This window comes from Molothrus aeneus, chromosome 18, assembly GCF_037042795.1.
Source record: "Molothrus aeneus isolate 106 chromosome 18, BPBGC_Maene_1.0, whole genome shotgun sequence".
In the NCBI taxonomy this organism is placed as follows: domain Eukaryota; kingdom Metazoa; phylum Chordata; class Aves; order Passeriformes; family Icteridae; genus Molothrus; species Molothrus aeneus.
The window spans coordinates 6060033-6127519 of NC_089663.1; the positions used below are offsets into that span (position 1 = coordinate 6060033).

Here is a 67487-nt window from a genome sequence, read left to right on the forward strand (position 1 = left end):
GCTTGTTAGTGGTGATCTAATGCAACTCTACAGGCAGTTAATGAATTTTTAAGGTTTTCCTCCTTTTTGGGCAGCACCTGTGTCTTCTTGGGGTGCCAAGGCTGTGGGGCTTGCTTGTGTCTCAGGTACTGGAGCATCCAGGGGTGCTGAGTTCAGGCAGCCTCTGCTCTTTGGCAACTCCGGGGCTGTCTAGGGACATCTGGAGAGTGCTGGGGGCTGGTTAACCTGAGACTTGGCTGGGGCTAAGGCTGCCCTAAGTCTGTTTGTGCATCTTTGTTTTTATTCCAGAAGCAATTTGCATGTGTCTTAACTCCTGTATGTGCTTGTGAGTCCTGGTTGCATTTCTTGGTTGGAGGAAGAGGCAAATGTGTGGCCTCTGCTCCACCACCTTACTAATGGGGGAATGTCTTGTGGGATTTTGGACCCTGACTGCAGTCTATGTCCACAGGCCATTAAGCCCCTCCTAATAATTCCTACTTTGGTTTCTAATATAGTTAATCTCTTTGGCTTCCTCTGTCCTGAGAAGTCATAAATAGTAAAATCATGGGGATATGAAAGGAGTAGGAGACACTTTGCTGAAGTGTTGGTGGCAGTGTGTTTAACTTGTTCTACCTGGTTAAGTGGAAATATCACGTGTTCTTTTCCAGTGCTGGAGAAGAATTAGCAAAGAATCTGAAATGTATTTGCTCTTGGAGACTTTCCTGAAATTGGGAGTGTGGGGTTGGGGTTGGTTGTGCAGTGTGTGTGCTTTGTTACGCTTCCTGATACACAGTCATGGAAACATGGGGAAGCTGTTGGCTGCTGTGCCATACTGGAAAACTGGTTTTGTAATGTCACATATTACAGAATGTGTGATGTTCACCTCCCCAGCCTGCCCTCACATGCAAGGCAGGATATTTTCTGGTGACTACCCTGTCTGAGGGGATTGCTGCTGAAATTCTCTGTATCCATGCAATTTAAGGAATGCAGGTTGTGGCTTGCAAACCCCAAACCTAAGAACTGTAATGACAATCAGAGCATGAAACAAACTCCTTGATTGTTGTTTTTAATGTAGTGTCCTTACCAGAAAATGTCCTCTTAATGGGCTCAGCAAACAGACTCTAATGGGGGAATTGTCCAGAAAACAAGTTCCTTCCTTGCTGGTGGATGGTTGTAGTGTCTCCTACAGAGATAGATGTTGGTAGATAAAATATGCAGAAAAAAATTGCATAGTAGAGTTTAGCAGATGGACAGAATTCCATGGATACTGCCAGGATACTGTCAGGACAGAAGATAAGTTACTGAAGCCTGAGCATCAGACAGGGAAATAAGTAGCTGAGGAGGTCTGGAAAAAGGAACACTCATCTGTGTCCAGGGAGGATGTGATTTTCAAGTGTAAGAAGAAAGAGGTCCCCTTTTAGCTTGGCTGTAAGGAGGCCACTGCTACCTCTGATAGTGGTTGTGGAAAGGAGACATTTCAAGCCACATGGGAGGAATGGAAAAGCAATTCAATGTAGAAAAATAGCAAAGTTTAGAAAACAACAGGAAGGAAGAGGCAGAAGGCTGATTATTTCAAGAGAGCCTTTTCTGAGGTCCGTACATATAGGAGCAAACAAAGGAAACAGAAAATAATAGCAGAGATGAAATGAGAGAGAAGTACAGGGAGATCAAAAATGGGAATTAGAGGACTGGATGAGCAACTACATGAGCAAAGAGGGAGTGACACATCTGATGTGGGCTTTCTTAAGAGCAGAACAAGAAGAAAGTTTAAGAGGAAGAAAGGCTGTGCAGGGCCTGCTCTGAGAATGAACAGGGTCTGTGGCTAGAGATACTGGGATCAACAAAATTGAGGAGAGTTCTGATGGTTTTTGATAGGGAAAGGCTTTTCTTCATTTCTTGTCCAGTGTCTCAAATAATATTTCAGACCAGGGCAAAGAGCAGCAGAGACAGAGATGAATTGCTGCCTCCTGCAGCAGTGCTGAGCACCCTTCTATCAGGACTATGAGGAGCAGCAGGCACTCAGCACTACTGGGAAAGAAACCTCAGATCTTCTCTTCTCTTAATCTGTTGATCTCCTCAGGGCAAGACTGAGGAAATTGGTGAGATGAGGGACCATGGGCAGGTTATATAGGGAGCCAGCACTGCACATGACCTGTGCTGAAATGAAATGCCAGTCTGGTAGGTAAAAGCCCTTGTAAACTCCTTCCTCTGCAAAAATACCCTCCAAGTTAGCTTTAACACTTAAGTACCATGGTTCCTGAATGCTACCTTTAAAGGTTAAAGCATTTAAACTATAGGAACAGCCAGGGGCAAAAAGAGGCCGGTTTCAATTTGATATGTTGAGGTCCTGTGAAAAGCCAGACTGGGGGGTCTCTGAGCTCTTTGTCCTTCCCTTTCCTCCTGAACCTGAGATGGCCCCGAGGCCCAGGCTGGGCTGTGTATCACTATCCTTCTTCCTTTCTCTCCCTATGTTATAGTAAATTAGCCATTTCCAAAGGGCTCAAGCAGGGGAGGAAGTTCTCCATCCCTGACTTGCCTGCTGCAGAGGGCAACTTTGCAGGAAGGAACTGAAAGTAGATCAGGAAAGACTGGTGCAAGAAGAGAAGAGCTGCACTTCTCCCAAGGGTTCAAAGCTTGGTTGAGACAAAAAACACCCCTCTGCCACCATGAGCACTGCCAGGATGGGTGGAACTGGTCCCAGTGACCACCACTGCTCAGGGCGAGCTCATCTGCCCTTCGTGGTAGGTCACAGGACACCTGCCTTCCCTGGAGGGATCAGGGTGTGTCCCAGCATACTGTCATCAACTGACAGGGGTTTTTTCCCATTTCCTGACCTTTATCTTGTAGCTGTGTTTCGAGGCAGGCCCAGGCCTGGCTCTTGCTGTTTAGCACCCAGGGCAGGGCAGGCTGTCGGTGTCACTGCAGCAGCCACAGCAGGACGGTCCCGCTGCGCCGCGGCTGCTCGGCTTCAGAGAGAGGAGAACACCCTGCAGACTTTACCCCACCCTGTAATCCAGAGTACTCCTCAGTTTGCTCTAACCTAAGCCTTCCTGCAAGCTGCTGCCTTTTACAGCCTTATCTGCTGTGATAGCTGTGGTATTAATAGCAGGAACCTTCCTTGCAAGGAGCCGACTGCAGCCAGAGCCCAGCTCCCACTGTGCTCCTGCACTGCTATCTCTGTACAAGGAAACACTTTCAGCTCTCCTCCACTGCTTACAATTAACGGAGATCTCCATCCATTTATCCCCCCTCAGCATAAACAGTCCTATCTGGAGGTGGTGCTTGCTGTCAGCTCCCACCCTTTAAAACGGTGCTGGAACTTCCTTGTGCTCAGAGAGGTGAGCAAAGGTCTTGAGCACTTTCTAGGCAAGAGCAGGGCTGAAGGTGACTACTGGGGAATAGAAGTGTAAAATCTTCTTTCTGGGAGCCCTACCACAGAGAGATCTTCTACTGTTGTGTTTCCCTCTTTTAAAGACATCCCTTTAAAAACCTCAATGAAAATCGGGAGGGATTTGCAAACAATCATTTAATGGATCAGAAAAGCCCAACTATTTGATAAAGCTCTTTTACCTTTAGTAAAGCATGTTGGTACTGGAAGGCTGCCATGTGCTCTCCAGGGCTGTCCTTACAATGAGCTGTTTTAGAATAGCTGCTGTTCAGGAAAGAAGGATAGGTGTGTCTTACCAGGAAAGCTTTCTGAGGGTCTCTTCCAAGGCTTGCTTTTCTCATGGGAGCAGAGAAAGGTCCAAGAGTCACTTCTCTGTTACCCTGACACAGCTCACTCCTACTGTTGCAGCTCTGCTCAGCTGCACGGGCAGGCACCAGTCCTGGTGAGTTTCTCAGGTGGGGAGAACTCTGAATAGTGCTGACTATTGAGTGCTTAAAAACAGACATTCTGGAATACAGTTTTTTGGGAGAAATGTTATCTGCACCAAGAAAAGCCTGTAAATTGTGTGTATACTATAAGAAATTTAGTGCCCAAGTCCTTGACAGAGACCTTCTCTATCAGATATTTGTTTTCTCCATCCTGCCCTCAGTGCAGCCAGGGACTGTAGCTTTGCCAGGGAACTCTGAATTCCACAAGTTTCTGCTTCTGCTAATCTCCAGTATGACACTTCTTAATACCATAATTCAGAATAAGATTATACTGGGATACTCTAATTTCTTTGTCAATCTTCATTTGATTTAGAAAATAGTTCTAAATCATCACAAATTTGGATCTATAGCACTGAGCTATCTCTCCAAAAAGATCCCAAGAAAGTATATTATAGGCTTTTCATCAGATGTGTTAGAGCATAGAAGCAATGTGTGAAGATGATGGAAAACTTAAGCATGGAGACCATTTTTTCCAAATGATGGATGTGCAAAATCTTTTGTTATGGATCTTGAACCCCCAGAGGAAGGACTAGGTAGATGGCCAAAATGTCTTGCTAGCTGATGTTAAGAGAAAACTCTAAAAATTTGGTATGTGAAAGTTGGAGCAGGAGGAACCTGACTCAGTTAAGTTAGAGAAATATGTCAGATATCTAAATATAAATAAATCCCTCCTCCTTAAAAAAAAGTTAAAAAAGAGTAAGATCTGTTAATTTTTTAGAGAAGAAACCAAATTCTGCTTCCTTGCATTTTTATTTTAAAAACCCCAACAACCTACACACACAAAACCCCCCAAACAACAAAAAAAAACCCAAATCCCAAAACAAAACAAAAACCTACAACCTTTCTAAGCACATGAAAATAGAGTTGCACCTCTATATGAAGTGTGCAGTCTTATTCTGACCTCACTTTATGGCAGTGTGTGAATCTAAAGTTCAGCAGAAGTTGATGAATTTACACCCCTTAGTGTCCACTTGCAGAGTGTGCAAGTCTTGAACCAGAGCCCCAGCAGTGTGAGCTGTGCAGGCAGGAAGCTGCACCAAGCTGCTTTTGAGGAAATCACACTTTTTGGATAAATATCAGTCAGCTGCAAACATTTTTCTCTCCAGGATGTATGTGCTTTTCTAATGTTTAGAATAAAAATGTGGTGCTAGGAATTGGGAATATAGTTTTCACGTATTTGATTACTCCAGCATTAAAGCAGTATGATAATATTAGTGGTAGCCTTTAACATGAACTTTGTTCTGTAACTTCCAGGCTTCAAAAACTAATGAGGAGTAAAATTGGGGGAAAAAATGTCTTCCGACAGGCTGGTCTTCAGCACCTTTTTAATGGATAACAGATTTGCCATCATCACACATCACTTGGAATATATTATGACAAGACACACAGGCTAATATAATGCATTGTCTACACAAGGCTACTATGTATTAGTGAATTTCTCTTTAACTTGATACAGGATGGTTCACTTCCAGTTACAGAAGGTTTCAAATCGTTTTCCTGGAAATACCTAAACCCAGTGTAGATATTCAATGTAACCAAACAACATCAGATGCTTTGTACAGAAGTTGCAAAATGGTTTCTTTGCTTCAGTGAAATTAGGAAGGAAAAGCATGGCAAGAGTTTCTAACTGTCTGCACTTAGTAACAAGATTTCAGGGAAGCCCAGGGCACAGACAGGCAATCAGAAAGGTCAGATTTTCACTGTGCTGGGTTCTGTTCCAAGAGATACGGGGAGCTGACTGCACCCTGAGCCAGGCTTGTTTTCATTTCCAGTATTCAGATGTGAATCTGGATAGGTGTTTTCGAATCCTTCAGCCCTCTGAGTGCTGGGTGCTTGCTGTCACAGGTTTGGCTATGGGGTGGAGCATAGAAAGTGTAAAAGCATTGGAAGTTCCTTCACAGGAAAGGCAGGGTGGTAAAAGAGATGTAAACTTAAAAGCAAATATCTTCTCTTATTAAAAGACCAGTACATGCAAACCCTTTTTTATATATTAAAAAATTTTGATCAACAGAACAAGATTGGCAGATGTGTGGGCAAACCTAATGCAGCAGGCACAGCCATCTCCATCAGCTACAGTCAAGACTCCCTTTGTGTTTTCCCTGGCTGTAAATGGCAGATCTAGAAGTTTATCTCTTGTCCTGGTTTTGCCTTTTCAGTCAAGAAAGTATAGGGCAGACTTAAAATATTTTTTAAAAGTGTTCTTCAAACTTCCCCAGGTAGGTCAATGAATAGTTGGAACTGGAATGACTCAGGAGCATTGAATCATCTGCTGACATTTTCCCCCTCCTCTCCACTTCTACAAGCAATGATTTGTTTTCTTCCTTCCTCTTGATTAGCTCTATAATATACTCAGATTCTAAAGTGAACTCGATTTTGTGTCTCTTGTATTATCTGTAGTGTCTCATTAGCCTCAGTACCATCATAATCCTTCTCTGAATCATCATTTGTATATGGATGTTTGACATATCAGCTGATTGTCCCTTTTTCTCTTTCCTTCCCCATCTCTTCTGAAAGCCACTGAAGACATTTCTGTTGATAGTTAAATATCACAATTTCTCCCACTATCACTAATAGCATAATAGCATTATGAAGAACCTTTCTGCAGTGCATTTTTGTGTGACGTAATGCAAACAAGATTGAATTCAAGGAAAACATCATTAAATGTTACCCTCTTAAATTTAATTTAAGAATGAGCAGGAAGTTTGGACATAGCAAATGTTTTTCAGGGTCTAAGCATTGAGCAAAGTATTTTCAGGACAGTTTCAGTCAGGGCAGATTTAACATGGAGAAGGCACTGTAACGTTTATGTGCATATGACCATAGAAAAGGCTTGAGTACACAGAAAATAGGTGTCTACGTGCCACTGAAACCCTTGTGGCATAGAATTAGTCCTGGTTTTCCCCTTTTCATAGGGTGAGGTGAGAATAAATTCCCTAAGGCTTATAAACAATTCTCCAGATATAGGGTAAAAGGGGGTTCAGTGTCTCCTGCTTCTATACAATATAGAAGTCAAAGTAACACTCCCTGTGAGCATTCTACTCTGTGTGATGTTGTGTGAGATTCTTGCATGTATATTGCTTTTTAAATATTTTCTTGTCACCCATAGTCACAATCTGTTTTTCTCTTCTTCTGGAGACCTTTGTCCAGGGAGCTGCTACTTTTTAAAAATCAAATAATTAAAGCCATTGTTACCTTTTTTTTTTTTTAACTCAGGATAACAAATTCTGGCAGGTTTTTAGTACTTGGTATCCACAGGAACTAGCACTGCTTTGCAAACATCCTCAGATTTTCAAGATCTTGTTCCACCAAATACAACCTGCATTTTTCTAATATTTTCCTTTGTTCAGCTTCCCTGTTGTCTCATTCCATGTGGTCTCGCTTGAGTCTTGTTTTAACAATGATAAGTTCTTTCGTTTTCCTATTCTATCTTATCTTCACAGCCACATTTATTTTTCCTATGTAAAGTTAGGCAAAATGTCTTGGTGTTACAGTGCTGATGTAGGGGTGCCCAGAAAGCCAGAAAATGCTCCTCAAGAAACACAGCTTACAGACACCAGTCAGGCTGGGTGCACACACAGTGCTCTGCTGGCTCGGGGCTTTTCCTTGATGCAGTTTTGCAATGCATATGAGCAAATATTTTGCTGAAGCAATGGGACACTAAGTTGTCAGGCTTTGCTCATTCTGTGATCTCCTGAAAAGGCAGAGAATTAGGAGCCATCTTAGGAAATTATAGCTCTTTGCCCTACAGGATAGGGAACACTGAGCTCAATTGGTATCCTTGATGGATTTGACTTCAGAAGGACTTTGTTCTTGTGACCAAAAAAAAAAATTATCCCTAGTATTTCACATTAATTTAGGGGTTTAACTTGAGAGAAGTAGTGCTTGGTGATGTCACCCTGCTGGGGGCTATTGCAGAGAGAGCTGCTGCAGAGCTGCTGTGATTGCCCTGCCTGGGCTCTGCCCAGGGCTCCAGGCAGTGCTGAGGCAGGAGAGCACTGGCTGCAGTGTCAATGCTTGGGGAACCAATGGGCACTTCTGCAGAAAAGTTTATTGCCAGGAACCTGCCAGGCTCCATTGTCCTCTCTGTGTGTCCTGGGAAAAGGAAAAGCACTGGCAAGCAGGGCAGTGAAAGGTGGCAGTGACCTCTTCTTTCCTTGCAAGGCTGTGAAAGCAGGTGCAGCTTGAGGCTGTGCTTTTCCAAATGTAACAGGTTTGCCTGTGCATCCCCTGGCAAGTGCTCACTGGGGACACCCCTGCTCTTACTTTTTTAATTAACATTAACATGTGGGTGTTACCTTGCAAAGAAATTAGAAGTCTTCCTTTCCATCACTTTCTTTATTTTAGCTTTTGGAATGGGTGAAGATTTGTTTTCCTTTCTGGAGTAGCGATGCTGTTATGATGGAGAAGTTGAAGGGTCCAATTACCCTCCCCTTGATGTTGTTTGTAAAACAATTAGAACTGGCAGTGTGTGATTAAAACCAAGAAGTTATCACTCCTTTCTTGAGGCAGGAGGGGTGGCTGTTTCCAGATGAATATGCACCAAATCTGCAACAGGAGTAATTTCCTCCTCCAGTGTGTAACCCCCTCCCCTCTGTTACTGACTGCAGGTATGCAGTGTATGGGTTTTTGCACATGAATTAACACTTGTAGCTAATAGCAGTAAACTCACAAATGGACTATTACTTTTTATAGCCTTTTAGTAGAGGCAGCCTAGTGGAGCAAAACTGTAAACAAATTAAGATACGTTTGACAGGACTTCAAGTAGGAATCCTAACCCAGGAGTCACTCGTTGGGACATAAATGTGAAGCTGTCTGTAGATCAAAGCTGTATCTCATCTGTTGTGTGGTGGCAAGTGCTAAACCACAAAATAAGAATTAAGACCAAGAGTTAATCTTGGAGAGGTTTTCAGAGCAAGGAACTGACTTCCTGTAATGGTTGTAAAGAGCTTGTCATATCTGTAGTGCTACAGGATATAAAATAGCAACAGTCACAGTAAAAATAAGTTGTATTTCTCTACTTATGACACTGTACATATTTTAGCCATTGTATGATGATGAGGAAATCTTCTGAGGGGAGTGTCTTTAAACCACGGACAGTATATATTTGACAGCACAGATGCAGGGCTTTTGTGGGGTTTGTTACTTGAGCATAAACCAAACTGGAGTAAGAATGGCTGTAGGAACTATCAAATATGTTTAAAGCAATTCACCTTTTCCAGCAGACACCCTGCTACAGCCAAACAGGGTGTGGGATTTCTGATATGTGGCTTCAGCTCCATTGTTTTGTTTGTTCTTTTTTTTCAATTGAGGAGGTGGAGGTGGCTGCACAGAGGCTGTGTTTGCAGAACATCTGGATCAGCACTGGCTCCTCTGGTCTGTGGGAGTTAACAGAGAGTAGTTGCCCACCCTGGAGCTTTCTGCCTCTCCTCATCTGTGGCTTTCAACCCTGTCATTCTGCTTTTTATTTGAACTCTCATAGAGTATCTAATATCTTTTACCTCATCAAACCCCATCTCAAGGACAATCTTTTAGTCAGCTTCAACTTTTCCCTTATTTTGGAACTGGCTGATGGGGCTCTTGCATCTGGCATTGTTTCATTTTCCGCCTTACCTTTCCACTACCCAACACTGCATTTTATGAGGTAGAGATGCAACACATGTCTTGAAGCCCCGGCATAAGTTGTACTCTACAGGGGGTTTTTCTGAGTGTGTTTTTATTTTTGGGGCTTGTTGACTCTGTGCAGCATCACATCATGCACCTGTGTATGCTCCTGTTGAGGAGTTCAGGAGAGTTCAGTTTGTCACCAGCTCCCCAATGGCTCTGCTTATTAGTAACTTAAAGCACAAACTTAGAGACATTGAGGCTGATTCTACTCCTCTTCCTCTATCTTGAACCTTCACTCCCCACTAGGCTTTTTAAAACTTCATTCAACATAACTGAAGACTCATTCTTCTCTTAATTCCTTGTGATATTCTGCTAAGAACATCCAGTGTTACAGTTCCAGCATAATTATATTTTCCCATAGGTGTAAAACGTGTCTGCATCAATAGCTTATTAAAAGAGTGTAATAAAAATTATGACCCCACAATTCTGCTATTAATATAACAATTCTGAGCCAAGAAAGCTCCTTGATCCTTCTTATGTGTCTGCTGTAACATGGTACAAGAGCAGAACACTGTAAGCCAGTTTAATCCCTTCTTTTCACCCCCTAGCAATATACATTGGCCCAAGAGAGTAACAGGAATTGAAAGTTTAATTTATTAATATGCAATAGTGATAATGTCAAAAGAACAATATATAAAGCCCACACAGAACAGGATTACACGGTACATAGGGGAAAGCCTAGAGCTAATATTTAATATAGCAAAACACAGCCAAAAATAACTTCTCGTCCAAGGAGCAAAAGAGGGAGAGCTCTGCAGGTGCTGGAGCAGAGGAGCTGTGCAAGCAGCCTCTGCCTTCAAGTGCACAGCTGGACCCAGGCATCCATCCTCTGGCTGAGCTTCCTCTCTGCTGGGAGCCACAGAGATTGTGGTGCTTTCCACCAGTGCCAACTGTTGGGCAGTGACTGAAGTTCTCAGCTATCACTTTAAAGTCTCTCACTGCTTCAGTTTAACAGAGCAGCAGACACAGGCCACACAGGTGGGGAGCAAGCCACAGCAAAAGGGGAGCCTCAGAGCTCAGAGCACTTCTGCAAGTGAAGCATGAGACCAGCTGTTCACTTCAGCTAAATTGTTCGTTTAAGCTTAAGCAAAATTTCACCAGTAGGCAAAGTACCCTGCAGCCTTAGCAGAGGTACAGAGATAGCAGAGATGTCACTGGCTTTGTCAGAAATGAGAAATTTCCCCAAGAGTCTCAAATCAGTAAGTCATGTGAGTGGAAAGATATTCAGCCTCTTAGGGACTGGCAGCTTTCACACACTGCCTAGAGTTTACTTTCTTGTTCCTTCCCTAAAATAAACAAGGAAGGAAAGGACAAATGTGAAGGAATAAACCTCAGGACTTCTTCAGTATGACTGAGGGTTCAGCGTACAGCCCGGAGAGCAGAACTCACTCTTGGAGGACCAGTTGAGAGAGGAGTGAGATGGGGCACTCCCTGACTTCCCTGCAGGTTTCCCAGTCTGCCACACATTTCTTAAGTGATGGGATGAGGTCCAAGCTGGCCATCTATCCTGCCTGCTGCTTGGCACTGTCACCTCCCTGTACACACACACCAAAGAAACTGCAATAGCAAATAAGTACCTGATCAAAATATGGGACCTACTTGTCTCTGTTGATTGAAGAGTGTAGGTCTGGCAGCCAGGGCTCTCTGAGCTGTTGTGTCTGTAGATTCATCCCCTGTCTGATTCCTCTTCCAGCCTTCCCCAGCTCTAATCTGCTTGCTGTCCTTCCCTTTGCTGGAGTTGATTGCTCCCTTCATGGCGTAGTCTGATTTAGAAGAGCCAGGTCAGCTCAGCAAAGCTCTGCTGCTTGAAACTAACTCATCTCCTCTTGAATGCCACACAAGATGCTCAGCTCTTATACAGCAATAATCTCTAAAAGTCAGGAGGAGGCTATGGAGATGAGAAATGAGGGCAAACCAGGAAACCTAGCTCTCAGCTGCAACACCAGCAGCTGGGAAAGGCTGTGTGCCCACAGCCTGGCTCGGCTGCATGTTGCACATCAGAGTCCACAAGCACAGCAGGAGAAGAAAAGCCTTGGGGTCGCCCTGCCAGCCCCTTCCTGAGGAGGGACAGATAGAGGAGGATGTTTGTAGCAGCAGTTCTTGTATGAGTTTGTTGTCTCTAAAGTTTTCTCACTGGTGTTTTTCAAGTGCCAGAGCCTGGGCAGATTAACACAGGTCACAGCTGCTCTGTGTGGAGGTGTCACGTCATGCTGCCTGGTTTTTATACATGGGGCTTCTGTGATTTATTTGCTGCTTCTCTCAAAAGCTTTATTTCTCTCTAGCTGGCTAAATTAATGTATTTGTAGTAGTTCAAAACGGGTGACTAACAGCAGGCTGGGCCCCTGCTGAGTGGAGGAGGAGAGCTTTCCCCCTTCTGCCAGGAGAGAGGGGTCAGGAAGAGCCATGTGTCTGTCTGGCCTCTGCAGACTTTCAGGGCCTTTGTGATATTCTCCTGCTTTCCTCCTGTAGTTGCCATTGCTCTGCAATTTCCTGTACTGTCATAATTTTTTTTTTTAGCTTTATTTTGATACTCATTAAATCTGTGACTATATTTTACTTTGCTCAAAGCTTCATGTGGTGTGTGCCAGGGTTTTATCAGCAATAGTTAGTGCATTGGACTGACACTTACCCAAGAGAAAACCAAGGCTCCAAAGAGGATATTTGCCAAGGGTTTACACATAATATGTGGGGTAAGAGCCAGAGAAGCTGTGGGCAAGGACAAGACCAGGTCACTTGGAAGGGCAGCTGTGAATGCTGTGTTCACATAACCCAGTCCAGAGCAGGTTGAGGGGTCAGGCAGCAGAGTTATGCCCAACATCAGATTTCTGTACTGGGTGAAGCTGCTGCTGGACAGAAGTAGAGTGGTTGTACCTGCTCCACTGACCAGAGGGACATGAGACTGGAGACAGGTAAGTGAGTCTCACTGGCAAAGTGAGTTTTACAGTCCCCAGCTGGTTTCTTTCCTCCAGGAAAGAAAAAAAAATTGGTTTGCACAGTTTCTGTGGTTTTAAACATCTCATTGTGTTGCTTCAGTCAGATGTGGGGATATGATACATGGGGTGAAAAAGAAATGTGTGAGACAGAAAATGAGGAAAAGTGCCCTCCTGTTAGTACAAATGGTTCTGCCCTGGGCTGAAGAGGGCAGGAGAGTATGACAGACAAGGGCTCAACCAGAGTTGAAAGACAAATCTGAACTCGAGGAAAAAGGAGGGAGTGATTCTTCAGTAAAGGAAAAAAAGATTAAGATCTGACCTAGATACAAAGATCATTCCCATCCTGCCCCCCATTTGCTGGGTCAGGAGAGGTAATGAGAACAAGACTGCTACAAAATTCTTCCAAGGTTTTGAGCCCACGTAAGGAGGCTCACCAGGAAACACAAGGTAGCTGTGCTGAGCTGGAGTCTGCCTGGGTCCTGGGTCAGGTTCAGGGGATCTAAACCTGTTCACTGTGTGTCCCCATTCCTCAGCTCCTCACAACATCAGGTAAAGGCCAACAGGCAGAGGATGGTGCGTGTGGAACCACGGGTGACTGTTCTGGCAGCCTGCAAGTGAGAGGCTTTTACTCAATGCTGCCTTAACAGCAGCACCTCAGCTCCCACCGTGCTCAGGATCTGACCTCCTCAGCTCTTTTCATGTGCTCTTCCCCTGCCCTGGGAAGGGTCAGGCTCTTGCTGTTGCCCATTTCAAAATAAGGGTGTGTAGCTCAGCTGAACAATGTACCCTAATGACAAACTGCCAGTAGGTGATGAGTTTAAAAATATCAAGAGATATGATGAGAAACAGCAGAAGAATAGAACTAGGAGTAATAAAATGAGGTTGATAAAGGAAGAGTCATCTGAAAAGTCTCCTGGGAGGTCTGCTATGCTGAGGCATGGCCTCTTGGATAAATGTGAGTCTTCCTATGAAACCATTTATAAATTATGTGAACTGTTTGCTTTTAAAAGCCTCATAGCAGAGACTGCTATCCATATCAAGTCACCTGTTAACTCTTGATATTTCCAGCCTCTTTTCTTTGCCTGTTGCCAGCACCCTGATTACAAGGCTTTCTTACACTGATGAGTTATCTAGTCTTATCTGGCCCAGCAAGGCTTGCCCTGCATGGAGCTTATCCACAAGAAATTAAAATAATATTGCTCAAAATTCAAACCATTTTACTTGGCCTTTGCTATTATGTTTGAATCCTGGACTTGAGGAAAAATTTTAAATGTGTTCAAAGTGACAGCTAAATTCCAGCTTAATTTTTGAAAGTGACTTGGATATCTCATTCATGGTGAATTCAACCCATTTGGATTTGGGTCCATTAAAATTCTGGACAAGGTTTGGATCACATATACCTTCAGGCCTGGGTCTCTGGTTGTAACTGAATCCAGGCCTTTGTGCTTAAACTCTCTGGTGTGAACTGTGAAGGAAAAACATGCACATGGACACTGTTGATAAAACCTGTGGGTACTTGAGGGAGATCTGTTTCAATAATGTTAGGGTTTTTTCATGAAAAAACATTTTACATTTGTTTTTCACTGGTCTTTAGAGATTGACAGTGAACACAAACCTCCTCACATATAGCAGGAAAATAAACCTTTTATCTGCTGTTTTTTTAAAACATGACACACAACACTCTTTCCCATTCCGGAATTAGAGAAAGCATTAATTCGATCAATTTAAGTGATGAATGCCCACAAAATGAAACCTTTTTTTTTCTGGAATGATGACCTTGGGCAGATTAGAGCAGCTAGGTAAGAAATCCAGCAAGTATTTATCAAAGGCTTCTAAGACAGTGCAAACTCTAGTGAGTTCAAAAGCAAGAGACTTTCAGTCTTCATACAACTGACAGGGTCATAACGTTTCAAGAATGTCAGGAATCCATGTGGCTGTTCCATTAAACACCCCTGATTAGTGAATGTGCTGATAAACTTAGAGAGTCAGAGGTCAACATTTCGGAGCCCAAGGTACCCCAGGTATCTGAAAAAGTCTCCAGAATTCCCGTGCCTCTCGCCCAGTTAACCCCTTCCACCACGGCACCCATGGAGGCTTAAAAATGAGCGTCTCACACACAGCATTTTCCAGACAATTCTGCAAAGATGTTGAGTTACTCTGAAAACTATGGAAAAATTACCTCAGGCACCTCCCATGGATGTGTTCATGACAGCTGGCTGCTCTGTGATTTCAGCTGGAGCTCAGAGTCAGTAAATGTGTAAAACCCACGTTGCACTGGCTCGTCCTGCTCCCTGCCCAGGGCTCTGGGTGGTACCACGGTGGCAGCAGGCTGTGCATTGAAACACCTCCAGAGCTACCACACTGCAAACACGACAGTGGGTTCAAAATACTCAGGAGCAGTCACACCACCCTGCCACTGCACTGAGCTCTCTGCTCTGCTCAGGTTTTGTTGCAAGAGCTACAGCTCTTACTCCTGCCAAGTGCCTGTGGCAGGCAATTGGGAAATCTGTGAAAATATGGGCTGTGTGCCTGAGCGTTGCTTTTGCAGGGCATTGCTTTAACTGCAGCACAATCAGGAAAGTCCCAGGAAGGCTGAATTATCCCAGCAGTTCCCCTGGGTGTTAGCCCATTTTCCAGGCAATTGCCCTAACTGGCAAGGCCCCTCCATGGACGTTGTTTCTGCCTCAGTCTCCCAGGCAGGGATGCAGAGTTGAACTGGTCCTGCAATATATGGCTTTTCATTCCACGTGCTGATTATGAGCCGCTGGAGGCACTAAGCATTCGTGTCTGCTGAGGGCCACAGCGTGACCCCATCAGTTTCTTTGAAAATCAATAGGAAAAATGTTGGAGAATGCAAAGGAAGCAGGAACAGTCAAAGTAAAGACAAGTGATGTCCTGTAATGGCTGTAATGATTCTGAAACACGCAAGGTCACAGATAATCAGGAATCTAACTCTCCTTTGAAAGAATCTGTCAAGTTACTTCCCTACCTCAAAAACAACTGCTGATTGATGTTATTTATGGGCTAACAAACTCATTGAAGGCAGTCTGAATGGAGGTTGTACCGCCTTTAGTATCCAGGTGGAGTTAGGTAGCCTCAGCTGTAGAAAAAAAACAGGTAAAGAGATTTTCATTGTTGCAGTAAAACACATGGATAGGTTGTGTTTCGAAAAGTGCCAACACTGCTGCAAGCCAGAGCCACAATGCAGCAGTTCTGTTAATCAAACTCACAACAGTTTAGGCTTGAGAGATCTCTCCATTTAGCTGTTTCACTGTGCTGCAGTTCAGAATTGTTGTGAAGTGGGGAAAAAAGACCCAGGAAGGATGGAGGTGCCTTGGGACTGGGCAGAAGTGTGCAGGGAGGTCAGGGCTGGGCAGGCACTGGCATGAGGCTTCCAGAAGGAACCAATCTTTGGGGCTCTTTCTCAGTGTATATTGCTCAGTGTAGACTGCAGGTAACACCTCGGGAGGAGGGTGTTGAGCTCTGCAGGCTTTATCTGGGAGGATTTTGAAGCCAGTTTGTAGCAATATACACCCCAACGTGCTGGCTAGAGCTGCAAAGCAGGACAATCTGTATCTAACACTAAATGTCAAACTCCTTCTTCTCTACCAGTTCTACCCAGGTGCTTTTTGGTTTTACTTCAAATTGTACAGAGCAAGGGCAGAGCTGTTTCCTGTAGGAGTGAAGTAAAAGGTTTATCACAAGCAACTGGGTGGGTTGACAAGAGGGGCTCTTTTCCCTGGACTGTGTGTGTGTGCTTGGAGCTGGTGCTGAGGGAGCTGTGGCGTGGATCCAGATCCAAAGCAACCTCCAAACAGCACAGATGCAAGGCAAATTTGGACTTCAGCATGAGCGTGGATGTCAACTCAAAATGTATAATGCAAAATCAACTCACAGCTCAAGGGCCAGGGCCACAGGCAGGGAAGTAGCAACTCCACAACTCACAAATCTTGGGATTAGGCTGGATGGCAAAGTCAGCCAGCAGAAGGAAGAGGCCACATGAACCTCTCATGTAGATATAATTTAACTGTACATTGTAGTTGTGAACTGCATTCTGAGAGATTTCTTGTAATGAGACGTCTTAGAGTTTGTTGGGTTGGGTTTTTGTTTTTTTTTAAAGCTGGTCCTTAATTTTTTTCACAGCTACTTCAACCTCAGCAAGCTCCTAGACCTGAGGGGAGATGGGTGGTCCTTCCAAAGAAAGAGCAGTGCACTTGTTTCGATCATTTTAACTTCAAAGATGTGGGGTAGAGAAAGACCATAAGAAAATGTGGTTGCAACAAGGAGAGAGCATATGAAAATATGTGATGAGTGAGATGTGAAACTCAGGCAAAGATGAGATTTTGGCTGGCTCCAGCTGGGTTCAGCTGGCCCTTAGCATTGAGGATTCAATGCAATTCAAAGAAGAAATTCCAAATTCCAAACACAATAAAAACTGTTGTTCAAAATGAAGCTATTTCTGCAAAGTGACAGGCAAGAATTTACCTCAACTCTAATTCACACAACTTGGATGTTTAGAAAGCAGAGACATGAATAGTGAGATAGACAGTAAAGATTGTGATGTCTAAACCTCCCTGTATGGTTATGAATTACAAATTATGTATTTGCTCACATCTAGGTATTATTTTTTTGGCAGTGAGGTTGTTCATGGCATGTCTTTTTGTTATCTAGATTTTTCTATCACTTGAACAAGAACTTTGAAACTGCAAATATGGTCAATATCTAGTGCAGGCACAGCAGGGCCAGGGCACATGGGAGTCTGTTCTGCCAGAGCAGTGCAGGGGCTCTGACAGGACAACTGTCAACAGTCAAGATCCAATGATGTGCTGTGTGTCACGTGTGTGCCTGTCCCAGCAATATCCTGTTTCATCAGCATTCACCCTTTTCTGTCCCTCCTCCTATTATACAAAGGTGTTTTAAAGAAAAAAGTTCTTATAAGGGCACAAGCATAACTTTCACTCCAGCATGAAACACTTCACGTGCTGGTGTTGCTCTGTACATAGTAGACTTTGACTCCTACTTCCCAGCACTGAAGTATCTGGAGCCCAGATTTGTAGTCAAGATTTCAGGCACATTTTTGTGGCCTCATAGTTCTTATTTCGTTTTTTTAAAGAAAAAGAAAAAAGCTATTTTAATAATCTGACCTGCATTTTAATAATTTCTAATGTCTGTGGTATCCATCCAGATGTGGTTTTGCCTGTCTGACCCTCCTGTCAATACTTATTAATTTCATGACAATCTTTTCAAGTGTGTTTGGAAACAAACAGGGAAAAGTTACTCTAAGGTCAAGAATGAGCCCAGGGAGGTGAAACGGAATGATCATACTCCCTACAATAGAGAGTATGATATTTCTGCAGCTTTTTCTATCTTGCTCCTAAAGTGAGCTCTATGCACAGATCAGTAAAGCATCCCTGAAGAGGGAAGTTAGTACTTGAGTCCTGGAGGTGAGAGGAGGAACCAAGGCATGTTACTGAAGCAAATCAGTGAGTCAATGCAGAACAAGGAGGACCAGGGCTTTAATCCTTCAGGTCTTCCGTGGACAAGTGAAACATGAATGTCTGAGACAGGGTGAGGGCTTTGCTTAAATAACCGTGCACCAGTATAACCTGGGGGAAAATTGGTGTTGAAAAACTTGGGAGTCAAAAAGGCAGCAGGACTGGTGAGGCTGAAGTGCCCACAGTGTGCAAAGTGCTTAACCAGAATGGTGGTTTCTTGATTTGACAAACTTACCAAGTTGATGTAAACCAAAATGCTAATTATTTAAACCTAGAAACTTTCTTTGTTTTCTTTGAGAAAACCACAGCAGAGTCTGCTTATTTGGGGGTTTCATTGTTCTGCCCTGTTGGGTACAGCTGGAGAGACTTCAGATCTTCAAAGGAAAAGTGGAGGAACACCAGCCAGAGCTGGATGAAGTAAGGATGGGTTGTCAGTGGTCCTGGAGGAAGCCTGCCCCAGCTCTGTGAACAGCTGCAGTGTTGGCAAACACGGACTCTTCTCCCTGGAGTTTCTCATGTGGAAATGACGGTGCTCGCCATGGGGCTGGGGGGTCCTTTTGAAGCCTTTTCAGTATGGTACCTGTGCCTTCTGAGTACCGGGCGGTCAAGCCTGGGCTGGCAGTAGCACAGAGCCTCTGCGAGGAGTGAGCGAGGCTCCGCGGGGCTCCCCGGGCTGGCGCGGGGGGCGGGAGCCCATCCCCGGGGAAACGCTGCAGCTCGGAGCGCAGCGAGAGCGCCGGGGCTGAGCCGGGGCAGCGGCGTGAGGGGGGACAGCGGTGGGATGGGTGGCAGCGGTGGCAGCGGCAGGATGGGTGGCGGGGGTGGCAGCGGTGGCAGCGGCAGGATGGGTGGCGGGGGTGGCAGCGGTAGGATGGGTGACAGAGGTGGCAGCGGTAGGATGGGTGACAGAGGTGGCAGCGGTGGCAGCGGTAGGATGGGTGGCAGAGGTGACAGTGGTGGCAGCGGTGGCAGCGCGGGTCCCCGCCCGTCCCCGCCGAGCGCGGCCGCGCCCCGGGGCCCTTGGGCGGCTCCTGCGGCGGCAGCGCCCCCCAGCGGCCGGCCCGGCCCGCTCCCGGTGCGGTCCCGCTCTGTCCCGGTCCCTCCCGCGCTGCCGGGGCTGGCGCAGCTCCGTGTCGGAGGGCTCGGAATGGGGTGAGGCTTTCCGGACAATTTTCAAAGCGCTTCAAGCCACTGTGTGACCTGGTGGCCCCGCGGGGCTCGTGGGTGTCCGGCCGCGGGATCCCTTCAAGCCGGGGGAGCCTCTGTGCGGCCGCAGGGAGCAGCCACACGCGTCTGTGCCAGCCCAGGGGAACACGGGGACTCCGAGCGCCCGGAGTCCCTCGGCCACGTGGGGGAGAGTCCCGACCGTGCTTTACCGGGTGAACGCAAGTTGAAATTTCATGTTTCGTTGAGCATTCAAAGAAAAAAGGAAGGTTGGATTTTGTAGAGGGCTTTTTCCAGAGGAAATTAAAAAATATGTATCTGACATATCTGAAGACTTGGTTTTAACTTGCATCCTGATTGTTCCAGATGTTCCCCAGATGTCAAAGGGAACCAGGCATTGAAACAGCAAAACACATTTGTTTTAATACGCTCTAACTTTAGTATTGACAAAGAATTAAAAAGCCTGGGTTTGTTTTGATTTTTCCTTTCGCTAACAACTTCAATGTCTATTAATTGTCTACTAATCAAATGGAAGGTGAATTAGTTCCTTTTTATTTCAGACAGCATGAGGTTGATATACATCTTGATCCTGGCTGCTTCCCAATCTCTTCTCTTTGGGTTTGTATGGTACTGAGCAGCTCTGGGAAAAGTGCTCGGCAACGATCGATGCACAGCCACAGGGGTAAAAATAGAGAGCTGAGCTCTTCCACAAAGTGCGTAAAAAATCCATCAACTTGGGGCTTCCCTCTTTAGCTCTCCCCTTGACAGATTTCAGGATGTGTGGAAGAATTGAAAGCTACAGGAAAGGTTGGAAACATCTTCAGCCCACTGACCAAATCTCCTTAACAGGGCCCAGCATCCCCGGGAAGCAACAGACAGGGCAAAGAGTCCCTCTACGACTTGAGGAAAGGAGCTGCAGCTCCCAGGGGCAAAATCCCCTGGGGCAGCCCATGCCTCCTCTCTGGGCAAAGGTGGGATGAGGGAAGTGTGTGCTTCTGCCTGCCTGAACCTTCTCTTTCCACTGTCTTTTCTCTTCTTTGTATTTCTGCCTAAGTGAGACATCAAAATTTAACTAAAATTTAATGTGTAAAAAATGCACTTTTTCAAGAATCATTCAATATTGTTTCCATTATCTCATTGGGGTGCAAGGGAACCAGGTGCTCTTAAGACTCCTAAGGTGAATTTATTGCATTGAAGGAGATGCTGTCGGTGTCCAACACTCTTTGTAGCGTGTCAGGTCTACAGAAACTGGAACCTGAGTGACAGACTGGGCACGGGCACAGCGGTCCGTGTCACTGGAACAGAGCAGATACAATTTGTGTGCGTGTTCTCTTAGAGAGGTTTGGGGATTCATGTTCTGTGCACGTGTGTGGCTGAAGGAGGGGGGCATCTGTGCACCGTACGGCACTGTACCAGCGCTTCCCGCGGCACAGCTTTGCACACGGGCTTCCGAAGGAAGGGGTGGCCGTGCGTTGTGCCCATGTCCTTGTGCCGGGCACCGCGAGTGACCCGAGCTGCGGCCGTGCCCAGCCCCGGGCCCAGCCCGACCCCGTCGCCGGGAACACGGGGGGTCGCGCCGCCCTGCGCCGCCAGGGGGCGCTGGAGCGCGCGGGCGCCAGCCCCGGGAAGGGTCTGAGTGTGAGTGCCTCTGTGTGTGTGTATATATATATATATATACATAAATATATATATACATAAATATAAATAAATACACATATATATAAATATGTGTGTGTGTCCGTGTATACGTGTACCTGTATGAGTGTGTATATATATGTGTGTGTGGGTATATGTGTGCAAATGTGTGTGTCCATGTGTGTGTGTACATATATGTCTCTGTGTGTGTCCGTGTGTCCGCACATGTGCCTCTGTGTGTGTGTGTGTCCTGTGTCCGCACATGTGCCTCTGTGTGTGTGTCCGTGTGTCCGCACATGTGCCTCTGTGTGTGTGTATGGTGTGTATGTCTGTGGGTCCCGCGCCCGCCCGCGCCGCCGCAGCCCTGCGGAGCCGCCCGCGCCTTCCGGCGCCGTGACCCGGCAGTGACGCGGCCATGGCCGCCCGCTGAGGCGCGGAGCGCGGCCGAGCCGGCGGAGCGGGGCGGGCGGCGGCTCCTCGGCGTTGGCGCTGTGTGCTCGGCGCTCGGGTGGAAGCGGCTGCGGCCGTGCCCCTCGGCCCGGGGCTGCGGGTGCCGCCGTGCCCCGGAGCGGGCGGGCTGAGCCGCGCTCCGTCCCCTCAGGCGCGGGAGCCGCCGCCCCCCAGCTCCGCCGGGCCGTCCCCGCGGCTCCGCGCCGAAGCGGCCGAAGATGAGGACCGTGCTCATGGTGGCGGAGAAGCCGTCCCTGGCGCAGTCCATCGCCAAGATCCTCTCCAGAGGTAGGGGAGGCGGGCGGGTGCCCGTGCCCGGTGCTGAGCCGGCGGCACCGGGAGCTCTCCCGGCACGGCCGGGGCACGGGGATGTGTGCGAGCTGCCGGGGTTGCTGTCAGTGCTGTGAGGGTGAGAAACGCCCTGGGCAGCGGCTTGGTTGTCTTGGAGCCGGAGCCTCCTAGGAACGGTGGCTTCGGACAGGTTCATAAAAGAACGGGATATCCCATCACGTTCAGATTTGTATGGATCCCTGTTTAATCCAAGAATAAAGGAATCTAGTTTCAATATTTTGTGTAGCTCTAGAGTGCCTTAGAGGATACGGTGTCTGGAAAGTGCCAATCAAGTAGCAAGTTGGTGTTCTGAGATTTTTGAAGTTAAAGTTTCGTAAATCTGGAAAATAAATTGATTGTAAGTGTGCAATCTAGAAAACTAGCTGTATTTTTATAAGGTATCATGGTGGGAGGGAAAGGCTGGTGGAGATAATGGATAGTTTAATTTGAAGATGAAATATACTTTAAGAAAGCCCTGAATTGATACTTAATGAAATAAAGTTTGATCAATGAGTAGCTTAAGATCTAAGGAAAGGGGGATGTAATTTCACACAAAACAATTTGTTTCACTAGCTGGGTTTTTTTTTACCTCATTAATATTTGTGATCCTGTTTTCACAGGGAACATGTCCTCTCGAAAGGGACTCAACGGTGCCTGCTCTGTGCACGAGTACACTGGGTCCTTCATAGGACAGAGTGCCCACTTCAAGATGACATCGGTGTGTGGTCACGTCATGACTTTGGATTTCATAGGTATTTGCCTGCTCATCAGATGTTTTAACTAATATGGCTTGTAGAGCTGCCAGGTCCTTCAGAAAAAGCTAAGAGGTTCCTTGGTATACAGTAAAGCAAGATGTGTTAGTGTAGAAAATTTTCCATATAAATTTTGAAAGCCAAGTGTTTTGCAAAGTAAAGCTGTTTGTTTTATAAATATTTCTTCAGAGCTCCACTTAATATACTTTTGCTTTTCAGGAAAATACAACAGCTGGGACAAAGTGGATCCAGCAGAACTTTTTAGCAAAGCTCCCACAGAAAAGAAAGAAGCTAATCCCAAACTGACCATGGTGAAGTTTTTACAGGTATTCTTTCTTATGAGTAGTATTTAGAGTTATCATTTTCTATGTTCCTAAATAAGAATTCCTCTAGGGAGTAGCTCTTTGCCACAGTTAGATCTGTTTAATTAACGTAGTAGAAATAATTTATTTTTTTGCTTGTTCTTACACTGTCGGAAATCTTTGTTAAATTCACTTTTCCCATTGCCTTCTGAGTTTTTTGACAGTTCATATCCTGCTTCTCAGAATTGGAGCATTGGATGCAAGCTTAGCTTTAACAGCCAGTGCAAGGCACAGCTTATAAATGCCTTCTTTAAAATAAGTCTGTGTTGGTTACTGCTCACACTTCACACACCTGCTGAAACCAGAAAAAGAAATATATAGGTAGGGAGGGGGGAGGTGTTTTATTGAGCTGTTGAAGAACTGTGCTAATTTTCCTCACAGGTGGAGGGAAGAGGCTGTGATTGTATTGTCTTGTGGTTGGATTGTGATAAGGAAGGAGAAAACATCTGTTTTGAAGTAAGGTTTCCATTTTTTAAGACTCACAATACCATAATATATGCCTGACAAGACTATTAATGCATTATTTTATGAGTATACAGTAAAATTCAAACTAAAGTTGAATGAAGTTTTTAAGGCATAGAGGGCCTTGGTGGAAAAACTCACATGCTTTGAACTCTGTAAGATATCGGTTAAAAAGTATAAATAAATTTCAGAGGTGTTGCTCATCTCAGAAGAACAATAAGGCCTCTTAAATGTTAAAGCATTCCTGTGCTTCAAGAACTGGTCTTATTCCACAGCTGGAGTAGTTATTTTTATGTCCTTATAAAACTTCATCTCTGTTATCTTTTGTTTATTAAGCAGTTAGATGCCTTAGAGCACAGAAGCTGCTTGCAAGTGTAGGCATACTGCAGAAATTTGGCCTCTGCACGTAAAGCATAGAACAAAAATTTTGCTAAGATTTTTTTAACATCCTATTCCCAGAAGTCTACATGAAGAGCATTTGTTTGGAGATTTTCTTTAGAGTAAAGAAACACATTTTATGAAGTGATTGTTGTAAGTTCTTTACATACCCCTGTATCATTACTTGTGCCTTAGCAATGAGTAGAATAAACCCAGATAGACACTGGTACATATTCACCAAAAGGTGCTGCATCTGCACTGGTAAATGTCTTTGCCCTTAGCCAAAAATACTGATTTGCTCCCAGCAGTTGCTGTATAGTAAACAAACCCTTCAGTTTTGTTAATTCTTCATATGCTTTTGAGCGGATGGACAAATACTGCTCTGGCGTATCAGCTAATGCATTGGCATGACATCTTGCTGACTTAAAAAAGTAGTGACACAGAAACAAATATTTTCTGGAGAGTGGTTCTTTTATCTTTAGAGAGAAAGCCTTTATCTTTCAAATTCTCTTTAAGTATGCTTCTGATTTTCCTTAGGTTCTTGATGCTGTTCTTCCTGTCATGAACAAGCCTCGTGGCACGGAGCGGACGATTTACAGAGCTAAATTCAGTTCCATCACCGATACCGACATCTGCAACGCCATGAATCACCTGGGAGAGCCCAACCGCAACGAGGCCCTGTCCGTGGATGCCCGCCAGGAGCTGGACCTGAGGATTGGCTGTGCCTTCACAAGGTGACAGCACAGCCTGCAGACAAAGCCTGCAGGTTTTGGAAAGGTTCAGGAGTGGCTCTGTGCCCTCGTGTTTTAACCCCAGCCCAGCCCCACACAGCCACTCACTGGGGTGGAGGAGAATTCTGGATGGGTAGAAGTAGGAAAAGTCAGAGAGAAAGACAGTTTAATAGGTAAACAAAAGCTGCACAAGCAAAGCAAAATGAGGAATTAATTCACCACTTCTCAGGGGCAGGGAGTTGTTCAGCCATCCCCAGGAAAGCTAGGCTCCATCACCCATTATGTTTACTTGGGAAAACAAATACCATCACCTCAAGTGTTCCCCCCCTTCCTCCTTGTTCCCCTAGCTTTATATGCTGACCATGATGTCATATGATCTGGAATATTCCTTTGGTTATTCAGCTGGGATCAGCTGTCCTGCCTGTGTGCCCTCCCAGCTCCTTGTGAGGCAAAACTATTATGTCTTAATTAGCTGTAATTTCTTGGAATGCTTTTTTTCCTAATGCCTGGGTGATTTTATAGATTTCACATATTTTGTGCATGTATGATAACAAAAACTTCTGCTTTTCATGGGAATGAGAATATTAATGTGTACATTTCTCATTTGTTTTTTCCCCCTTGCCTTTCTCTTAGGTTCCAGACTAAGTATTTTCAGGGAAAATATGGGAATTTAGACAGCTCCCTTATCTCCTTTGGGCCATGTCAGACCCCAACACTTGGATTCTGTGTTGAGAGGCATGACAAAATCCAGTCATTTAAGCCTGAGACTTACTGGGTGTTGCAAGCTAAAGTAAGTTTTACAGTACTTGATTTTACAAAAGAAATGCATTTGTATTTTGTTCGTTCATAATTTCTTAGCTGCTGACAAGAATTCACAATGCCTATAGTTTACTCATGTGTTCTCATTCTGTTCACATGTGTGTCACCACTCTCAAGAACAGATTCCAGGATGTCAGTTTTGCATTAGAGTGCTTATTGTCTGCTGCTTATAAGAGTTCTTCAGTGCTAATCATCTAAGCTTAGATTCTGCCAAAAAAACTACTTAAAATGGTGCTCTTTTGTTCCCTGGGGTCCTTGGACTGACTGTTGTTAATTTGAATCCAGGAATTAATTAGCCTGCCAACAAACATTGGCATTGCTGAGTATTGGAATTTTAAAGCAAATAAAATGCTCATTGTGTTAATTGGCAATTGAGTCCTCAGAGTACTTTGGCAGCTTAGAGTGGTTTTACAGCCTCGCTGCTGTCCAGGCTCTGGGAGCAAACCAACAGGGTTTTATGGTTTGTGATCACGAGGATTTTTAAGCAAATGAGGGATTCGTGGTAAAAAGTTGCCATTTTTGGATTTTAAAAGTAAAAAAAAGGTGAAATCTAGCATCTGCTGTCATCTGTTATTATGTGTCTTGTGTGTCATGCTAGGAAACACTTGGTGCTGTTTACAGAGGGGTTTGTGCTCTCTCATGTTGGTCACTTCATACTAATTTTTGTACATGGGGCTGAAAACATGACCTAGTTACAGTTTAATACAAAAGATTGAAATCAAAATGGTAAACCTTGAATTTCTGCCTATTTCAGTCTTTACTGTTCCCAGCACTAAACAAGAACAGTATTTCAGTTCAGTCAGGAATAGTTCTGGTCATTCCCAGACCCCAGAACTCCAAGTGCTCCGTCCTTCACAAAAGCCCCCCCAAAAAAGAGTAAAATTACATGTTTGAGCACTGGTGTCCTGGGGTGGGTTTGTCCTAAACTTGTCCTAACAAATCCTCTATGTCCTCGGATTTGCTTGCTGGACTCTTGTTGGCAATATGCATTCTCACACTTGTAGGAGTAAAGTTGATGGGAATTATATTTTTTTTTTGTCCAATAGGTGAACCCTGAAAAAGAAAGTTCTCTCACTTTGGATTGGGATAGAGTGAGGGTGTTTGATCGTGAGGTTGCTCAAATGTTCCTGAACATAACAAAGATGGCAAAAGAAGCAAAGGTAAGAATATTTACCAAGTGCCAGTAGATCCATATTTCATTGAAAGGAAATACAATTTAATATTTCATTTGCTGTGTATTGAGGCTATTGGTTGTTTTTTTAAAGAGTGTAGAATATCTATATTTTGGTTTTTATTTCGTTCAGCTTTATGTAAATGAGAGTAAAAGGCAAGAGATTTTTTTATTGTAGATTGTACTGTGCTGGTGTGGTCATCTCAGCAGAAGCCTCTACTTAGTATTGACTTTGGGAATGCTCATCACTCATGATAGGAACTCTTCATTACTAAACCTGCTAGGAAATACTGTTCAGATGTCTCCAAGCAGACCTCTTATTTCCCATGAGACATTGAATAAATTGGAATTTAATTATGTGTAGGGCAATATTCCTGCAGTTAAATATTTAATTATGTGAATGGTACAGTCTTTATAGCCAATTAACTTATACTCTGCTCTGTTCAATACTTGTTTGACACTGTGTTTGGATTTAAGTGCTTTAGACATCAAGGTTCAAAGACTGCTTGAAGCTTTTAAAAATCTACATTCTTATAGTTAGGACTGTTGCTTGGAATGAGCACTAAATCCTTGTAGCACTGAAAGTAGGAGCTGCTGAGGTAAGTGGGAGTAAGGACAGCAATAAGCTGCCTTGCTATGTTCCCAGTTAGTTACAGACCTGATCTAGTCCTGGCACAAAGGGACTTTCAGACTTTAATTTTAGAACTAGATAAAATTATCTCCAGTCAGATTTTCTGAAGTAAAAATATACTGGTGGTTACTGTTTTAAGAGAACAAAGCAGATATTATAAGAATAGACAATGGTAGATATGATACATATTTATAGACATTATTAAAATTATGCATTTATCAAATGTCAGAAGTTTTACTGTGAAAATGCTCTTTTCTAGGTGGAATCTGTAAGTAAAAAAGAGAAGGTGAAGCAGAGACCACTGGCTCTGAATACAGTAGAAATGCTCCGAGTGGCCAGTGCTGCTTTAGGTAGGTGCAAAAGTTCAGATTTTCACACTGTTTTAAAGCAAGTATTTTGGCTTCTCAAACAAAACAAATAATGCATCATTTTGGGCAGAGTCAATTTTAGAAAGCTGCTTGTCAAAAGTGAAATGTTTGACAAGATCAAGGTCAATCGTGTGGAAAGAACAAATCATAATTTATTTAAATACTTGGGTAAGGTGTACATCCAGGTGCAGCAAACCATAATCACAGGGATGTGGATATGATTTTTGTTTTCTCCTGTCCCTCTCAGGAATGGGTCCCCAACATGCCATGCAAATAGCAGAACGTCTGTACACTCAGGGCTATATCAGCTACCCTCGAACAGAAACTACCCATTACCCAGAAAACTTTGACCTGAAAGGATGTTTGAGACAACAAGCCAATAACCCTTACTGGGCAGAAACTGTGAGTACATGAAGCAAAAGCTGTACTATTATTCTCTAGTCTGTTTCAGACTAGATCTTGCTTGGTATTATGACCTGTAGGCCTTCAGGTCTCCTGTTGTATTGTTATGGATTTGATGTGAGTAATCCATTTCTTCCTTCACCCAGGTAAAAGTACTGCTATCAGAAGGCATCAATCGTCCAAGGAAAGGCCATGATGCAGGAGACCATCCTCCCATCACCCCAATGAGAGCTGCAACAGAAGCAGAATTAGGTACAGGCAAATTCAGTAGTATTGGGACACTGTGTGAGGAATTCAGTCCCTTGATATGTAAGGTGCCAGTTTCAAAATCACTGAGTTGCAACAAAAAGTAAAATTATTTGAATGGCAAGAAGTGAAGAGAGAGCAAACTTGATCCTCACTGAAACTTCTGGTGGCAGTGAAGTTCAGAGCTGCTCCAGCAATTGATCCTTGGGACTATAGTACTGCCAAGAAGAAGAAAACAACTTAATACCTACATTTCTAGGAGAAATTTGTCCCAGAATAGTAGCTCCCAAGTAGTGAAGTTTGATTGTATTTGGTGGCTGAGGTGTTGTTTCTCCCCAGGTGGAGATGGGTGGCGACTGTACGAGTACATCACTCGGCACTTCATTGCCACTGTCAGTGCTGACTGCAAGTACCTACAAACCACCATTTCCTTCAGTATTGGCCCTGAAAGATTTACCTGTGTTGGAAAGGTGGTAACTTCACCAGGTAAGACAAATCAGAAGAAAGTATTAGCTGCAGAATAATTTTTTTCCTCATTAATACACTGAATGGATATAAAAGTGAAGCTCTGGGGACAATTGCAATTGTGAAGACTTTTTTGAGCTCTCAAAACCAGAGACCAAATTTTATCCTAATTTTCATACTTCAGTTATGATGAAAAAAAGTTATTTTTCATGTAGTAGTCTCAAAGATTTAATGCCACATTTGCCAGTGTGAAGACCAGTCTTTTTACAAACAGTAAATGCCTTTTAGGGGATAAATTACACAAAGGCAGAAGTTTTTTCTTGGGCCTCTGTAAAAACAATACAGCAGAACTACTGAGACTTTTATGGTAAACTGGCAAGTTGTTTGTTTCTTTACTTACAGGGTTCACAGAAATTATGCCATGGCACAGCATCCCGTTAGAAGAGAGCCTTCCCCACTGTGAGAAAGGAGATCTTTTTCCAATTGGTGAAATAAAGTTGCTGGAAAAGCAAACCAGCCCTCCTGATTACCTGACAGAAGCAGAACTGATCACTCTGATGGAAAAGCATGGCATTGGTAGGAACTTGCATAATTTCCGTTGTTCTGCAGTACATCCACCAAGAGTGCAGAGTCTGAGTCACTCCTCTGCACTGTCTGTGTCAGTGATGAGCTCTCAGTGTTCATTTGGATATGTACAGTGATCATCTCTTTCCCTTTAAACCACCATGCCCATAGCTCCCCTCAGCAGATGGTAGATTGTTTCTTCCCCCACGTTCCTTTCCCTTTCTTATCCTTATTTTGAACAGTTTCTGGTTTCTGGCCAAACATTTCTGGCCAAAGCAGTATCCTTTCATAACTCATCCCTGTCACTTCTCTGTCAGAAAGAGCTGATGTGTGGAAGGAAGCCTCCTCATTCTTAGGAATGATTTCTTGTCTTCACAGCTTGCTTTAGCTTTGCTCTCTTCAGTAATCCTTCTGTATCTTATTATACAATCTACCACAATTCTACTTTCCTTTATCAGTCTGACTTGTTTCTTTTAATGGATTTTCATGAATTTGCCCTGTCAGAGCAAACACAGGCTCTTAATCTACTGTGTTTTTCCAGAGTAAATAACTGTGAGAATAGGTGTCTTCCCAATAGTAATTCCTTGGAAGAGATGAAAGGATTACGGTTAAACCGTATGTTTCAGACTTACCAGGATTGCAAAGGAACATCAGAGTTACTAGACAGGGAGAAGTTTTGCACTGGAAGTTGGGTAACAGTAAGAAGGTATCTGAATTTAAGCAGTCTTAGGAGCCCTGTAATTTGACATTAAACCAGAGAAGCCAGAAACAAGTCATTTGTTGAAGACTCTTTTTTGTTCAGGGTGGATATATTGTTTTTCCTTTGTGTGGCAGGAACTGATGCCAGTATTCCAGTCCACATTAACAACATTTGCCAGCGAAACTATGTCACAGTGGAGAGTGGTCGGAGACTAAAGCCTACAAACCTTGGCATTGTTCTGGTTCATGGTTATTACAAAATAGGTCAGTCAAATGCTCTTCCCTTTCCATCTTCTTCCCTTCCTTTCTCTTTACTATATCAAAGGCTGATGTCAATGTCTAAGTAACATTTCTGTCTCAAATAATGCTTATTTTGATGTCAGTTTATGTATGAATGGTTTCCTACCTCCATTTTTGACCTTTTATTGCTGCTGTCTCTGGTTTCCTGTTAGATGCAGAACTGGTTCTTCCTACAATCCGCAGTGCTGTAGAGAAGCAACTCAACTTAATAGCTCTGGGTAAAGCAAATTATCATCAGGTCTTGGAGCACACCCTTGACATTTTCAAAAGGAAATTTCACTATTTTGTGGATTCTATTGCAGGTAAAACTTTCTACATGTGAAGTTCCCTACAAGTACTTAGTTGTTGCATAGAAAATACTTATATATTAGGCTCCTTTCAGAGGTTTAGACTTTCTGAAAAGTTGTGACAGGACTGGAAGTTTCCAGTCAAATTAATTTGCTCTCCAAAGGGACTGAATCATGTCTCCAGAACTCTACTTCAAGTTTATTTTGTGCCTGTGCAGTGGTGAGTTTTTGAAAACTTGAGATTAGCTGAACCAGTATGTTTGTGCATGCTCAGTGCAAAATGCTTTATATTTGTCTTTGTAGACAAGGAGGAACATTGTGAGTAAAATATTTTCATTCTCACTTCTTCACAGGTCTAGAGGTGATGTTGTGCAAAGTTTCCTCTTAAGAACTAGAATTCTAATCTAAGTGTGATTATTCCTTTTGCAGGTATGGATGAACTGATGGAAGTGTCATTTTCACCCTTGGCTGCCACAGGCAAACCCCTTTCCCGCTGTGGTAAATGCCATCGATTCATGAAGTACATTCAGGTCAGTTTACCTCATACTTGGAACTGGAATTTCACTTGCTGGGGGGCATTGAGTATAAACTTCTTTTCTATTATTTAACTTCAGTTTAAATGTGGTCATCACGAGTTCCTTTCTAAAACAAAAAGGCTGATAGGGTTTTGCCTTGGGGAACAAAGCAGAGAGCAGCTCCAGCTGGGTTTACCACAAGTTTTAAGCTCTGTTGACCCTGCAGTTGCTCAGGAGATTTGTGTTCTGTTTCCAGGCCAAGCCGAGTCGCCTGCACTGCTCTCACTGTGATGACACCTACAGCCTCCCCCAGAATGGTACCATTAAACTCTACAAGGAGTTACGTTGTCCGCTGGATGACTTTGAGCTGGTGCTGTGGTCATCTGGATCCAGAGGAAAGAGCTATCCACTATGTCCATACTGTTACAACCATCCTCCCTTCAGGGACATGAAAAAAGGTAGGAGTTGTGCAAACATGCAGGTATCATCCTTACTTGAAATAGATTATATACAATCTATACAATATACTTTTTAGGAGTTTTAAAATCAGTGTTGCTTAGTATAAGGTGCTGTTCCCTTTAGGTTCTAGATACCGAAAATTCACGTTAAACTTACTGACCAAAATGTATTAGTTAACAAATTTTTGAAGGGTTTTTTTTCAGCATGCAGTGAAAGACACCAAGATACTGATGCCTTGAAAATTTGGGTAGTCTTGGATAGGAGTATAAACAAAGACCAGGTCTTGGGAATGTTCTGATAGAGATAAATGATGTGTTAAAAGCTGTTGAAGGATATAAGAAGAGGTAGACATTGCAGTTAGTTTAGTGACTGTGGGACTGAGACTTAAAGGAGTGCACTGAAGCTTTTCAGCATCTTTTTATTACCATCTTTTAATTAAAAATATCTTGGACTAACAGTGAGTAGTTCAAGTATAAAATAACATTTAGGCAGGAGCCATACATTTAATTGAAAATGTAATGAGTTTTCATCACTAATCTGTCTAAACTGCCTGTACTGTACAGTGGCAGTATATGGCAGTTCTGAAAACCATTATAGGAAAATTTTTCAGCAGGGGATTATTCTGAAACTGTGAAGAGGCAAGTTGCCATTTTGGGAGCAGTTCCATTCTTCAGTGATTTAGAAAATCTACAGTATACTCAAGTGTCTCTGGCTTCTGTGTCTCACTTCCTTCAAACTGGGTAGTGTGAGTAGTGAGATAAAGGGTGTGTGGTTTCACTCTTCTTCCCCAGGAATGGGCTGTAATGAGTGCACCCACCCCACGTGCCAGCATTCCCTTAGCATGCTTGGAATTGGGCAGTGTGTGGAGTGTGAGAATGGGGTTCTGGTGCTGGACTCGACCTCGGGCCCCAAGTGGAAGATGGCCTGCAACAAATGCAACGTGGTCGTGCACTTCTTCGAGAACGCCCACAAGGTGCGGGTGTCGCCCGAGACGTGCGACTTGTGTGAGGCGGCGCTCGTGGACGTGGATTTTAACAAAGCCAAATCTCCCCTGCCTGGTGATGAGACCCAGCACTCAGGCTGTGTGTTCTGTGACCCCGTGTTTCAGGACCTGGTGGAGCTGAAACACGCGGCCATGAGGCACCCCATGCACCGTGGGGGACAGGGCAAGAGGCAAGGGCGGGGAAGGGGCAAAGGCAGGAGACCTGGAGGAAGGCTCAACCCAAAGAAACCCAAGGACAAAATGGCAGCTCTGGCTGCTTACTTTGTATAATGGCTACACAACAGGAAAATAAACTTCTTATAAAAATGTGTTTCTCTTTGAGTTCATTTTTAAGGATCTTTGATGTTTCACTGCTTTCCTGTTCTTAGAACAGTTAAACACCTTAGGTTGCTCCCAAAACAAACTATTCTGGATGATCTGTCAGTAACTGAGTAAGCCTTTAAGCTTTTAATTGGGAATCATTGATACAATTAGAGCTCAAAAACAATAGGGAGACTCAAGAAGTCTGCTTGGACTGTTAACTGTGGCTAATAGAAAAGAAATGGAATGTGTCTCTTCTGACATTTCTGGGGCCTTTGTCAGCAATGCAAGTGCCAGGAATATAACAACTGATTAAAATCAGTGTTATGCTGGCATAGTCTTTAAGTGTGGCATGAGACTTGCTTCATCTGACTTTGAATCTTCAAAAATAATAAATGATTAGTAGCTGTCAGGTTTTTAAATTACATCTGCAATAGCAAGAGCACTGCTTTAAGTCTGTCACTCTGCTGCATAAGTGAATAATGCCAACAGACATACAAAGTGGAAATTATAAATGTGAAGGGGAATATCTGCCTTGAGCAGTGATTCCCAAATTATGGCCTGCACAGACAAGTTACTATCTCACAGTTAATGGGGCCCAGTGAAATGAGACCTCCTCCTGCTGCTGGAAGACAGATTGAGTATCCATGCTGGTTTATTCCTCTGTGGTCACACAGCAGATCATGTCTGACAAAGCACAGTTTGTCCTGTCTGTTCCTAGAATTGCCATTTCAGTGTTGGTTAGTTTTGGTGCCGAAAGCAGGGTGTCCTCATGCTTTGGTGTGGAGCTGTATCTAACCACTCCTGCACTGGGTGCCACATTGCTAAATCTCATTGTACAAATCTATAATACTCTCTCCTTTCCTTCCATGGGCTCATGGCTGAGCATGTCTGGTCATCTGCTCAAGTGCAGTTTGTGTCATCTATAGCCCCAAAATGGTTTCAGCACTAGTTGAGGTCATATGGGAGGAGCAAAGGCTGCTGCATTTCAACACAGAATGTGCAGAGAGTGACCTGACATGGGATTCATTGGCAACAGAGAGGAAAAACAAGTCCCTACAAAGGTAATTTACAACTCTGCTGTTTTAGTTGGCAAAGTGTGTGCATTTACTGAACCAGAGAACACAGCCCAAATACCACAGCACCAAGCCTGTTCCTCTGATCAAATGTTTGTTTATACACTTAGACCTCAAACAAGAACTATGTTTTACAGTACTGCTTAGAAGATCCAGCCATAGGTAGAAGTTTCTTTTTCTGTAATTCTTTTTAGTTCTTTCTGGTAAAAGCAGGCTGGAGCAAATAGCTTCTTTTCAGGGGAACTATGCCATTGTTTTAAAAATCAAGTTGATGTGGTGCCTCAGAGTCATAGGTCTTGGCATAAAGTACAACAGCTTCCAGGGTGCTTGTACTGATTCAGTTGTTCAAGTGCTCTTAGCTGTAGCCTGGTTTGTACACCAGGAGCTGCTCTGAACATACCTGTGTGCCAAGCTGGCTGCTGCTGCTGGCTGGGATTTCTGTAATGCTTGGAGATGATCCTGGAACTGTGGGAAACCTGTCATTGGTCATTTTCCATGGCTTCCCAGCTGGGTGGGAATGCTTTCCTCTTCCTCCAAGCATGGCTTTTACTTTGGTTATTTGCAGACAAACCTTTGCTTGTAAAATCTATTTGCACCCTTCCCATTTGCATGTCTCTCCATGTCTGGTTTGTCAGGGTGTGTAATTCTTCATAATCTAATGTAGAGTAAGTATTTTAGGATAGAAAAGCCACTCACCTGGGTCAGTACTCACTTTTTGGGCATCACAATGTAAAAAATACATTAAGCTATTAGAAAGCATCCAAAGGAGAGCTACGAGGGTGGAGAAGGGTTTGGAGGGAAAGCCATAGGAGGGGTGTACAATGCTGTCAGGCATATGGTGAGATTTTTGAGGTGATCCTGATGATCCCTTCCAACTGAGGTTATTCTAGGATTCCATGAGTGCTGAGCGCGGGGAGGGCTCAGTGAAGAGGAACCCTGGGGAACACCTTCGTGCTCCTTTCTGCTGTTTTCAGCCCTTCTCTGGTGGCAGAGGGTGTGTGAAAGGAGAGCACCACAAGCTGCTCCAGGCAGAAAGCGGCGAGACTCTCTCGTCCCGCCCGTCCCTCTCGCCGCGGGCCCCGGGAGCCCCGCCCCGCATTCCAGGCATTGTTTGCGGCCCCGCCCCACTCGGGCCCGCCCCCGCGCGTCCCTTAAAGGGGCCGGCACCACTCTTCGCCCCGGCCCCGCCCCGCCCGCCCCTCCCGGCCGGGCAGCGCCGCCATGGCGCTAGAAGTGGAGCCGTCCGCGGCTCCCCTCAGCTCCTTCCTGAGGGACTTCCCGGCGCCGCTGGGCCCGGGGGAGCCGCTGCCTTGGAGCTCCGCGGGGAGCGGCGCCCTGAGCAGGGCCGAGGTGCCGGGCGCGCTGGCCGAGCGAGCGAGGAGCCTCCTGGGCAGCAGGTGAGGGGACGGTGGGGCGGGCAGGGACTCCGGCTGGGCTGCACCGGGGGCGCCGCCGGCGGCCGCTGTGAGGGAGCGGGGCCGCCCCGGCACCGAGGCCGCAGCAGGTGCAGGCGCGGGAGGCGCTTCCTCCTGACGCGGGGCCCGCCGGGGGCGGGGGAGAGCCCTTAGCGTCTCCAGGGAATTTTAGGTTTGGAGATTTATTTATTATTATTCCCCCTTCTGAATTACTTTTGATGACTGTTGATAGCATGCTTCTATTGAGGCCATAGGCCTTCGGCCCTGTGCCTTCATAGGATTGTTTGTGTGTGCTTTTCAAAGCTATTGCTCTCCCGCTCTCCGTGCGGAGTCAGTTACAAGCCCGCAGTTGGCGCGACGGGGCCGTTCCGGTGCTGGAGTGGCAGCAGCGAGAGCTCAGGTCCCTCAGGGCACCCGAGTGGTCAGCCGGAGGTCGGGGAGGGAGGCAGTCCCTGAGGTGCCTCGCAGGGCTGCCAGGGGTAAGGGGCGAGCCAGCTCCAGGGTTGTTCAGCTCCCCAGCCCTCACGAGTGGGACGTGCTCGTGTGGGTTTCTCAAGCTGATGTTTTCTTAAAACTTCAGGAGCGCAGTCACACCACTGCTGGAACACGCAGCTGCTCATCAGTGATGCTTTTATCATCCCCTGACTGCATCCTAATAACCCTCATCCTGAACAGCTTAGACTTCGTCTTCAATGCTGCTAAGAATTTGATATGACTTATTTTGGCAAGTTAGTGCTTCATCAAGAACAGGTTATCTCCCACCAATTCCCCTCTATTAATGCACTTCGGCAGTAGGGCCTGTGCACTCCAGCTGTTAAAAAGTTCCTACCACAATCTGCTTCACTAACCTGAGCAGTGATTGTGAATGGTCTAAAAGAGCATGAGTGGTGATCAGTGCTGAGGTACTGCGGTGTGGAGGAGACTGGTTCTGGTCGGGTATGTGCTGAACGTTACCTGGTTACTAGAGGAATTTGATAGATAGTAAACATGGTTTGAATTAATTGCCTTTTAAACTATCATCCACTGAGTTTATGAACACCAAATAGGTTTTGTTGTTGTTGAAAGTGTATAGGTGGTTTTTAGATATTTAAATTGTTCTGGAAATTTGTCTTTAAAATCAAGTTATTCCTGCATATTAGAGAGATTATTATGGACATAATATCACTCATCCCTTAAATAGTATGCCTAAATCTGAAGATGAAAAATGCATACTAAAGAAATACAATTTCTTAGTCTGTAGTTTAAAAAGGCCCAGATAATCATTGCATTTTTTAGTTGTGCTTTGACTAAATTGCTCTTGAACAAAACACAGCTGTGTTTTGTTCCACAGTGAGATTGCAAATTCATCACGTGCTTTGAATCTTTGAACTCTGTGGTGCAAGGGTGCTTCTGGGTGAATGCTTTAAAGAACAAGGTAATGCCAATCTTGAACAAATACTTATCACATGGCACCCAGTATGCCACGTGGGCCAGGCTGGTGCTCTCTTATATTGATTTAGAGAGGAAGGTATGAGGCTGTAGAGTTATGGGATGTGTTACTCAAACTGCAGTGCTTTAAAAATCAGTATTTCTGAGCTGCATGTCTGCTGACATTCTGTTGTTGTCTATTGGGCACAGTAACAAGTGGAAGCAGAAGAGGAATGCTGGTTTTGCAATGCTTTCACCTCACCTGTCACTCCTGGTGTTTACACAGAGAGAAGCCTGCCAGTGTCAGAAGCTTCATTTTTCACATACCTGCCCTGCAGCCAGTTCTGGCTCCACAGCCTCTCTTGTGGAGCTCCCCAAGTCCTGAGCTGGCAATTAAAAAAAAAAAAGGGGGGGGAAGGAGAGCTAAGGAAAGTAAAGCAGAATTGAAGTGCAGTGATCTACTTATTCTTCTTTTTACAAAATGTTTGTGAAAAACAGAAGTAGATAAGAAAAGTGTTTTTATGAATTCTCGTGGCTGGCTGCAGGCAGCTCTGTGTTTGGGTGGAGCCATGAGTTTGGGTGTAATGTAGTGTACCTGAAGTGTCAAATGTAGGGATCCCTACGGAATTATAGCTCAGGTTTGGACTCCTAAGACAAAGAGAAACCTCATTTTCCAGTTGCAAAAAGGCTGCATTTTCCTGTTGGGTAGGCTAAGTTCTTGCATGTGGAGAAGACTGATACAGCCCAAGGCCAAGACAGGAATCTTGTGTTTTGAAATTGCAGGCCTTCTTATAATCCCTGCAATTAGGAACTAAAACTGAAGTCTCTGATTGTGTGAGAAGTTGCCACCTTTACATTTTTCCCCCATGTTTGCTACAATGGATCAATTCAAAATACAGCTTTGAAGGCTAAATAAACTTTTCTGTTGATGTGAATCCTCAGTAAAATAGATGAGGGAGTAGTAAGGAAATAAGTGATAGAAGGCTGTTAAAGATTTTAAGAAATGGAAAAAAAAGGGTGAGGACTGACATTAGAAGACACTTAAATGTTTGTATAAAAGTTGTTGAAGATGCAGAGGGGGGCCAGATCAGCGACTGTGCAGGAGGTCACTGTAGTTGGGATCCAGCAACCTGCAGGCTGTCATGGCAGCAGCCCAAACACAGGGAGGGCAGCTCGCTGAAAAACACACCCTGAAATAGCACTGTGTTATTCTGCATAGGTTTAACACTCTCAAGGGTTATTGGATGTACCTTGCTGACTTCTGGTGTTGTTGCTTGATCTGTTTCCTGAGTGTGAGATTTCTCTAACACTGCAGCATCGCAGAATGTATTTTACATGGTGATTAGCACTGATGAAGGATTTTTGTGTAGATCAAAGTGTTATTGGGAAGCAAGTTTGACACTCAGTCCTGCTGTTCTGCTTTTCATTTCTGTGTTGTCAGGTACTCCATTCACACCTGCACAGGTGTTTGGGTCTTGCCCAGAAGGGCCCAAGCCAATCAAGGTCCATGGCCAATAAAGGCCCAGCAATATCCTTGGCTCAGGAGACAACCTATGGTGATGTTCAGCTTCTTCCAGTTGCTTGGAGGCACAAACCTTTGTGATTTGCAATGAGGAACGTTGTTCCTCCACTACTGATCAGAATTTCTGTTGAGAAGAGAATGGGCCAAGAAACAACTTTGACTGGGTCCAACAAGGAGTTTCTGAATGCTGTTGCTTCTCCAAGGCTGCACACATCTTCTTACATGGAAGCAGCTGGGTTTGTCAGGCCAATCCCTGAATGGCCTAATCTAAAATGAATTATTTTAACAAATTTCTGCAAATGCAGCTACCTCAGTAAAACACCAGCTAAAACAGCAAACCATTTTGCTCTCTGGCATGCCTTGTCCCTAAGTCACTAATCTGGTAAAGTTTTGCAGATATTTCTACTTTGAATAGTTCATTTAAATCAGTGGAAGAACTGCCTGCTGCTAATTGCAGCTAAACACATGCACAACATTTTGAAGAATCAGAGCAGGCTTAAGTAATCTTGTTTTGCAGAAGTTCAGTTAACATACACTTTTGGGTAATAGCTATGTTCTGATAGCCTATGAAAATAGGTGAATGTGAATGAAGTGACCATTAGTTACTTCCCAAGCTTTAGAAATTCACCTGAAATATTCCTGACTTTCACTGCAACAGAGCATGAGATGAAGTCAGACCCCCAAATATAGAAATTTCATCTTCCCCTTGATAGGAGCTGAAACTTGTATGGCCATCCTGTGACATATCCAAAGAACAATGTGAAATTGCTGCAGCCTTCCTGTTGGAGGAGATTTACTACAATAACAGTTGAGAGACTTGGGTTTCCTGTTCTGCCCCCTCCCAAGCAATCTGCTGTTGCCTCAGCATCCTGTTTTGTGTCTTTGTGCTCTACAATGTAGTGCTCACACCAAGGTGTGGCCCTGGTATCTTTATTTCTAGTATTCCCTTCTTTTAGAGTAGTTAATTCAGCAATTCTGATATTTTGATGTCTAATGTGATTTAAGTATGAGGAGGGGAAAAAGAAAATCTTATCTTGCTTCTGATTTCCCAGTCTCTTCTTAAAATACTATTTAGTCTCTTCCTCGGTGAAAACTAATTTCTACTGTGACCTCTGCTTTTAATAAATTCCCTAAAACTTACTTCCTTATTCTTAATTTGAACAATTTGTTGTAATGCACTGGTACTTCTTGCTTGGGAACATGTTTGCATATTTTGCTCTCATAACCTGTGTGAAACATCCTTTCTGTTGTTGTTTGAGGATAAATACTCAATTTTGAAACAACATGTTTAGGGTTTAATTGAAAAGTGGCTTTTGTGGAATTAAGCCTCTCCTGTTCTGCTGTGGGGTTTTTCTTCCTGCTGAGAATAAAATGGAAGTAGCAGGTGACTCTTCACTGCACATTTTGTATAAAAACTGTTCAGTAATGACTGAAGGGCCTGAACAGATGGATTCTAAAGCTGCTGCTTCTGGTAGTTTCATAAGAAAAGCTGAGGAAGAACTGCTCCATGTAACCATAAGAGATGGAAATTCTGTGTGTGGCATTGTTTATGTATTTGTTTTGCTTCCCTCTTGTTCATCTCCTTTAATGACCTGATGTCATTAGCACAGGAAACAACTTCCTGTGCATTGTAGAATGTCAGATGTTCTCTCTTTAATGGATATATATTTGTACTTTTGTGGCCACCATCACCCTGGGAACTCTGGGTACTGCTCTAATAAATGCTAATGCTTAAAGCTGCTTGAGTGGAAATATTCTGTAGTTGATTATAAGAATAAAAAGCAAAAGGGAAATAAAAGCAGCAGATTGGGGAGAAAATACTGAATACAAGCAGCTTTTGTTTATGAGGAAACTTGTGACCTGCTATTATTTTGGCAGTGTGAGAGGATCTTTCACTTGCTGGAGAACTGCTGCCATTTGCAGATCTGCACTAAACCCGCTGCTGATAGAGCTGCAACGTGCTAGAAACACACCCTGAGCCTGCAGTGCCAGAGCTGAGCTCTGTGGGATCTTCTGTTCCAGAGCCCATGGAGCAGATAAGGCTCCTCTTCCCTCAGATGTAAGGCAGCTGCAGCTGACTTATGCTAGAGCTCGTGCTCTCAGATAAAACACTTGTTCTCAACATGTGTGTGTATGCACAGCCTGAAAGGAAAAGAGGATTACACACTGGTGCACTGGCCTGCAGTAGCACTGCTGCCTTGTTGCCATGACTTTGGTAGTAATGTCTAGAAACAAAATTAATCACTTTTTTTTTTTTTAAATCTGAAACGTAAGTGATCAATACTTGGCCAAGACAGCTGGTAATCTCTTGTGCTTTATTTTATACAAACAGATTTCCTGACAGTACTGTGGGAGAATGTGTGTATTTGGAGTGGGGGGAACATGAATTCTTTTGCTTGCAAAATAGGGGCATAAAAATGCAGAAGGCTTTGTGTAAACATGGAGTGTTTGGCATATCCTAGAGAGGCTGTGTACCACCCTCCAAGGTGACACAGAGCTCAATTCTCAGCTCCCAGTGCTCAGGAGCATCTTTTTGGGGTCTGCCATCTGCTGCACAACTGAGTGCTCAAAGCCATTGTAGGCTGGGCATGGAGCACTGCAGGAAGTCTGTCAGCTGTTTTCTAGCCTTTACAAAAAGTGTAGTTGTAGCTGAGGCTCTGGCCAAGGTCTAGTGGTGCCTTTGATGCTCTGGATGCTTCTCTGTTACCCAAAAAACTCTTTGCTAGAGACTTCTGAATGTACCTCTTAAACTGGAGGGGAAGAGGTGGAAACATCTTTGAACTGGTGACTTGTTTGCACCACTTGCTGCAAGTATACTGGAGATTTAATGACCCAGATAAAAAATGAGTGAGAAACTATCTTACTATGTTTCTGCTTCCCAAAAGAACATGTATATATTTTGATGTTTGTCTTTCTGAAGACTGGTACTAAAAGGGTCAGTAACATCTTATGATTGACCTGATGTACGTGAGTACACTGTGGCTGTGGTGGTGTGACAGCTGGTCTTTTGAAATGAAAAAAAAATAGATAACTAAATTGTATTGCAGAAGAGAAACAAGGTGAACAAGAGAAGTAAGTTCTGTTCTATAATTTATGCCAAATCTAAAGTATGCAAAACATCATAATTGCGTTCTACTTCTGTGGGTAACTTTATTTTGGCCCAGAGGTATGTGTATCAATGGAGCTTTGCATAGCTCCATTTACCAGTACTGTGTGTGTCCAGTAGTCCTGGATCTTTCAAGGAGGAGGGTGGCATGTAAATTTAAGTGTCATCTTTATTAGCATGAGTATTGCTTTACTCTTTAACTTACTTCTTTTATTTGTACTCAGGTTTTTGAAACAAATCTTGTATTTTGCTGTGAGTAGCTGGAGGAGACGAGCTCCCTGCTCCAGCCACTGTTGATCTGACTTCAGCTGCTGGTGAAGCTGTGATGCCTCGTCTGCACTGTTACAACATGCTTTAGTTCTTTTAAAATATTTTTTATTGTGGTCAGAACACACCCTTTATGTTAGCAAAGAAATAGCCTGCAGCAAAGGAATTCAAGGTCTGTTTACTACTAGCCTGTGTGTGCTGAGGCTGAGTGTTTGGTGTTGCGTGTCAGAGAAATGAGGCTAACGTGTTTCTTCTAAACATTCCCCTGAAGTAGCATCCTGTGCATGTAACACCCCAGCAGCTTTCCTCTTCTTCCCAATACAGTTGGTTTTCCACTGAGGAAACAGCTACAGTGTTCCTTGTGATTCATGGAGATTAAATTATGCTTGGGTCAGCTCATCACTGGGGTGTCTTGGGCTTCTTTGAAAGGAAGGTTTTAACAATAAGTGACATTCTTCTTTGCTTACAGGAAAGGTTTGAAGTCTGCAATGGTAATTGCAGTGGGTTACTTTTGCACTGGTTGCCATAGGTACTGTGGCTGTTTCCAGATACTCTCCAGCCAAGTGAGACCTTGTAGCTCTCAACTAAAGCAGCAGTTCTTGCTCCTTTTTAATGACACATTTTGTTAACTCTTAAAGCCTCTGATTTAGAAGGTGAACTTAGAGCTGGTAAATGTTGAACCTGAATGAAAGATGCTATTCCTTGGAGCTCCACTTACTTGAGCTCAAGTGAAAACCGGTCTTGCCAATATGGTAATGCTGTGATGAAGATTTAATAAAGTAATCACAAATATCTTCTGTTCAGAACAGAGTTTGAACTAAATAGGTTTGGTAATTTTTAGACTTCTTTTTTCAGTGTATCAGAATCAATTATTTGATGTTGTTGCTGTCTGCATAACAAAATCCCAATAAACAACCACTTTCTTATAGATTTGCAGAACTATCAAGTGGGAGGAAATACATAGGAAGCAAAGCTGAATGAAGCATATCTGTACTGAGGAATCACAAAATTTCCTTTTTAGGAACTGGGTGGCAACTGGAAAAAGTTGAAGGATGTGACATAACTTGTACATTTTCTCTTTGTTATGGGCATCCTGTAAGCAGAGATTTATACATGACTTGTGCATTATAGCACTTAGTAGATTTCCTTTTGTTTAAGCTGCTTTTTATGGACCCAGTTCAGCAATTCTGGATTCTGGAAAGCAGAAATGTACAAAATTTAAAATCAAAGTATTAAGCCCTCTTCTGATCTTGAGCTGTGAACCCAGGCTAGATATGATTTTTTTCCTCCAGTATAGCAGAGAAATTCTGAAGATGTCTGAAGCTGTGGCTCTCACTGTGCATCTAAATGCATTGCTATTTTCTTAATGTTTCTTGTCTCTATTCTTGGAGCTGAAACGTGCTTTGACTAAAGCTTCTGACTTTCAGCAGTGTCAACAACACATCTGACATTGTTTGCGGGGCTTAGATTTTCATAGTCCTTTCTTTTTCTCTTACATGAACAACAACAGGAAGAAGGATTTTGGAGGGCAGAGGTGCCATATCTGTTTTGGATATATTTCTTGCCTGACCTTTTAAAAGATTGTCTGTCAGTGTCAGAGCCATTATAAGCAGGCATTGTTACTTTAAATGAGCTAGGAAAGGAACTGACTCCCCTAAACATATCAGCCTTAAAAAAGAAATAAAAAGCCACATTCTGTTTTCCCTTGATGTGGCATGACTGCAGCTAGCACTGAAAGAGCTGCAAACACGTTGCCATCTATTTGAAGTACCGAAGTAACTCATTAAATTGGGCTGTCACCGCCACAGAATGCATGGCATAAAGCAGGCCTGTGTTGGAGCCTGCTGACTGACACAATGCTTTCTGTTTCTGCCACAGGAGGTACTCATACATGGCTGTGAGGATGTGACAAGGCCCCTCTTTCAGGAGCACAATGGCAAAATGCATTTCAGCTTGTTGTCACTGGGATCTAAAACCCCGCAGCCTTCCCCTCCCTGCCCTTCTGTACACACAAACCACTCATCGCTGAGCAGCATCACCGACCAAATGCTTCCACTATTTCATACTCCCTAGCAAACCAGTTCCATGCAGAACTTTCTAAATGTTTCCTGGGAAAACAAAGTCTTGTCCTTGACTTGCACCTTAATGTGGTATTTGCTTTGGTTGGGTAATTCAACACCTTGTGGGAATCAAACGCTCCATGAACAATGGATAAAGTGGCTTTTTATGGATGTTGATGCTTATTCTTCATTGTGCTCATAGAAAATGGCTGGAACATGTTTTGTATGTATACTGTAGTTGTTAGTGCTTGCCATGAGGCTGTAGTGAATATAGGAGTTATTTTATAGTAGCCTCCTTTTGGAGTTAGATGGAACTTATTTGTTTACAGATTCAAAAACCTTATAGCAAGTGTGTGCTTGAATAAAGCATTGAGTGAGCAGGAGATGGTGAGCAGACCATGTAGCATTATTGTGTTCTAGATGCCTACCTAAAAGCTTTGTCTAAATAACAAGTCTTGGAGCCTCTTTTCATCCTAGTCTCCAGTCTCAACTCTTTGCCTGGGTGGTTTCTTTGGAAAACTTCCAGTCAGAATAAACTGAATGATAAGGGCTGTAGGTTAGCATTAAGCATGACTTTTCTTGTGAAGGGAGGGAGAGTTCCAAGGAACTTTTTAGAGATTTGCATCTACCACAATGATGAGATCTTGATGCTGTCTGTGGTGAGATAGTTGACTGCAAGCAAGAAATGCTGTGTAGTGAGTAGAAACAAAATGTGTGTGTTCAAAGGCTGGAATTGAAGGTAGCAGTTCCCATCTGAGAGCTCAAGAGAAAGAGGTACCATCTGTGACTGGAGTGTGAGGCAACAGTTTGAAAATATGATTCATACGCTTCTTCCTCTTTACATTCTTGAGAAAGCAGTTGTCTAACTGAGGATCTTACTAAAGATTTGTGTGAATAAATATTGAACATATGGTTTGCTCTACTAGTTTACTAATGAAGTTTGTATTATTGTGTGTAATGGTTTCTAAGTCTGAGGTCACCAGCCATACACTGTGAGGTTGTAGCTCAGTTTAAACTAATGGAGTCTATTTTGCTTTCCCTTCCTTTTCTTACCAGCAGAGATGTTTCACCACTTCTTGCAGCATCATTGATCCATGCTGCAGTTGATGAAGTTCTCCAAAAAGACTTGACTGAATTTAAGCTGCAAAATGTGGAAACAGAGGAAGAAGGAGATGAGGAAAGGGTCACCTGTAAGTATACTTTTTCTTCTGTCTGTGGTTTTCCCAGAGGCTGTCTTTCAGAATAGTTTAGTGTTTTGAAATGTTTCCCAGATATATTTGGTTAGGCTGCCTGGCAAGCAGCAGTGAATGGGACTTCATTTGCTTTTGCTGTGTACCTGTGGGATGAAAGGAAGCTGTGCTGGTTTTGTGGGCAACATGCAAACACAGTGTCAGGAGCCCTCACTGATCCTGTGCATTGGCTTTCTGAAAGGGAAGAGTGTGCCCTTTTCCCTTTGGCTGAGTGACCCTATTATTCCCATGTTTTGACATTGACATCACAGTTGTTGTACAGCCAGACCAACACCTTCAAATCTTCCATATAAACCATCTTGCTTTTGTCTTGGCAACCAGATTCTGGCTCCTCCACATCTTAAACATCCTGAAACTCCAGATCTTTCTCTTGGCAAGTTGCTCGATAGTTTGTGGCTTTATCAATGACTTCTTCCCACTCTCCCCTATAAAAGTGAGATACTGAGGGAAAAAGAGCTTTGCATGTCTTCTACCTGATGCCTGCATTTTTTTCCTGAGTGAACTGGAGAGAGAACAGACCTTGGTGACTGAGTATTGGGTTTGTGCCTTGTGTAACAGATGGTCCTACTGCATTTATGTACTGAAGTGTTTAACATTAGACTTCACCAAACCTTTAGTCCCAGTGCCAAGAATTTAAACGGAGCAGGATGCAGGCAGAATAGAGGATAAAAATGGAGAAGAGATGTCTTAGGTAAACCAGTCTGTTCTGCAAGAGGAAATACTCACCCTTCCCTTTCCCTGGGACGGATTGAAAGGCAGTTCAGTGTGCCCCAAACGGAGCAGTGCTGTGGCCAGGATATGACACTTCCCAGAAGCTTCTTTCAGCATTCACGTCCAAGTCTGAAACGGCAGGAGGGGGAACTTGGTTAATTAAGTCGTGCTGCACCCTCACTATGTCATCCTTTGCCCTAATGCTTGTGGCTTTCACTCACTGCAGCTACCCTGGCCTGGGGCAGGATTCTGCCTTGAGGAGAAGCTGGCAAGTATGAATTTGGTGTGGCCAGGTCACTGCAGCCTCCACAGGAAAGTCAGAAGCAGCATATTGTAACTCACCTAGGATAATTATGTAGGTTTGCACAAAGCAGTTGGAAACTGTTATCAGAGCACCCTGCAGTCACTGTGCTGCAGACTCTTCATTGACTCCCATGAATTATCTTTGAGGTGAACTATAGCAGTAATACAGGACATGAACTGCTATACATTTGTGAGCCTAGGATTGTAATATGTAGTTCTGTGTCTTTTGTAAATCTTGAGCCCACAAACCAAAATGAAACCTATCTGAAAAATAAAGAAATAGTGTTTAGAAACAAGGAGTAATGAAGAACTTGATAGGACGTGGACGTTTTCTTGGCTACAAGCATTTGATGTCTCTGGTTACTATATACTGGGGACATTTGCAGAATATTCAGGCTGATGTTTTGCTCTGAAGGCCATAAAGATAGGGCTGGAGTCTACTTTTAAGATAGTGCAGGCAAAGTTGGAAAATCCTTGGATGAGTTTCACGTTGAACTAGTTCACATTCTCTCTCACTATTCCTAGTTGACAAATGCCCCAGAGCCCTCCCTGTTCTGATGGTTGAAACCTTCTTTGATTTCCATTTTCCATATTCCTGTCTATTTTGTTTCTTTGTTCTTGTCATCATTGCCATTTAGACCAAATCTCTACTGACCATTCATTCCCCTATCAAACAGGATGGAAATTGGCTCATTGTTCAGGTACTTGAGTCAGCAAGGAACAGCTACCTTAAAAATGTTCATTTTTCTGCCCCCTTGGACTGTACTTGTTTTCCCCATCTTGTAATTGCTATTACATCACTTTAACTGTACAACTTGAGGGAAAGCTGTTCCTCCTGCTACGGCACAGTATGGACTCTCTTCCTGCACTGCAGTAATAAATCTGCCAAAAAAAGCATTCTTGGAATGAAAGAGAAGTGATTATATAAAAGCAACGGGGGGGAAATGTGTGCATGTGTGAGTACCACTGTTTATGGTACACTGCAGAAGCATTTCTGCTGTTAAGATACTAAATTCTTTGTCAGATGTCACAAGCTTACTATTTAAACAGCAATATGTGTCTTCTGGTCAGTATTAGTCTAGATGTTTACAAATATCTAAGCTAACAGCTGTAGGCAAGGCTGTCAGAGATGCTGTCCTATTTAGTTATTTTGTGTTTGGGATGATTTAATATCTAAAGGTTTTTATAGCTTGTCCATTAACACCTACATATTAAGCAAATCAAAAGTAATTTTGGTTAGTATGTAGTGGCTGCTCATCAAAGATGTGTGTTTAAATTTAAGCTTTCAATTCTCCAGGCCCACAGATGCATCTGAAGCTGGCCAGCTACTGTTGCTGCAGAAAAAAAGCTTGAGAACCAGGAGTTGTAAAAAGGAATTCTGAGGAAGCTTTAATGCTAGCAGTGTTAGCAGGAGTCAGGATAAAATAGATATAGGAAAGATAGTTCATGCACTGTAAGTCTTTAGAGTATACAGTAGTGACCAGCAAATTATTTTTGCTCTATAAATGTTCTTTTCAGTGCGTTTTGAAGTTAGTTGATTTAGCATTGAGGCAGGTTTTTCCTGTTCAAATAACAAAACTTTAAATTGTTACCTGTTTGGAGGGATACTGTGTTGCAAAGCTAGACACAATGCCAAGCACCAAGCCATTCAGTCTGATGAACAAGTTTGGATTAATTGATCTTTGGGATCTGTCCAGAAAAGGATTTGAGTGTCTGGCTGGAGCTTTTCACGCTATGCCCAATGAGTGTTTACAGTTCTGCTCTGTAATGACAAAGCTGGAGAGCAGCGGAAGTGTTCTGTCCCTGCAGCTCCTACAGCCATGAGTATTTACAAAGATAAAGATAACAGCTTAAAATTCTAATCTGTTCAGCTCAACTATGATTTGAGCTATTGACCTTAGCAAACATTTTCAGACTTCCTTGTTGTTTCAGTGGAAGTGGTTCAGTAGGACATAACCTGACCCAAAGCCAGCCCAGTGCTTTTTCAGTCCTTGTGTCCAAGACAACAACAACCTCATCTTGAAAGTTTTTCTGCCCACTTGATGATTCCCTTTTATTTTTCAGTATGTATTAACTCCTACCACTTAATTTTACTGATTTTACTTGCGTAATAATAACATTTATGTCTAATATATTAGACTGATTTTTTTTTTTGGGTCTTTGTTATGATTTTTGTAATGTAATCACCTGCTTGATAAACCTCTATTTTCAAAAAGAACTAGCAAGTAAAGAAGCTGCTGTTATTCTTAATTTTACACTATTTTCCATTGCAACTTTCTCTCCACATTATTCTCAGGACCTCATTTTAATTCTTGCAGAGTCTGTAAAGGCAGGGTGCTGGACAGGGAAAGAAACTCGAAGGAAAGACAGGCCAAAAGATGGAGTAGTGTAGGAAGGTGGGCCAGAGCACTCACTGTTTTGCCTCTGTGCTGGCAGTGCTGGATGGGGACTCGCTGCAGCGCTGCTTTTTTAACAAGCTGCGGGACGTGTGCTGCGAGTGGCAGAAGCAGCTGCCGCCGCTGCGGCCCCTGGCGCGTTTCCTGCTGGTGTCCATCCACGCCATCCGCAACGCGCGCCGCAAGATGGAGGATCGCCACGTGCTGCTGCCCGAGTTCAATCAGCTCTTCGGTCTCTCAGTAAGTCTGGACACAATGGGGGGGCTGGCTGGGCAGCTTTGCAGCATTGCTGTAAGCACAGGGCCCTGGTGATGGATGGTCTGTGAATTTGTTGCCATAAGTTATTTGTCGTGTCTGCATTGGAGCAAGGACTTGGTGACTCAGATTGCTGGGGGCCAGCTACTGCCCTGATAAAGAAGTGATGCAGGGAGGATCTTGTGACTTTGGGATTCATGTCATAAGTTATGATATGGGAAGTTCACCTAGTGTTATGTTGCTGGAGTTAAAATGTTCTTGTGACTGACACAACTTATATATGGATTGAGAGCAGCCATGAGGAGCAGGACTTGGGGGTGTTTGTTGATGAGAAGCTCAATGTGACCCAGTGATGTGTGCCTGCAGCCCAGAAAGCCAAATATGTCCTGGGCTGCATCAAAAGCAGGGAAGGCAGCAGGCTGAGGGAGGGGAACCTGCCCCTCTACCCTGCTCTGGTGAGACCTGCAGAGCTGTGTCCAGCTCTGGGACTCACTTCATAAAAATGAGAAGAATCTGCTGGAGCGAGTCCAAAGGAGGCCACAAAGATTATCAGAGGGCTGGAGCACCTCTGCTGTGAAGGCAGGCTGAGAGCTGAGGTTGTTCAGACTGGAGAAGAGAAGGCTCTGGGGACACCTTATAGCAACTTCCAGTGCTTAAAGGGGCTACAAGAGAAAGGCTTGGAGCAACCTGGTCTAGTGGAAGGTGTCCCTTCCCATGGCAGAGGGGCTGGAATTTGGTGGTCTGTAAGGTCCTTCCAACCTAAACCGTTCTGTGATCTGGAGAAGAGCAGTTGCACAAGTGCAGTTCATGGAACTGCTGGAGAACTATATAAGCAGCAGTCTGCTCCTTCAATGCCAGGTTATTCTTAAGGACATTAAGTGACTAACAGCAAACAAAGAAAAGTAATTGGCCTGCAAAGTACCCGTTTTATCCATTTTGTACCTGTGTAAATGGACTTGAATTGTCATTTGTACGGAAGAAAGCCCAAAATAAAGAATCTTTGCTTGTTGGTAGCAGTCTGAGCCATTTTGGTTTGAATGTCTTCCTCTCTCTCTCCCTGCCAAAGGATGATGTTGATCGTGCTTACTTTGCGGTGTTCGATGGCCATGGTGGAGTGGATGCTGCCAATTACTCAGCAACACACTTACATGTCAATGTTGGGTTACATGAAGAGATTGTTAAGAATCCAGGTGAAGCTTTGAAATGCTCTTTCCAGAAGACAGATGAAATGTTTCTTTTCAAAGCCAAAAGAGAGGTGAGTGGGTACAGATTAATTCCATTGTTTTTAAATAACACTGAGAACTGTTGGACAATGTGGTATTATCCAGAAGATTCTGACAATACAGTTTATTTCAATCACTGGCTTCTTTATGAAATTATGCTACATGTAAAGATTGTCTTTGATCAAATTATTTCTTATTTTGAGGAAAACCAGTGCTTGGGAGTTCAAGATGAGTAATTGAAAAGAAGTGCTAAAGTGATTTAAATGATTCTGACATATCAATTATTTGAGAGAATACTGGTGCCTTCTTGTCTAAACCAGGAAGCCTCTAGATGTTCTGCTGTCTTACCTCTTACCTGGAAAAGAGATTTCTTTCTTCCAGATAATATGGTTGCTATCTTCCTCTTTCGTGTCCCTCACTAGTGTCACTGGTGATTGTAAGTGAAAAATGTGTTCTATGATTTAAATCAGACTCCTCAGTTCATTAAACTTATTGATTAAACTTTGAATTTAGTTGGTCCAATGAACATTCTTTCTTCAAAACCACATTACACTGTTTGAGAACTCTTACTATAGCACTGCTGTGGAAGTACTCATTGTCAATATCTTTATTTCTGTCTATGAGGTACGAAAGAGGGACTAGCATTTCATAAGGTCTGACTCTCACTCATCTTTTCAGGGAATCTAGGACAGTTAGATGTTTTCCCTCTGTTGACATTCTCATTTAAATACTCAAGGATAAGGAGATCTGTGTGGAGCAAGGTATCTGTAGTTGCTAGGGTGGAGAATGTGAAAGGGATTGGAGAGACGTGTTTGTTTGTGAAATACTCATTCTACTGAAATTCAGCTCCTTTTGCTTTTCTGCATGTCTGTTTTAAACAACAGAGCTCTTAGTCTCCTAGATCAGCTTTGGAATTAATAGCAAGAGAAGGAAGAACATAAGAGACAGTATTTATCATCTGCATATTAGAAAATATCTTTATAAACAGTTTATTTCACACCTCTCTACTGTCTTGTACCCTTTTTTTTCAAGTACCTGATTTAGGATTAGCAGGTCTAATCTGCTGCATTTAGTGTGATCAAGTCTAAGTTTTCAATATTGCCATATATCCTAGTGGGGCTTGTTGAGTATTCATACCCGTTTTCCTTCTGTAGAAGCTGCGGAGTGGCACAACAGGTGTGTCTGCATTGATTGTAGGGAGCAAACTACACATAGCATGGCTGGGGGACTCTCAGGTGATGCTGGTGCAGCAAGGGAAAGCTGTGACATTAATGGAACCTCACAAACCAGAAAGAGAAGTAAGTCTGACTTGTTTTTTCCTCTTAAGTGTGTGATGTCAGATTCTCTCCTGAAACCTTTTGGAGTCAAGCCTTTTTAAGTGTTTGGTGCTTTACCTAATTACATATACTGCATAGGATGCATGGGATTAATGATTTCTTGTTTTGTGTCCACTCCTGTGTCTTGACAAGGTGATCCTTACACCTTACCTGCTTGGAAGTACTAATGAATGGTACTGATAGTCCTGACTTCAGTTCCTGCTTAGACTACTCAAAATTTGCAGGAATTGAAGACTTTCACAGGCTTTTTGTGGGAATTTAAATCTGCCTGTTACAGAATATCTTAGTAATTTGAGAATAATAGCAGTTTAAAATATTAACAATGGTGCAAATCTTTCGTTATATGCAGTACTGTCAGTGAAAAGCTAATGCTGATCTATTGGCCTAACTGGCTTAAAGTGTATTGCATTTCCTATCTATTTTCATAGCCAGATATTTTATTCCATGAAATTGGATGGGGACTTTGCAAGTTTAGCTAGCATTGCATGACCCTTTGCCTTCACTGCATGAATATTTGTAACAACTGAGTAGTTAAATGAGTATCAAGGCAAAGACTATTGTTACTTAGCTTAGTTATCATGTATTTCATTCTGAACATTTATATATTCACCCAGCTGCTGTATGGAATGGGAAGAAGTGGCAGGAAAATTTATTCATCCATATGAGAAAGCATGTGATGATATAAAAACCTGAGAATTCTGCTTTTCTGTGGACAAGCCATAGGAGGGATGGAAAGTAATGGCTTTTTTCCAGTAATCCTATGTGCCTGTTTCTGTGCTAGATTCTGATATGTGTGTTTGCTATATTCATTGTAGAAATACACAAACTGGAGCAGCAAACAAAATGTATTCCACTGTTTTTCAGGATGAGAGAGCAAGGATTGAGACTCTGGGTGGCTGTGTAACCTACATGGACTGCTGGCGGGTCAATGGTACCTTGGCTGTTTCCAGAGCAATTGGTGAGATTCTGTACAGATCAGAATCTGTAAACTTTGGATTAAATTTGATTGAAACACACCTCCTGAGACTGTGTTTACTGTAAATGGTGTCTTGTTCAGCATTAAACAAATAGTAAACCCCTTACTGTCTTTCCCATAAGGCAAGGACTTACATGCCTTGCAGCTACATCAGCTTATTGGTTTTACCATGAGAATAAAATGTTTTATTTTGCATACTAGCCATGATAGTCCTATTTTTTTTCTACTACTAAGATCTTGCTTCCTATAAATGTCTAAAGTACTGTAATGTTTTACAGTAGTTTAACAAATATGCAGCATTTAATTTGTAAAAGTGGAGGAAGCAATAAATGTTTGTCTAGCCTTTTTTATCTGCTCAAATGTCTGAATTGTGAGGGGGTTTTGTCCACTTTAATATGAATGTATCTTTCTCCTGACTGTGGATCTTTCTGCTTAAGTCAAATCACTGCATTCTCCTTCAATATCCAGCAATTTAGGGCATTTTAATTGTAGTATTCTCACAATCTTATTAAACAAGCTTACTTTGCTAATTGCCAATTAGGGCAGAAAGAGAAAAAAAACCCTGAGCAATACAGATAAATGTAAAGTATGAATGGGAGCAGATTAGTATGGAATTTGTATAATGCTATTTGGATCAGTAGCAACCCATGTTTGGTAAGTATGCCCATACAAAACAGATAAGCTGAACACAATGAGCAGATTCTTAGGGCATTGTGATGTATGTCTGGATAGCTGAGAAAAATTTTATTTTCATGGCATTCTGAAGGCTGTACAGGAGGCACATCTGCAAAATGAAGGCCTGACTATCTCCTTGCACAAATATATTTCTGAGAGAAAAAACTTAGGAATAAATTCCTTATTTTCCCTGCAAAATTAGGGGGGTTTCTAAGGAGTTACTTTAATTTTTACTTTCTAAGGGGTTGCTTTTAATTTTTAAATTAAAGTAACTCCTTAGAAACCCACCAGATTTAGGTAGGTTCCAAGCATCCTTAAAGAAGAAAAAGTCTTTGTGCTTATTTCATGGCTTTTAACTACTCTCATTCTGCATCAGGTACCTCTGGAACATGATCTGGCCATCCTTGAGGATGGTAAAAGCAATGGGTGGGTAAAGAAGGACCTGTTTACATCTGAAGTAATCAAGCCTTTGCTTTGTATGTTTGTCTCAGGTGACATCTGCCAGAAGCCCTATGTCTCTGGTGATGCAGATGGAGATTCCTTTGAGCTGACTGGCTCAGAAGATTACCTGCTCCTTGCCTGTGATGGATTCTTTGATGCCATCAAGCCCCATGAGGTTGTAGACTTGGTGCTGGATCATTTGATGCAGACCAAAGGAGTGGGGCTCAAAGCAGCAGAGAGACTGGTGGCTGCTGCCAAGGAGAATGGATCCAGTGACAACATCACTGTGCTGGTGGTCTTCTTGAGGGATCCTCAGGACATCCTGGCAGACTGTCTCAGAGACTCTAAGAGCCCTAGGGCTGATGATGATGCTCAGAGCTCACCCTTTACCTTCCTCAGCTGTGAGGCAGCAGCCGCACAGTGACAGAATCTGTTTAGTCCAGAAGGTTCAAGTAAGTTCACGTAAGGAGCTGTTTTCCAATGAAGAAGCCTCTAATACAGTGGGCACAATGTATCAGGAAAAAAGACAAATGGACAAATGTGGAACAGAAAGGCAAGAGCCCTTTTACTGAGTTCCCATTTGTCTTTCCCTTCTCCCTTTTCTCCCCCCTCCCCTGAAAAAACACTGAGCGGACGTGGAGATTTGTACAGCTGTTTCATCTCTGGGAGCAGACACTGAAGTGTGTCCCAGGGCTGTTGGTCATAGCCCTCTGTCCTGGAAGGGTAAGAAACCATAATAGGTATAAGCTAATGGATGAGAATATGCATTTCATGAATTCTGAGTGAAAATTTGAATTAGTGCTTTAAAAGAGCACTGTATGTTGTACTTAACTGTGATGTTACTTTGGAAGGTGGAGGGGAGAAGCTGTCCCCACCACAGAAAAGCTTCTTCCTGTGTGTGTTCTGTAGGAACAGAATTGGGGTGCAGGGACTGGCTGACTCCAGTGTGCTGTGTAAGGTGCTTATGGTTTGTACCAAAGATAGTACAAGAATGATGTGGCCTCTTTATTCAAACACAAACATTTAACATTCGTGTGTATGGAGAGGAGAAAATAAAACTGGATGCTCCAGAAAAGCAGGAAAACTAGCTAGAAATATCCCAGGGAAAATGATAGAAAATCAACTGCTTTCTGGGATGCGCTGGTTTATAAACTGGAATCTGATATTTAACTGCACTGAATTATTTCTCCCTAACAAACATGCTTATTGGCTATTTGGCAACCTGAAAAGACCCCTCTTGTGGTATTTGAGAGAGATCTTTACAGTTTGTGTGCTCAAGCAGGTAAATCTCCTCTTCCTGCCACTATTTTGTGTACAATAACAAAGGAGGAATTTATTTTTCTTGTGTTTATTTGTTAATTTTCTGAACTTTACATTTGAGGAATGTTTTGCAGTGTTACTTTATTTTGTTGTGGTTTTTATTTAAACTGGAATTTTCAAGTGGCTCTGTCTTTATTACCTGGTGTAAAAAAACTGACTACCCTCAAGTGCCTTAAATATTTCACCCAAGGATTTCTGGCTGCCTATCATAGTCTGGTGAGCCAGTTCCTAATTTTTTTAATGTGATTTTTTGTTTTCATTGATGCACTTAAATGTTTCAGTTTGCAAATTATTTAGTGGTAACTAGGTTTCAAGAAAACATCTTTCATTGTTGCCAAATCTTGTGGTTTGTAGTAAAAGCTTTGCTGTGACTTACTCCCTGCCCTGTGCAGAATGCTCTAGAGGTTTAATCATAAAGTAACAATCTGAGTAATTATTTCATTTAAAAAGTAACTTCTGGCCTTCACAAAAAATTTAGTAACACAAACTAGAAACAGTTTAGTAACAAATTTTTTTTCCTAATGGAAGGTTAATTTGGCCACACTTCATGAACCTTTTGGGTCAGAATAACTTTCTAAGAACTGTGAAGCTCAGAGGATGAAAGAAGTGTAATGAATATGTGAGGGTGTTTGCACAACTGCTCCATTCATGACGTGCTAGAGCCTGTGGTTGTGTTTTGTCTTGCCTGGCCAGCAGGACTCAACAAGATCTAAAGGCTCAATGGTAAATTTGTTATTAATTTCAGTGTCTAAACAAGAAGTGTTTTGCATCTGGCAGCAAGAATGTATGCCACATTTAGAAGCACATGTCATTGCAATATGTCAGCCCTATTGATTAAAATATGGTGAGCATTAATGTTGCTTGGGGAGGAAGCTGAGGCAGAAGAGCTGAATGGCTCAGAGGAAGAACAGAGCAGCACTGTCTGTGTCCCCAGTCTCTGGATCCTTTGCTGATGTGGGATGGTGCAGTGACCCCAAGGGTTTTGCTGGAATGACTGAGGACGATCCTACAGTTTTTAACGTAGGAACTCCTCAGTGACCTCCTCTCTCACTGCACCACAGCTCACACAGCAACTGCCTTGTTTTGACACAGGGGCTTTTCTGCTGAGAAGGCTGTAAGCAGTTTTCCACCCTACATTTTGGTGTCTTAAAATGTATGGGGAAGGATTTCCATTACGGCAGCCTGGTGGGTGGGCATCAGTGTTTTTAGTGAGCCTTCTTCTGTTAAGGGAGCCCTTAGGCTTGTTCAGTAACCTCCTTGGCTTTATCAACTCCTCTGCCTTTGACTTCTAGCCAGATATTCAATTCCATGCTAAGTCCTGATGACCACTAGTGCCTCTTGGTGTCTTTGAAATAGTTCTGTTATTAATAGAGTAAGAATCATGCAGAATTGATGGCTATCTGAGGGTTATCAGGAGAGGGGAAAATTATTGTAGTTATGAAGGAAGGTGTGAAATATTGGTAAGTTCATGATATGGTTTAGTTTCTGAAATTTGCCAAATTTCCTCAAGGTGAAAGGGATTGAACAAGCCAAACTCTTTGTAATGGTGATTTTTTTCAACCTTTTCTGGGCAGATTTGCATTACAGAGGAAAGAAAGTCCCAAGTCTTTTGATGGATGCTTGCAGCTATGTGAGAATATAGGTTTTTGTTTCAAATTTGATAATTTCTGTTTTATGGGAGCTAAGTGAAGTGGGCCTTTAAAAAGCTGTCTGTGGCAATCATAAAATCTAATTCTGAAGCAATGCTCTAGGGAAGAAATTCTGCATTCTTAGAAGCTGTTCCCTTACATTTGCATTCATTCTGACTGACATAGTGCTTCATTTCTTTGAGATGTAAATGAATAGGAACAGTCTTTGAGAAATCAGAGAGATTTCAGCATGGATTAAAAGTATTTCTCTCATTTTCAGATACTTCTTATTAGCTTTAAAAAGTCTGGTCAGGTCAACAGAAATTGTAATGGGTCAAAAAAGGCAGTTTGTATCCCATAGCTAGAATAAGTAATTCCTGATGTGTCATCTACAGGGAAACTCCAAATACGGTTTGGGGGAAGCTGTAGAAATTAGCTGAAGTATTGAAGACAAATGTTCAATAATTTTCACGTCTTACTAGACCCCAAATGAATGTCTGCTGAGTGCATTTTAGCACTCAGTAGAAGAAAAAATTGCTCTTTAGAGGAGCCTGAAATTTTAAAACAGAGCACACTGAAATTCTTTTGTTGTTTGGCTGGAAACTGACTTCAGTTCTTCTGCTTAGTGGGTATGCAGCATCTCTTTTGCTTATGGGTAATTCATGCTTCTACCTTCCCTTCCTTTCCCCATCCTCTCCTTCCAAGCCACACCTAAGACAGTGAATATTCTGGGTCTGACAGAGACAAGATGAAAGTTTTGCAAATAACATTTGTTTGGGGGGTTCATTTTGGCTTTTTTTTTTCTGAGAATACGGATGATAGAAACACAGGAAAATTCTTAGAACAGAGAGAGATTAAGTAAAATCCACCCTCTGAGTGATGGAGGAGTGAAAGAGAGAGACAGGAATGTATTTAAGTATTATTAATGCCTATTTTAAAAAGGAAGTGGGCTGGAAAATAGAGCTACAAATGTCAGTTCTTTAGAGCGAAATACCAGTGCTTGAAGAATTAGAAACACACCCATTAAAAAGGCAGAGCTCAGCTGTGCTAACTCTTGTCTTCAAACAGCCAAAGAAGGAATAGCACTAAAGTGTCCAAGGTGACTTTCTGTGACCCCTCAACACTACCATGGCAGCTAATGCTCCTAAATGGATTTTTCCAAGCATCCTCCTGTGCTCAGAGGGAGCAGCCAGCCTCTGCAGTTCCTGGTCACTGTGCAAAATGCTGCTGTGAGTAAACCTGGAGTATGTTCATGAGTGGGGGGGCTGGTGAGCCCTGCAGGATGAGTAATTGGGCACCGAGTGGTTACAGCAATGCTGGCAGCTGAGTAGTGTTAATCACTGTGATGACTTTAATAGCATTTAATAGACACTTATCTCCATTCAAAGTCAGATGTGATACTGCTCTTTTAAAAAGCATTTCCAGTGCCATTAATCTTCTGTCATGAGGAGCCACTAAAATTTCCTTTTTTGTTGGATGTTGGGAAAAGTCCTTCTCTTGTTTTCTGAATTCTGGAGAGAAGTTGGCTGTCTACACTGGAAAACATGTGTTGAGTTGATAGCTTAAATCAGTTATTTGGGGTTGAAGCTTCCCTCTCAGGCAAAAAAAAAAAAAACCCAAGAAACCAACATCTAAAGGCTAACCTAAAAAAGGTGTTTCCAAAACAAGTGGCTAAGAACTTTTGTAAATGGTATTTGTAAATGGCCTTGCAAAAAAGGTAACCAGCAAATACCGTCCATCCATAAAGGGCATAGACAGTAAAATCTAAGTTAATATTCCAGCTCTACTCTTAGTGCAAATTTGACTCTGTTGGTTAAATTATTTGTATTCTTGTGGATGCAGGTACTGGATGTGTAGCACCAGCCATTGTCTGTTTCGAATCTTACAGTACTGAAGTATCAAGCAAATGCTTTAGGGAGCAGGTGGGGGGATGTTAGCCACAACAGAGCAGATTGCAGATGATTCATGTATAATTTAGCTCTGGTTAAGCCTGAATTAAATTTCCATGCTTAGTTCTATTACTGTCCCTTTTGCAATTGGGCCTGTGCCTTCAGACAGATTCCTACTAGGAAAAAATGGTTGATTTCCCCTTTTTGAGGAGCAAATGTTCATCATCTGATGAACAAAATGCCACCCAGGAAGGATTGGGGAAGGAGAAAAATGAGCTTTCAAATGAACACGAAACTGCCCAATCTACATGAAGTTGTATACTCTCCCTAAACACAAATTTATAGCAGCTCTGGTTGCATTTGAGTAGTACTGGAAACCAGGGGGTTTCTGCCAAGCTCATCAAAACCTTTCAAACAGCATCAAAACCAAGAGGCTGGTCCTCTCTGTGTTACTAAATCGAGCCACTCAACCAGCCAACCCTGTGGAGTATTTGTTTTTTAGCATTGACAGCCCTTAAAAGCTAACCCAGACACTTTCTGCATGTGTTTTGGTTGGATTTTATTTAATTTAAAGTTATTTTTATTTATATAAGTCATGTCAGCTGAGAAGTAAACAAATGGGGACTTGAAGGAGTGACTGCACTTCTGAACATGTATCTGTCATAGACACTTGTTAAAGTAATGCCTTAAAAGGAGCTGGTAGGGTCTTGTGACAGAGAACCTTATCTCTGCATGGAACAGGAAACCAACATCTTCCAGAGAATCACATAAACCTTTATTTTGGTGTGACCCATCAGACCTGAACACTCTTCTGTGTCCCTGGTTTAATGCATGTTCCAAGCTGCACACGCTGCTGCTCATGCACACAAAGATAAACAAGGGACAGCTGTGTTGACCACATAGAAAATTTAGCAAGATGCAGCTTTTGTTAAGTAGGAGAGGACAAAATCAATAGGATAAGAAATGTTTTCAAGCTTCTTGGAATGCAAACAATAGAATAAAAAAAAAGCAGCCTAGAAGTGTTGGCAGTGCACTGTCGGCTGAAAACCACTGTTTCAAGCAAATGAATTTGGCTGTGTTGTGATGTCTGCTTTATTTTGATAACAAACTCCTCTCAGTCAGAGTTTTATGTCTTATTATGTGCCTTTTGGTTGAAGAGACAAGATACATTCAGTTCCTTAGAAAGTTAAATATATCTAGGCTTTCTGACATGCTAGATCCTGATTATGGAATTTTCTCTCAACTATTAAGTCTGATTACTAATTTCCAGGAGATATTGATATATCAAATACTGAAATTATTACTGATTAAATGGTTTTGGATTTCCATGCAAGGGAATGTCATTGGTCCTTCCTGATCAAGTGGATCACTCCTTGAAGTTATTTATCCCTTTCAAGACCATACATTAGGCAGGTAAAAGGTTTGTTGCTTTGGCAAATGGAGTTGGAATGTGTGACCATCATTCCTGCCAGGAGCTATTTATCCTTTTATCAAAGCAATGATGCTTCTTTTTGGATGTCTAAGGATAAAGAGATAATAGCTAGGAAACCAGGGTGAAACCTTTGTGAAAAGGCATTTGGCTGAATATTGCATGATTAATGCTTCTTTCTTTGTCTGTTTTCCCCACTTTTTTTTTTCTTTAGTGTATTTAATAATAGCAAGATTTTTTTTTATTTGGGGTCAAAACTTTATACTGACAAAAAAAAGTCCAGTATAAAGTTTTTAACTTTAAGTTCCTTTAACTTAATGACTTTAATTACTTTGAACTTCCTCTTCTGAAAGTCAGTTCTGCTCTGTGTCCTCCCTATTTTATTCCCAATTTTCTTTTTCTCTATCTTTTATGTCCTTTTACATTGTCACCCTCTCCCTCCACAAAATGCTGCTTTTTAGGCTAAATAATCTGTTGGCTGTTAAGTCAGTTTAGTTGCCACTTTGTAATTTTCACTTCATCTGTGTCCATAGTGAATTTGGTCCAATCTGTGGAGGCCTGCAACACCAAGAGTGTAAAAAGAACCATGTCAGCTAGGAAGATAAGAGACTACAATAACTGTTGCTTTGGCATGGACCAGTATTGGATATGTAAGAAGAAAATCCTGAGATTTGTATTTTACTTCATAGGAATACTTAAGCTTATTTCAGGTAACAATAGCTCTCACCCTGATTACAGGAGTTCAGAAACGTTCTTGTCTGTCTTTCCTTATTCCTGCAGATAGTTTGTGTTTTCAAACATTTGCACTGTTGAGAGTGGGGGAAAAGCTTTCTGCCTTCCTTGCCCTCTGCAGCTCTCTGTCCCAGCCCAGCTGAGCAGGGTGGGAGCAGCAGCACAGCCCCAGCTCAGCCACCTCTCAGCCAGTGCCACTCTTCAGGGCCTGCCCGTGCTGTAACGCCCGTGCTTGAGGAGTGGTAAGTCAGACTCTGTAACTACTCCTGCTGACTTAAAATATATCTTCTTATCAGTATTAAAACAGTACAAGAGCAGAGCTGTTGCTTTAGGCACATTTCTTGCCACTGTGTTGGCTGATGAACCTTGAATGGAAGTAAGAGGGCCAGTGACTTTGAAATAGGAGCTGTTAGCCTAGTTTTGTAGAATCATAGTCCTTATTTATTTTATATGCTAATCTGCACTTGTGACCCTGAGCAGAAAAGCTGCAGTACAGCAGGTTTTATAAGCTGTGGCTTAACCAGTTATCTAGTCTCTTAAAACTCTTATTTAAGCTGACTGGTTTTATGCACAAGTTGAAAACCTGTTGTCATTGATCATTAAATGCTATGCATATTGTACATTCATTTACATGGATTGTTCTAATAGTGCTTGTGTGTTGTATGCTACATTACCATATTTTTTATATATGTATGTATTGCATGAGGTTTAATTGTTGGGAATTTTTTGTACTGTCACTTTTGTATTCACACAGTGCCTCATGTATCTATTTGCATATTGCAAGAAGTTGTTTCAAAACAGTGATTGGAAACAGGTGGGGATAAGAACTTGCCACTGTAGGATCTGATGGTTCTGAAGTATTAATAAAGTATAGTGACTCAAAGCACTGTTTGTTTCTTTTCTTAAAGATCTATTTCATTCTAATATTTCAGGTGCCTCATGTTGTAACTTTTTTCATGTAGGTCATGGTGCACATCTTTGAGTGGTTACCCTGTCTCACCACGTTACCTTTCTCCATAGGGCTTTTCTGAGAAAAGAGAGCAGTGGCAGCACTAGAAGGAAGCAATCCTTGGGATTGCACAGTGTGCTTACTTGAAAAGATGAACATCACCGAAACCATTCAGGACTGTGTACCTCTAATTTGATCTATTCCTTCTTTTTCCCAGCTGACCACAGTGACAATGCAGGCTAAGTGGGGTGTACTGCTGGTGTCCTGCAGTAACAGGATAATGATCTGAAAGACTCTTTTGCAGCCAGACATGGTGACAATTTATTTACTTGAATACTTGTTTAAGAAGTGGTCTTTGACCACTGAAGTGGGAGGCTGGAGAGCAAATCCTCAGAGTATGTTAGGGCTAATTTACTGCAAAACATAGAGGAAGTTCTAAGAGGAATGGTAACCTGAAATACAAGTAAGGCTTGGGAGCTGAGCTAACCTGTGGTTGTTTCTGAAGTGCAGGTGTTCCTATCCTCATGAGAGGAAGACGTAACGAGAGCAGGACAGAGATGGGAGACTTGACAAAAGACAAGCTTTAACAAGGGGATCTGAGAGATGCAATCTTTCAGTAAGTTTGTCTAAATGCTTTTGTATTTATCCTAGAGAGAATAAAAGTCTACAAGAACCCAGAAGGCTGCATCACAGGGAAGGGGATGAAGTATTCTTGAAATACAAAAATAAGTATAACCAAATGAATTATCAGGTGTGTTCTGGTCAAGATGTTATGGGCATGCTTGAACCTACTTCAGATCAAACCTCAAGTCTCTTGAAAATATCTTCCATTTCATGGTTCTAAATGTCTTTTTTTGGTTTGCATTTATTTTATTCTTTTAACAGGAAGAATTGCCGGGGTGAAACTTCACTTGTAATAATCTCTAAAAAAGCAGCAAGTTCCTAGAAAAGTGTGGGCTGGGGATTTGCTTGACTAGGTTTAGCAGCAAATCCAGCCTGTGATTCACTGGGCTCACCAGGGAGCACAAGCAGCAGCTGACTGGTGCTGTACTTCTGTGGTTTTGTAAAGCAGCTGTGGGAATCCATCAGCCAGGTAACTCCACAGTCCAAAGGCAGCTACAGCTGATCTTGGCCAATAACAACACAGAGCTGAACAAAGTCACTCCAGTGCCTCATGGGAATCCCTGGTGCTTCCCTTCCCAAAGGGCACTGCCTTCCTCCAGGTCAGAGCCCATTCCAGCTGCAGTTGAGAACAGGACTGGCCATCACTGTTGTTTCTCCGTGCTGGTGCCCGACATTGGCTTTGCAGTCTCCTTTTGAACAGTAGGAGATGAAATCCAGGCATTGCTGATTCTTGGCAGTGCTGTTGTACTCGTGACTGTTTTCCTTCTCATCCAACAGATCCCCACCACCCATGTGTTCAACATGGGGCTCAGAGCCAACCTTCTGCTCCAGGATTCCAGTCATTGCAGGCTCTGTTGCTGAAGGGTTTGAGCAAGAAACAATCAATAAGCCTATGGAAGTGAATGTCAAGCAACAGCCTTTTGGCCAGTTTGGGTCAGCTGTTCTGGCTGTGCTCCCTCCCAGCCCCTTGTGCACCTCCTCACTGGCAGAGCCTGGAAGACTGAGATGTCCTTGATTTAGAGTCAGCACTGCTTAGCAACAACTTACAGCATGAGTGTGTTATCAACATTATTCTCACACTGAATCTAAACTACAGCACTGTACCAGCTACTAGGAAGAAAATTTAACTCTATCCCAGCCAAAACCAGGGCTCTGCCAACAGCCTGGAAATGCCTGTCCTTTCCACCTGGGAAATGGAGTGAGCAGAAGTGCTTCTTCAGAGACTGGGAGAACTTTAAGAAATATGGGTTCTCCTAGTAATGCAGACTTCACATCTCTGCCATTTGGTGAGGGATAGATAAAACATCTTCTGCATCTAGATCAAGTTTGCTATTCAAGTAGCACTAATGTAGATTACAGGCTTTCATCTTACTGTCTCTAATTTTATTTTTTTTTTAAGAAATCGAGCATAACCTTGAATATGTCATGCAGAAAGTTGTTTGTAAATTACATGTAGAGACTGTAATGGGTTCTGTTTCACCAAACCAATACTGCAGTTTTGCTCATGTAACTGTGCAGGACTTTTACGGTCAATATCTCTTATATTAAAAAAACCCAAGCTGTTAAGCTGTTCTTGCAGTCTTCTGGTTTGGATCACTAACAAAATCTGTTATTGGTTGCGCTACAGTAAATTCTTAATATCTGGTTAGAGGCTTTTTGATGCTTGTGTTTTGTTTTGGGTGTTGTTTGGTTTTGTTTTTTTTTTACTGGAGTCAAAATGTTTTGAAGTTTGAGTTTGCCATATTCTCATGTTGTTATGTTGAGCTGTTTGGAAAGGATCTTAAGTTCTCATTAGAATGAGAAAATATTTAAATGTTTAAATGCTGCAGCTGTTACCTAGCCTTCAAATAGAAGTAGATCTTGGAAAGGACTATTTTGAACAAGCCTTGACAAAGATAAACCTGCTCATTTTATACCAGAGTTCACAGTATGCATAAGGCACACAGTAAGACAAAACCAAGTCCTTTTTGCATAGCCTAGAAGAAAAAATTCTAGCTATGCTGTGGTGAGCCAGGCTAGCTCCAGAACTGCAGTCTGCACTTTGGTGATGTTCTGTTTTCCCTGAGAGGATTGAACCAACCACGGAAAAGAGACTTCCCACATCATATTCCGGGCTGTAGGGTAAGCACTTCCAGGAAAAAGCCTGGGACTTCCTCGTACCCAGCCTGATTTTCTGTGTAGACCTTCAGGTGCTGAGCCCTTGTAGGTGCCAGGACAGCGCTCCTGTGCCCGGGGAAGGCAGGAGGGGCTCGGCAGGGAGAAGGCGAAGGGCTCAGCAGGTGCCCAGATCCCTCCAGGGCTCCGTGTGCCGCCCCTAGAGGGCTCCCGCCTTCCTCCGGCCGGAGCGAACGGAGAGCCACGGTGTGCCCTAGAGAGAGCCACGGTGTGCCCTAGAGAGAGCCACGGTGTGCCCTAGAGAGCCCTCTGCGAGTGCTGTCCTGCCTTTCATGTTTTCGTCTTGCGGGTGGGCACTGGAAAGCCGAGTGGGAAGCGGTTTTTTGCATGATAACCCCTTCCTTCCTCCTCTCTGTCCTTTAAGAAGTTGCCATTTTTCTGGCAGTAATTTTGTGGCTTGCTTTTTGCTGATTAGGATCCAAGCAGTTGGTTCAGGCTGGGGCCCAGCTGTCTGATACCAGATCTCTGATAACAGCAGAAATTTAGGGAGGGTGCAAAAAGCTTTTTAAATGGGAGGCAAGAAATAAGCCTTTCCTATAAGGACTGGGACTAAACAAGTGTAAGTTAGAATGATACTCCTTTTTGCATCTCTTAGTCAAGATTAAAAAATTCTGAAGCCTTCTTTCTCTTTATATAGGATATAAAAGGTGTTTCTCTACAAAGAGATGCCTCTTTTTTAATCTTTAATCTAGTTGACAGCCCAGTTCCTTTATGAAACCACATTCTGGTGTCAAATGTGGGGAAAGGAAAAAATAATTCTAACAATGGATGAGAAGACACTTGAGGCTTTCTGCCTAATTAATTATAGTCATTTAAAATCTTGAGCAAAGTCTATGCTTGGAGAAGTTCTAAGTTATAATTAAGCCAAGCTGCTAACGATGGATCTAATTGTTGGGTTACAGACAAGCACAGGTAATGCAAGTTGGGCCACTGACAACAGATATTTTACCCCATTGTTTTCTGTTGATGCAGCTAATTCCACACAACTGTTCCAGCAGCTGGAATGACCAGCATGGGCTGAGTGTGGAGGCACATCAAGAGTTTTCCCTGACAGACTTAAATGGCACAAGGTCATTGGTCTTTACAGGTACCGTGTCCTCCTTAGTGCTGGCTGGCAGAAGGCTCCCTGGAGCACAGCTGCTTTAGCCCTGCTCCTGCTGAACCCCACCATGATGGACTTGGAGATGGGAGAATGGATCAGCTGCTGAGATGACTCTGCCAAGTCCCTCTTTCTACCCCATATCTTGCTGAAGAACAGAAATGTTGCCATTGAGATGAAGGTCAAATTCAACAGTGCAGGCAGGCTTTGGTGTTGCACTGGTGAGTGTACTTTTAAAACCAAACAGTAATCCTCTCCCTCTCTCTATCCTCCCTCCAAAGGATTTCCATCTTTTCAGAGTGATAAAAATATAAACTCATACATGGACAGACCTTACTCTTACTATAGACCTAGGGCTGGTTGCCTGTACAATTTTTTGTGTCCTGATGGATCAGGACACTAAAGTGAGTATCAAATTCCAGACATCCAGTACTAAGTTTACATTTTAAGTCTAAATACAAGGTGTTTGAAAGTTACCAGCTAAACCACTGAGACAAGGTTCCTGCTGCATAGTGCAGTGATACCAGAAAATTGTAAGGAAAGCATTTCAAGTGCTGGATTTTGTACTGACACTAAAACCTTTGGAAAATAGTTTAATCTTCCTCCCCTCACCAATTATGTTCTTTCTCATGGAAAAGTTTATAAGGCTGGATTTTGCCTGAATTGTGGTATTTCAATTTCTCTTTGTTTTGTTTGCTTTCTAATGTAAAGAGCTTATAGATCTCTGTGGTCAGTCTTAAACCTTTGTAATTGGTGGTTTATACTTTTTTATTTCCTTGGTAATGCTAGCAAGAGATGGGGAAGGACTGTTTTCTGCAGGGCAAGTTAGACATGAAGGGGATCTGAGCAATTTAGTGGTTTTTACTTTTAGGTATTTAAGGAAGACCTAATGAATGAGCCCTAATACAAAAATACTAACAAAAACTGTTTGTTTCTTCCCCCTACCAATAATCACCTTTTGTAATGGAAGACACATTGCAGAGGCTGCCCCTGTCATTAGAAAATTGTCTTCTAATATTTTCTTGTTAATGACCTTTTAAGTCAGTGAGCTATTCCCACTAGCAGTTGGCCAGGCCAGGATGTGCATTAGCAGGCTAATGGCAGGAGTCCTTGCTGTGTCTCATGGCAATCCTCTGCAGCTGGCTGCAGCACTTGGAGCACTTAATGCTGCCTCTAGCTCTGCTAAAGCACTTCTTGTGCTCCCAGCACCTCCTTTGGGAGACTGCTCCATTGACTAATAGATCTCACTGTCAGGAAGTCTTTCCTGTTCTTCAGTCTTACTGATCTCAGCTCCAAAATATAGAACTGTAACTTCTTTGACTACTCTTCAATGAAAAGTTAAAAATGAAGAAAAGGAAAGAACAAAAGTCATCACACTTATATAAAAAAAAATAAAACTGAAACTAGCCCGGTTTCCAATCTTCACTGTAAAACTTGTAGAGCTTGGGGGTTTAGTTAAATGCTGCCTGCAGATATTTTTGGCTGATGGTAGCAAGATCTTGAAGCTGGCTAGCATTAAACCCACTCATAAATAAAACTACTGTGCCTTTGGGTCTGTCAGGGACTGATGTGTGTGCCTGTGTCATGTACAAAAGCTGGCAGCTAATGAAAGCCATACAGAGCTGCTCAGGGAAGTTTGTGACGTTACACAATGCACTAGTTGAGATGTCACAGGAAAGCCAAGGGCTGGGGGTGTGGAGAGAGGACCACCAGGGCTGCATTTTGCAGAAAAAAGGTGTCAGCACAAGAGCAGCCTGCAAAGCTCCCAGGCTGGGCAGTGGGAGCTGCCTGCAGCCCTCCCCAGCCTGGGAGAGAGGCTGGTGTGCAGGAAGTAGCTGGAGAGGGGTTTTCACAAGGACCTGTTGTTTGGTTGCTCAGATTATATCAGCGTTCTGGCTATTGAGAGGGATTTGGCCTTTGGGTTTTGCTTTCAGCTTTATTTATTTTTGCCTGTTCTCAATTCTCTTTGTGAATACCAATATTCTGAGTCACCCAGAATGATTTCTGCCTTCATTAAAGATTCCTTCCAGCTCCCCTTCGACTGCCTGTAGGCTGGTGCCTGCCCCTGCCTCCCCCTTTGCACTTTGCTGCACATATTTAGCTCTCAGTATTCCATCACTTCTCAACTCCTGCAGCTCTGGCACCTGGGTACCTTCGGTTCTTTGCCCAATTTGTGTTCTTCACCTGATCTCTTCTGCATTGTCCCTGCACTGTCCCATATGTTTCCCAGCATTTGAGATATGGTACGAGGCTGCAGTTTATCCCAGTGCTACAGCAGCTCTGCTTAGAGCTGATTGAGTGAAATGCTTCAGCCTGGAAACCAGGCATCCGGAGCCTTTGGACTGTTTCTGTTACACAGCTCCTTCTGTGTCACTCTGGATGAATCCATTTACCTATTTGCCTTTGTTTCTTTGATATTCATTGGTGTTGAAACTGTCTATGGTATCTACACCAAACAGATAGGGCCATGTTTCTCTAAAACCAAAATTAAAAGATGCACTATACAAAAAATGTAATTGTATAGTGCTTTAAGCGGTGTTCCTACATGAATTGCTGAGCTTTGTCACACTCTAAAGCTCATGTGTAAGAAAATACAAATCAATAAAGAAAATAACCTGGGAAGGAGGATGGGTCACTGTGTCAATACTGTAGATGCCTTAGTGCTCATTAATGACTGTCCCTAATGGTATTCAAACAATCTACATTTGCTTTAGCTTTTTTCAAAGTCCAGATGAGCTGCTCAGAGCTCTCTTAATGATGCGAATTATTTAATGCTCATTTG

General features: G+C 43.0%; 2 protein-coding genes across 4 annotated transcripts; both read left to right on the forward strand.

Annotated features, from left to right (window-relative positions):
- The first annotated feature begins 21393 nt into the window (after nucleotides 1–21393).
- TOP3B (DNA topoisomerase III beta) lies at nucleotides 21394–32448 on the forward strand. Its single transcript, XM_066562055.1, has 17 exons — nucleotides 21394–21484; nucleotides 22147–22278; nucleotides 22498–22604; nucleotides 23022–23096; nucleotides 24018–24214; nucleotides 24845–25001; nucleotides 26077–26190; nucleotides 27092–27182; nucleotides 27448–27602; nucleotides 27749–27854; nucleotides 28188–28334; nucleotides 28716–28889; nucleotides 29712–29840; nucleotides 30029–30178; nucleotides 30593–30693; nucleotides 30935–31136; nucleotides 31929–32448. The coding sequence occupies exons 1-17, from the start codon at nucleotides 21415–21417 to the stop codon at nucleotides 32408–32410; spliced, it is 2589 nt and encodes an 862-aa protein (XP_066418152.1). The 5' UTR covers nucleotides 21394–21414; the 3' UTR covers nucleotides 32411–32448.
- Nucleotides 32449–34737: 2289 nt separating this feature from the next.
- Nucleotides 34738–60741, forward strand: PPM1F (protein phosphatase, Mg2+/Mn2+ dependent 1F). Of its 3 annotated transcripts, XM_066562094.1 has the most exons (8): nucleotides 34738–34913; nucleotides 44350–44483; nucleotides 47994–48193; nucleotides 49275–49463; nucleotides 50586–50729; nucleotides 51633–51726; nucleotides 52911–53312; nucleotides 56877–60741. In XM_066562094.1, exons 1-7 carry the CDS (start codon nucleotides 34738–34740, stop codon nucleotides 53282–53284), a joined length of 1311 nt encoding a protein of 436 aa, XP_066418191.1. In that variant the 3' UTR covers nucleotides 53285–53312; nucleotides 56877–60741. The 3 variants fall into 3 exon arrangements, with proteins under 3 accessions (XP_066418191.1, XP_066418190.1, XP_066418192.1); XM_066562093.1 differs by having other exon boundaries at nucleotides 52911–60741; XM_066562095.1 differs by having other exon boundaries at nucleotides 44353–44483; nucleotides 52911–60741.
- Nucleotides 60742–67487: the final 6746 nt, after the last annotated feature.

What these genes read in the sequence shown, in the direction of transcription:
- PPM1F (XM_066562093.1), top strand. Translation starts at nt 34,738, where the DNA reads ATGGCGCTAGAAGTGGAGCCGTCCGCGGCTCCCCTCAGCTCCTTCCTG. An exon ending in ATCAGCTCTTCGGTCTCTCA is followed by an intron (nt 48,194 to 49,274) that starts GTAAGTCTGGAC and finishes TCCCTGCCAAAG; the next exon opens with GATGATGTTGATCGTGCTTA. An exon ending in CTCACAAACCAGAAAGAGAA is followed by an intron (nt 50,730 to 51,632) that starts GTAAGTCTGACT and finishes ACTGTTTTTCAG; the next exon opens with GATGAGAGAGCAAGGATTGA.
- TOP3B (XM_066562055.1), top strand. Translation starts at nt 21,415, where the DNA reads ATGAGGACCGTGCTCATGGTGGCGGAGAAGCCGTCCCTGGCGCAGTCC. An exon ending in AGTGGCCAGTGCTGCTTTAG is followed by an intron (nt 27,183 to 27,447) that starts GTAGGTGCAAAA and finishes TGTCCCTCTCAG; the next exon opens with GAATGGGTCCCCAACATGCC. An exon ending in TTTTGTGGATTCTATTGCAG is followed by an intron (nt 30,179 to 30,592) that starts GTAAAACTTTCT and finishes TTCCTTTTGCAG; the next exon opens with GTATGGATGAACTGATGGAA.